Genomic DNA, 72,089 nt, shown 5'->3' with positions numbered 1-72,089 from the left:
TTTGCGATGCGTGATCCGGGAAATGAAAGCTGGTCCACGAGCTTGACCACTCTTCCTTCGTGTGGAAAACACATTACTCTAAAGAGTGAGGAGACAATAGCTCCCATGCAATATATATAGTCTCGTCCAAGGAGTAGGTTATAATCCAAGGGTCCTTGAACGACCATCACGTTCATTTGAACGGTCTTCCCTTTCAATGTTATAGGCACATTGGGGAGGATCCCTAAAGTTCGACTGGTTCCTTTATCAAAGCCTGTCAGATTTCTCATTTCAGGCAAAAGTGCTGGCGAACCAAGCGCTTTCCAAGCAATAGAGGAAAGGATACTCACAGATGCCCCCTCATCAATGATGGTGCCAGCCATTACCATTCTGTATATTTGAATGATAATTCTGAATGGTATGCTTGCTGGCAACCGGGGTCTGCCTAGTTGGTTCCAATCGAAGGATACAACTAGGTTGCTTGGTGGTGGGACCGAATATACGATCGGGTATGACTCTGAAAAAGTTCCTTCCTGCGATAAAGGAATGGGCAAATTGCCCCCTTGTTCGTCGGAGTCTGTGTTGATGAAGAGAATTTGGACGATGTCGTCTTTATTCTCCTCTGTGATGGTATCATTCGAAGATAGAGCCTCTGAAGGCAAAACCGGGTCAACTGCCGCCTCAACCTTTTGACTTTCGTCAGGTATGGATTCAGACGGTTCATCCTCAATGATAGGGGCTTCGGCTGACCACCTGAGCGGGCCAGCCAGGTTCTCAACTGGTGAAGGACTTGGCAGGAGGTTTTGATATCCAGGAGGAAGTTGCACTGGTAAAACCGGGCGATCTTCCAAAACTCTTTTAGCCTCGTCTAAGAAGGGACAATGGTGGATGGCATGGTCGCCTTCACATAGTTTACAGGGAAATCTAGCTTTCCCTCTCTGTCCTGTGGCTTCACTTTCACTAGTTGACGGTGTGCTGTCAACATGGCTATCAGAGGTCGACGCCACCGAATTGTGCAAACGGGGAGACCAATCCCTTAGTATCTGAGGGATGCAAGGACAATCTCTGTGGAAGTGGTCTCCCTTGCATATGACACATGGCGATTTAGGCCTAGTCAGTGCTGTGTGTGGATTTTTGTCAGATGACACTTGTTTGCCCCCAGTCACTTTTGGCTCCTTCTTCTTCTTCTCTTTCCTCTTCTTTTCCTTCTTCTCCTTAGGAACTTGGTTTTTTGTTTTACCAGTTCCGTCAAGCGAAGAGGAATGAGGAGAGGAAGAATTAGATGAAGTAGAAGGCTGGTGGGTAACTCTGGTCTGGTCTAACTGTTGATTCGACTGTTCAGGAATAGTGGTGTTCTGAACGACATTGGTTGAGAAGAGCCAGACCGGCAAGCCAATTGTCAGTCCTGGAAGCGACAATGTGGCCATATGGGGCGCACCAACATCTCCCCAAGAGGAGAAGGGACTAGGATTTCCACCAAGGGGAATTCCTTGGTTAGTGTGCTCCATTTTCTCAACCTAAAGATCAACGCAGGAAAAAGGGGTGATTGTTCCGTTTAAAATAAATTTTAACGACCCTTTAGACACAACTTGCTTTTTCAATTTTAAAGAGTCGAGAAAAAGCTAAAGATGACTCTAGTCTCCTTCGATGTTTTAACGAGCCCGAAGTGACAAATGCTCGGATGGACTTTTTCTGTTATAGAGTCTGAAAAAGGCCAAAAGGAACTACTCTGGAGTTCTAGGTAGAGGGCGTGCCAAACTTTTCGCAAAACCATAGAATACTTTTTAAGGTACGGGCGGTCAATCTTCCTGAATGTTGTGTTCAGTGCATTGCGATTAGTAGGGCGGCCGACACGGCTTCCTAAGGATAAAGGTTTTATGCCTATAGGGGTCTCCCAATATATACTCGATGGTACGTGGGAGCACAATCCGTACTGGCGCTATCGTCCCTCAGGAGGAATCACCCACCATCAGCGAGATCGATAGTCACCAGGCTTTACGACGCCGGAACACGTCTCTAGCCTAGACCTCTATGTTGTGCGTTAAGTTACAAAGTGTTGTTAAGTTCATTCAATTTATTTTAGGTTGATCTTTCTTAGACGTTTGCCTTTTTGGATCACCACGAGATGTATGATACAATTCCTAAATGCAGTCTAAAGATGATAAGCAAGCTTTTATATCTTTTCAACAATGAAAATCCTAGCTACAAAGGGAAAAGAAAGACACCATCTTTTCTCAAAGAGCAATCAGCACACTATAAATGCACTTTTCCTAAATCAAACATGCAAACTATCAAAATGCAAATGCACAATGCAGGTGTTTGTTTTCCGCTCTCTTAATATTGATGCCTAAAAAGAAAGGTTTTTGTACAACTTTGAATTTGCTTTTAAATGACAAATACAAACAAGTTTACTTTTTCGAAATCAGAAAGGGTAGAAGAGAATACAACACTTTACGACTTTCGAAATGAACACTTGTTTCGACACTTAAAAGAGACAAACTCAAACCAAAAGCAAAAGTAAATGTATAACCAATTGTAAACAGCCAATGAACTCTCTCCTAAGATCACAATCAATAGATCTAAATCAAGGGCTACAGGATGACTATTTCACTCTTGCAAAGGAAAACTGCAAATGACGCCACAAACACATAAAAACACTCACAGCCTTTTTGTACAAAAGGAGGCGGAATTTAAGCAGAGAAAAGGAGTTATCAGACAGGTACCTATGCTGGTTACAGCCTGCAGAAATCAGAGATCAAAACAAGGCAAAACAGAGCAGAGAACCCCAGCTGCACAAGGCCTAAGCTGGATCAGCGCACCCCTAACACAGAGGTTTTGACATTCAGTGCAGGTAGCCTTCATGGGACCTGCGTTGAAATGCAGAACCTCTTCACAAAGTCTGCGCTGAAGGAGAAACGAGAGTTCCTCACTGGGTTCTGGGTTACAGTTTGCTATTTAATCTACAATTTCAGGCCAAATCAAAGCAACAAGCAAGGTACAATCAAAGGGATGCTTTGAGGGAGGGCTAAGATCTATCACAAAGGATCATCAAATCATTTGTGAGTCCATTGTTCAGATCATAGACAAATCCAGTGATTGGATCAAAGCAGCAACTGTCTACTTTGCATCTTAGAATAGCAGATGTAGTTCGATTGCTGCTCTTGAGTCTATGAAACAAACAATGATAGAGACACAAATAAAATGACTAAACAAATCTCCCCAGCGGAGTCGCCAATTTGTTGTGGGGAAAAATGCCTATGCAGGACGATCCTATCCACCTAAGGTGTGACAGTGCCTTAGCAACAAACAGAAACAATTATTCTAGTATTCTTCCTTTATGAATTAAGAATGAAGAGAGATGGATGGACTAACCGGTGTCTTCCGTTTGTCCCTCGATCCGGTTTCTCTTCTCTTTGAGAGTTCCCATCTACTTGCCTTCTCGCTCGCCCAGCTTCAACAGGTTCCTGCAAGATCACAAGAAGAGAACACTACACAAAGACATAGATTCATATTCATAACTAGTTAAGGATTAGAAATAAACCAAATACACTAATGCAATTATACATCAAAGATACATCAGTATATAGGAGAAACCAAGATAGCTTTATTGATGAATAACAAGGTTCAGGAGGAGATACAACCAAGAGAGTTCCAATCCAGCATCTCCTTCCCAGCAAATGAAATTCCTATCTTCACCTTCCTTCGAAGCATTAAGCACCCAATGATTCCAATCTCAAACCAACAGCAATTCTTTGCAATAACAAAATTCCAGCCTTCTGGATCTCATGGAGGAGAGATCCATATTTAGATGTTTGGAGAGAGGATGAGTCAGCTTGAGATCTGACTAGTGTCCTCTCCCTCTGTCAGTTCTTGCTTCCACTTGGAGACTAAGAGCCTCTTACTCATCAATAGTCGAATTCACTGAGGCAAGTGTCATTGGAGAAGATTCTGGAAGCTTCCAGGGTCTTTCCACCTCGTTGAATGAACTTTCCATTTGTCATTTCCCACTCAGCGCACCCTGGTAGTGCTTCTACCTGTGTTGCAGTGCACCTAGCCAGTGTAACTTCTGCATTTCAGCACAGACAACTAGTGGAGCCTCTGAATTGATCCTGAATTGACTTGTTTTTGAGCCGTTTCTGGTGGAGAACTTCTGTGAATTGCTGTGGTTTGTTAGCCTTGTTCCTCGAGGGGTAGGAACAACATGTTTAGGGACTTTGGATCCCTTGGATTATGGACATTTTATGCTCAATGTTGTAAGGCACAAAAATGTCTATAACACTATCCACTACTGGAAGGAGATTACAACCCCTGATTTTCAAGATCTCACTTGCTTGACCCACTTGATTTATATTTCATACCATTTTCAAACACAAATCATGAAGGCCTCAATTTCACAAAAATTAAATCACTCTCTACTCATAAAATCATCATCAAACTCCTTCGCACTCATATAATATCCTTTTTTGATCTTTGATTCCAATGCTCAATTTATCAATTGCAACAACATCAACATCGTGACAACCTTCTTGATACATCACTTATGCTTATAAATAATTAGAGATGATAATTTTAAATTTAGAAATTTTAGTTACGTTCCTCTTTAACTTGCATGAATTCACATTTTTCACTTAAATTCCATTTTTGCCTCATCATGTTGATGTGTTAATATAGTCTTCAATCTCTGATCTATTTTTTTGAGGATAAACTCTTAGTTAAACTACCAATTTTCACCATTCTGGAAAGTTACATGTTTTAGCAATGACTTTAACTATAGTTCTAAATTTAGTGAACTACCAAATTTAACAAAACTACCAAATATACCACCAAACTAGTCTAGACTGCTTGATTAGACTTCTGATAAATTTTAGAATTTTAGTTTAGATTGATAAATTTCAGACTTCTAGTCTAGAATAGTAGAATATACTTTCATTCTAATAGAATTATGTATAGTATACATATGTCTAATAGACTTCAGTTTAATAGACTTTTGTCTAATCGAATTTTGTCTAATCGACTTCATGTCTAACCCACTTCTTGTCTAACCAACTTCCTATCTACTTGACTTCCAGTCAACCAGATTCTAGTCAAACAGGCTTCCAATCGACCATAATTCCAATCAAAGAGATTGTCAGTCAACCAGACTATCTTTTTCCACCCTTGGCCTATGAACTTGTTTTGCTCATAACTTTTGATCCCAGAGGTCTTTTTGAGACTTCCATATACGGTTGAAAATTATTTTTCGAGATCTATCCAAACAAGTATTTTCTAAGCACATTTGAACTGAATATATAAAGAAACAAATTGATTTGAAGATAATTCCCCTTTAGACATTAATTTCACTTATTCATCGACCTGCCTACAACCGTCTGATCAATGCCACTTCATGACACTTCCTTTGACATTAATGCCAACATATTTTTAGCATTCTCCCCCTTTTTCAATGATGGAAACACCAAACATTGTTATTAATCATCAACAACAAAATAAAACAATGGAACATAAGATAAACATTATCATGACAAGCAAGTATACTACCCCACATTCAATAGTTTCCTTTATCTCCCCCTTCATTCACTTATCATACAAAAGACATAAATTCATGTTCAATTTTTTTCCATTATCCCTTCTTATAACCAATGCAACAGTTTTGGATTTTCTCCCCACCTTTTACATCAATGAAAAAAGATCTCCCTATAAAAATAATCGTTTCCTGTCTTTTTGTGTTCCTATGGACCTGGAAACTTCATTTGGATATTCCCAATATTGGACCAATCTAGATAGCTACTTTTCTTAGAGTAAAAAATACTGGAGAGAGGTAAGATGGACTACACAAAATATTTTCCACAAATACTCAAATTGATCTCTTGGGAGAGGTTTGGTGAAGATATCATATAACTATTCGTTTCTAGGTACATACTCCATTTTTATAATTTGATTTGTTACTCCCTCTCAGAGAAAATGGTACTTGATTAGAATATGCTTTGTCTTGGGATGGAAAACATGGTTTTTGGACATGTTAATCGCACTTTTGTTATCATAGATTATTGGTATGGGTTCTTCATATATCACCTTCACATCTTATAAAGTCTGCTTCAACCATAATAGTTGAGTGTAGTAAGAATATGTTTCTATATATTTTTATTCAATTGTAGTAATGATGAGCCTCTTCATTGGGTAATTATATGGGCCTTAATTCACCTCCTAGCTTAGTCAAACCAACTATTCTCACAACTTATTGGATACTTCTGATTATATTTTTTTTATGAGATGAGTTAGAGTTGGATATTTCGCTTTGTGGTCTAATGTGCATTTAATGCAGGATTAAAGGATAAAAGTAAGGAATTTTGGCAAAGACCTTGGTCAAAACACAAATGGGACAAGGGAGAGGAATTATAGGAGGTAAATACTCTTCATTTACTACCCCTCCATTTGAATATTCCTCCATCAGCTCGGAGTGTAAACAGCCAAATCATGAGGACTAGAAGGCAGTCGAGCAAGTGAAAGACAAAGCACAAATTTATTTCCAGTTTGGGAGCCGAGCATCCCTAATTTTAAGGAAATCATTAGAGACTTCATATGTATAAGTAGATAGGCCTAGGACCTTAGTAGGGTTCAGGTTTTTTACTATAAAACACTACTATATTTTCGAGCCACAAGACTTGTGATAGTTTTTGATGTAATCCATGGTTTTGATAATAAACACTTGCACTATCACTCAGATCTTCCAATTTCCCATACTCATTCCAGGTATATGAAATGAGTTTTGTTTTGAGCCAGCACTGAGCTAACTCAAAGGGTTGAAGCTCTTGGGTTAGGCCCAACTCTAGCAACCAAGGCTCCTCTTTATTGTACATGTATGCTAGCATAGGTTCATCGTTTAATTGTTCATTTGCTTAAGTGGCTGCATTTCCATTATAGCAGTGTAGAGTAGATTGGTTGTATTTTAGTTTGCTTCCATTTGTGCCTTCTTTCAACTAGAAGGTTAGAAAGGAGAAATGTATCACCATAAGGTTGTCAGCAGGTGTCTTGACCTCACCTCCTCCCTCTAGGACCATGACTTGAGGAAGAGACCCTTCAACAACCCCAAAAACGCAGATTTTTAGTTCTTGCATGAGCTTTGGAGTTTATTGTCTTGATTCAGTACTTGGTACATTTTATTGTCATATTTTTCTAGCACTCTCTTTCTGCAATAAGATCTCACTCATGTTCTCATTTGCTTTAGCACTTTCTTCATGCATAATATGGGCAATTGATTCATGCTTTTCTAGTTTATGAGAATGTATCTTGTTGCATAGTTCTTGGAAGACACACACATTTTAAGCATTGTAGGTACTTTAAGAGGATGTCTAGACTTCATCACCAGCATCCATCTTCCACCTCATCCACCTCAACCATCTCTTGGTCCACCATCACCCTCACTAGTTTTTTTGTCCTTTTTCATTGAAATTCCCCTAGACACATTGAGTGAATCTAGCCATCTCTTCTCTTGGATATTGACTTTTGAGTGTTCCTAGACCTTATAACATCCTATCCCACTCACCACACACCTTTTCAAAGCTTCCCAACACCTCCAACAACTCAAAATTAACTTTCGGCTGCATCCTATAGGTTTCATGTAATTCCTGGTTTCTAGTACATCTTGTAGGATTTCCTAAAACGACCTGCTTTGAGGCCGAATTGATGGGGACCCTCTAGGAAGTCACAAAAAGGCTCCTAGGACCCCCCCACACCATCTAAACACTCCATAGACCTTCTGAACATCCTCAACCACCTTCCATCCACCTGTCACATCCATACGAAAAATTAAATTCCATGCTTGATTTTACCACAAAAAATAAAAAAAGTGAAAACAGATTTAGTTTAGTTTTCTTGCTTACACATTGGGATGGTTTGATGCTCTTTACTTATATAACTTAGACAACATAATTACGTTAGTGTTGATTCAACAATGCTTCTGAGCATAGTTGTTTAAATGGTTAATTTGATATGGTGTGATTTAGAATTACATGTTGTTTTCTTCATTACTGCAGTAGAGTAGCTCTCTTAGAGTAAATTTTCTCTTCTTCCATCGAAGGATCAAGATTATTCTAACTCTATAGAAGTCTTCCATGGAACCCTTGGTGTATCTCGCCGGATGAATAGTGAAAAAAAGCAGGACCTTCACTTTTACTTGTACATATGCCATTGTCACCTCCAAGTTTGTACGAACCCCGGGTTGATAAGTAAATATGGTAGCCCAGGAGTTGAAGCATCCTTGCTGCAATACTAGTGTTCATCACTTTTTGGTGCTATTGCCAAGGAGGTGTCTGAGTAGAATGTGATTACTGCTTTCTTTTCTTCTATTTCTAGTCTCCAATTTTCTGCCATTAGTTTATTTCTGCAAAAGTAATCTAGTAGCTTCCTTTCTTTCAATTGTCATTATATGCTTTCCTTTCCATTTTGCAAATAGAATTTCAATTCAGCAAGTAAATTTTCTTTCTGTTAGTAGTTTTCATTCAATCAGAAATTTTATTTCTATAAAGTACTTTCTAGTTCTAAAAGTCGTACAAAAATCAACCCAAAAACATTTCATTTCATGCCTCATAGCAATAAGGACAATTTAGGGAAATTCTTGCCAAATACCCCCACTGCATCCAACAACCAACCTTCTCTCTTCTTTGGTGGCTATGAACTGGAGGAACCTTTAGGTGAGCAACCTGAAATATTTGAAGAACCTACAGGGGAAGAAGAAGAAGAGGAACCCATTCCTACTGAACCAATGGCTAAAAACCAAAATGACAGAGAGAATAGAGAGAGATTTGAGGGTGCATTTTCCATCAGGGAAACCAATAGGGACACTAAGATGAATAATGTAAGCCTCGCTGCCCTACCTCATTTCCATGGCTTGACCACAAAGGACCCCGACACTTTCCTATTTGAGTTTGTTGTTATATGCCGAACTGATGACTATACAGATGATGAGAAAAAGTTAAAACTGTTTCCATCTACCCTAAAGGATGCAACATTGCGTTGGTTCATGGGTTTACCTGGAGATAGAATCACAAATTGCGCTCAGATGCAACAGGCTTTTAACAACAATATTGGGACTATTGTAGGTCAAAGGATACTAAAGAAGATATATTCAGTATGACCATGGGCTAGGATGAATCCTTAGAAGACTATGAAGAAAGACTCCAGCTCAATTACCAGAGGGCCAGGTGCACACTTGACCCCGAGTCACTAAGGTTGGTCCTGCTCAGAGGAGTAAGGGAAGATCTTCTAGATACCTTACATCTGTTAGCATGAGGGGATATCTACTAATTACCCTATGAGGATATCAAGGTTGTCTTTAGAAACCATTATAGGGCAGCCCAAGAAAAGGGTAGGAGTAGTCAACCTATGGCCAATACATCATCTTCCAACTCAACCATCAAGGGTGAAATTGGAAATATGTTCGAAGATTTCAAAAGTGAGATGCTACAAACCCTTGCCTTGCAGTTGGACACCATGAACTTCAAATGGAAGCAAGAGGAAGCAGAGAGAACCTGGGCCATCTTTTGTCCTAGATGCACTAGGAGGCATCCTAGGAATGAATGTCCATTGAACTGTGTTGAAATTTGCTCGGTCTGTGAAGAAAACCACTCCACTCAAAAGTGCCCTTCTTTACCCAGAATCAAAGATATATATCAAGGAGCTGAAGGGGTCACTGAGTAGCTTTGCTACATCAACCAAAGGATACTTCCTAGACCTAGACCACACCAGCAGGGTATGCAAGGGTCATCCCATGCATATTACAACCCCAAACAAACCATAGTTATACCTTCTTGGGGACCCCTTCCTCATCCTTCCTGGTCTACACCCCCTCCTTGGTCCTATGCTTCTCAGTATCATTCTCACCTAGCCAGCCAGTCATTTCAACCTTACACTCTACCACAACCTCAGTGGAGTCCACCACTCCAGGGGTGGAGGCGCCAATACAGTAATTCTCCAGCTCTATTGCCTGCACCACCTACCCAACCACAACTCGTACACTCTTCTCCACCCAAGCAACCCCAAATGCTTGCCCAGCCTAATCTAAACCCGAACAATAGGCAGGATCAACAAGTACACAGTAGAGAGACGTCATATCTAGCTTATGATGTAGAAATCCAGGAGATCAACCTAAGATATGGGAGAATTCTCTCGAATAACTAACCTCCCTCTCCACATAGGGAGGTTGAGGAAGAAAGAGAGGAAAGCAACCTTAAAGTAAGTCCACCCTTTCCTGAGAGATTAGCCCAACCTCTCCAGCCCACCTCAGAAGAAACTGAACTTCTAGGAGAATTGAAAAATGTATGTGTAAAGATCCCCCTTCTCCAGGAAATAAAAGATGTCCCATGTATAATAGGTTGATTAAGAAGAAGTTCTTCAAGCATCCAGGAAGAAGAAAAAGGGATGCCCCTACCACTAATGTCATTGGGCAGCTGCCAGACTTAATGTTGGGGCAGGTAATATGTCTGAAATATTTGGACGCTGGAAGCCCTGGAGTAGATGTGCACATCAATGGCACCATCATCCCACACACTCTGATCGATCTTGGGGTTGCCATTAATGTGATGACGAAGGACACCATGCTCAAGCTCAACCTCCAAGGGTCATTGAGGAAGACCACAATAGTTTTGCAACTTGTAGACCGTTCCACAGTCACCCCTGAGAGAATTGTGGAGGATGTTATGGTATCCATTGACTCCTGGGAGTACCTTACAGATTCTCTAGTTCTCCAGCCTAAGGCTAAGCTTACTGGTTACCCTCTCATCCTTGGGAGGCCATGGCTGGCCATAGCTGATGCTTACATTAGCTATGGAGCTGGGAATATGACCATCAAGAACGGGCATATGTCCAAATAGTTAGTCCTATACCCTCCTTCTCAACCTTCTTTAGAGCATGATTTACCTTTATGGTTGGAGGAGGAGGAAGAAGATGAGGTTTATTCCACCCAAATTGATGCTTTGGAAGTAACCATAGGAGGAGGACAACAAGATGAGGATGACTTAATTGAACACCTGCTCCAAAGTCCAATTCCTAGTTCGTTACCATTAGGAGCAGCCTTAGGTTAGGTAGAGGAGAAAATGCCCTATGCCGTATATTTTATCAGTAAGAACTTGTCAAAGGCTGAGCTAATTTATACAGTGACCGAAAAGGAACTCCTAGCTATTTTTCATTCATTAAACAAATTTAGGAATTACATTATAAGTTATCAAACATTTGTGCATATTGACCATGTTGTAATCAAATATTTAATGAACAAACCAAATGTGAATTCTCGAATTATAGGGTGGTTGCTTTTATTACAGTAGTTTGACCTAACCATTGTTGATAAGCCTGGCAAAGAAAATGTTGTTGCAGATATTTTGTCTAGGGTGAATCTGCCTACAAGTGAAGAAGGAATGGTGGATGACCAGTTACTAGACGAGCACTTGTTTGCTATTTCAGTTTTCTCTCCATGGTTTGTTGATATAGAAAAATATTTGGTATCAACACAATTCCCACCAAACTTGCCTTCCAAAGAAAGGAGCAAGATAGTCAGGGAGAGTGCCCCCTTCATCCGGATTGGGGGCAAACTTTTCAAACTTGGCCCAGATCAAATCTTGAGAAGGTATGTAAGGGAAGAATAAGTTTTTGACATCCTTCTGACCTGTCATGATGGGCCTTGTGGAGGTCACTTCGCAGCGAAGAGGACAACATTCAAAGTGTTACAAGCAGGCTATTATTGGCACACTCTTCATCAGGATGTGAAAAAGTACATTACTCAGTGTGATCGATCCTAGAGGATGGGAAAGCATACTCCAAGAGATGAAACGCCCCTACAGCCTCAAGTGACTTTTGAGCCATTTAACAAGTGGGGCGTGGACTTCATTGGACCTATCAACCCTCCTTCAAAGCAAAAATAGTAAATTATTGTGTCCACTGATTATTTGACTAAGTGGACTGAAACCAAGGAAATTAAGGCAACAACAGAAGAGAAGGTGGCTGAGTTCCTAAGGGAGAATGTATTCTACAAATTTGGGTACCCTAGAGAGCTAGTCACAAACCAAGGTAGCCAGTTTACCTCCAATATGATTGAAGAACTGCTCAACCATCACAAAATCAAGCATAGGACCTCCACTCCTTATCATCCACAAGCTAATGGGCAAGTGGAGGTGACCAATAGGGCACTAGAAAGCATCTTCACCAAGGTAGTGAGCAGCAGCAGAAAGAATTGGGTAGAGAGACTAGTTGAGGCCACCTAGCCCTATAATACAACATGGAAGACCACCACTAGATTTACACCCTATGAGCTGGTCTATGGGAAAAAGGCTTTGCTGTCCATTGAGTTTTGAATATAACACATTAAGGATGGCAACCCAACTAGATTTGGATCTCAGTCATGCAAAGAAAGAAAGATTGTTCCAATTGAATGGCTTGGATAAATTCAAAATGCAGGTCCTCCTACATACATAGATAGTTCAGCTTCAGAGGAAGATCTGGCATGATAAAGATATTAAGGAGAAGCAATTTCAAGAGCACGATTGGGCATTATTATATAGTTCTAGGTATAAAGACTTCAAGGGAAAGCTAAGGACAAGATGGCTCAGACCTTATGTGGCGGAGAGAGATGTCATGATAATGGTTCAGTGCAAATCAGAACTATAGATGAAGAAGCCATTCCATTACTTGTTAATGGACACCGATTGAAAATGTACAAGAGGCCTTTATCAAAGCAAGAGTTCATTAAAAATATTGATAAAATAGTGATGATGGTGGAGAAAGTTCCAGCTCCTCCCTCATCAGGTCACTAAGAAAAAAAGAAAAAAAGAATAAGGACTCAGGTGAAAACCTCCATGAGGCACCTGAGTCCCATCTTTAGGTTGAAAACCTCGTGAGGTGGCCCAAGGATGAGAAAATATAGAAAGAAGAATAAGAATATCCCTGAGTGAAAACCTTCCTTGATGCAGCTATGGCAAACATCTAGGGTGGAAACCTCCCTAAGGCAGCCTAGGTGTCTTTCAGAAAAAAAAGAGAGAGAGAAAATTATATAATTGTTATTTGCAGGTGGGCGAGAAAGACAGTAAAGAAGCAAAAATAGGATCCAAAGGGAACCTTGCCTCACACATATCCATCTCCTCCACACCTTACCATGCATCATTCCATCATTTCTATCATTTTCCACTCCACTACTTCAATTTATGCGTAGACTATGTTTTCTACAGGATCCCATGTATTCCTACAAGATCCACTAAAAACCTACAGGATGATCCTGTAGGAATTACAGTGGCCCGAAAAACCTACAGTAAGCAATCCGGGGGTGAATGGTAGGGTTGGTAGGTCCCTAAAATTCATCCTAGACATGATCTAACACCTCACCTCGTCCATTATCATTATCCTTGCAATCACCATCCAAAACAAAAAGAGATAAGTTTCTACCAGTTATGAAAAAAGAAAAAAAAAGGGAAAAACAGAGGAGAGTAAGAGCATTACCTGAATGTCCCTTGCTCCACACACACTCCTACTCCCTGTGACCATTCATTGCACGATCCTCACAGCCCCAGCCAGCAACATGATTAAGAAATTCTAAGTGAGAAGTAGCTACAAGACATCATGTAGGAAATCCTGTAGCCACCTATCCCACAGAATGTCAATCATCAACTACAAGTCTTCACTAGGATGATCCAGGAGCTCCACAATAGAAACATCATTAGATCTTCAGCCACAGACACCTGCAAAATCTAAGAAACCATCAGTAGACAACTAGAGAATAAAGAAGAATGACCATACAACAAATAAACAACGCAACACCTCTCATCGCCGACAACTGTAGCATGGCATCGAGACCACAGGTAAGTATCCCGCTCACTCACTCATATGCATCATTTGATCAAAAGTTGTAAGGGTTATGAGATAGTTGGTTTATAAGTGAAAAGGTGGCTAGTTAACTTGGCCACCTTCGTTCAATCATCACATGCAAAACTGGGTTTCCATTCACATGTGGTTGCAGTCAACTCAAAGGCAGAGGAGGAGTAGGACAAGAGGTGGTTAAATACGAATCTACAAGGTGGTAGTTGATTACAAGGAGAGGAAATGATGAGGTGGTAGTGGGGACCAACGGTCCAAAAATGGCAACATACCTCTACTGCCAGCACACCACCTCACCTTGAAAAATCATAAAGGGAAATAAAACATCGTTTGCATGCATTCATGCATTCCACCTCTTCAAAACCCCCTCACTCAAGTCTCTCTCATAACTCTGGCCACCCAGTGGAAGCAAGAATCCATCGTTTTGCAAGAGAATTTCTACAAGAGCATGCACAGGAATTCCTATAGGAACAGTCTACAGGATACAGTCTACAGGAGCAGTCTACAGGATACACATAGGCCGTTTAAAGGATAGGCAGAGAAGAGTTCAAGAGGGGATATCACAGGAATTGTACACTGCCACTATTCTAAGGAGGTAGGATCTAAAAATCCATCCCCATTTATAAGCAAATGAACTAGAAATTCTCTAAAATCTAGTGGAGTTAGCAACTATAGGAGGTGAATTACATACATAGTAAACTTTTTTTTCCTCCTGAACTTAAAAATTTTGTGTCAAACCTCTCATTTTCTCGTCAAGTCTTACAAGCAAGATGACAAGAGGGTTTAATAGGAGAGAACCCACAAACACTGTGAGGATACAAAAACACCCCCAAGTACTTGAAATCTTTACAAGACACAACTGGATGGGTTTTTTCGAAAAATTCACAGGATATGATGATGAGGTGGCTCAAGAATTTGCTCATTCCCTCTCTCCACACAACAGAATCTGTGCCATTATTATAGTTAGAGGGATCACTATAGATCTCGCCCCAAAGCTCATCAGTAGGGTCACAACACTTCCCCTAGGAATTCCATGGAGAAAATAAGACAAATCAAACAATCAGGTGGCAAAAAGAAAATTCTTTTTAGAAGGTGAATAACCCACAGAAGATAAAAATGGAGTAAGGAGGGACAGTCTGCCATACCCATGGAGTGAGGTAGGCTACCAACTCATCAAATATATCTCATGTGAAGGTATATATAGTGTTGTTTATGGCTACCACTTTAGGATCCTTGAAGAATTAAAATTTGGGGTAGAGACACCAGTTCACCAAAGACTCAACATACCCTATTTCTTGATGCAATCACTCATAGACTCCAATAAAAAAGTAAAGGAAGCGAATTCCCAACAATTGGCTCACCATGGGTTAACCAGGATACTCATTGAGGATGCCCTCCAAAAACTTAGGATCCCTATAACATGGTCAGTATTCAGAGACTTGCCAACAAAGGATGACATCAAAACCCTCACCTATGATGTTAGTCCTTCTGATAGTGAGGAGGAGGCAAAACAAGAAGAAGAAGATACAGAGCTAGATGGGGATGAGATGGATGAAGAAGAAACTAATACAGAGGAACATGATGAAGCAGAAGAAGAAGAGGGAGAAGAGAAGGAGGGTGATGTTGAAGTAGAGGAGGAAACTAAGGAAGAAACTCATGGAGATGATGAAGAAAAACAAGAGGAAGAAGATAAGAAAAACAGAGAGAAAGCAGGTTTCTATGAACAAGAAGAAGTTACCACAACAGAGGAATGGGATGTGAAAGAGGCTACCAGAGCCATGAAGGACATGGACATTGACTAACTTTCTCAGAGGATGAGCAACACTTTCAGTATGGGGGTGATGATGAGCCTCATCATTGGGTAATTATATGGGCCTTAATTCACCTCCTAGCTTAGTCAAACCAACTATTCTCACAACTTATTGCATACTTTTGATTATATTTTGTTTATGAGATGAGTTAGAGTTGGATATTTTTCTTTGTGGTCTAATGCGGATTTAATGCAATATTAAAGGATAAAAGCAAGGAATTTTGGCAAAGACCTTGGTCAAAACTCGAATGGGACAAGGGAGAGGAATTATAGGAGGTAGATCCTCCTCATTTACTACCCCTCCATTCGAATATTCCTTCATCAGCTTGGAGTGCAAACAGCCAAATCATGAGGACTAGAAGGGAGCCGAGCAAGTGAAAGACAAAGCATGAGTTTATCTCAAGTTTGGGAGCCAAGCCTCCCTAATTTTAAGGAAGTCATTGGAGACTTTAGATGTATAAGTAGAGAGGCCTAAGACCTCAGTAGGATTCATATTTTTTATTGTAAAACTCTACTCTATTTTCAAGCTGCAAGACTTGTGACAATTTTTGATGTAATCCATGGTTTTGATAATAAAAATGAGTTTCGTTTTGAGCCAGCACTGATCTAACTCAGAGGGCTGAATCTCTTAGGTTAGGGCCCAACCCTAGTAGCCAAGGCTCCTCTTTATTGTACATGTATGCTAGCATAGGTTCATGGTTTAATTGTTCATTTTCTTAAGTAGCTGCATTTCCATTACAACAGTGTAGAGTATATTGGTTGTATTTTAGTTTGCTTCCATTTGTGCCTTCTTTCAACTATCAGGTTAGCAATGAGAAATATATCACAATAAGGTTGTCAACATGTGTCTCAGCCTCACCTCCTCCCTCTAGGACCATGACTTGAGGAAGAGACCCTTCAACAACCCGAAAAACACAAATTTCTAGTTCTTGCATGAGCTTTGGAGTTTTTGTCTTGATTCAGTACTTGGTTCATTTCATTGTCATCCTTTTCTAGCACTCTCTTTCTACAATAACATCTCGCTCATGTTCTCATTTCCTTCATCACTTTCTTCATGCATAAAATGGGCAATTGATTCATGCTTTTCTAGTTTATGAGAATGTATCTTGTTGCATAGTTCTTGGAAGACACACACATTTTAAGCATTGCAAGCACTTCAGGAGGTGGTCTAGACTTCATCACCAACATCCATATTCCACCTCATCCACCTCAACCATCTCTTGGTGCACCATCACCCTCACTAGTTTTTCTGTCCTTTTTCATTGAAATTCCCCTAGACACATTGAGCGAATCTAGTTGTCTCTTCTCTTGGATATTGACTCCTGAGTGTTCCTAGACCTTATAACACCCTACCCCACTCACCACACACCTTTTACAAGCTTCCCAACACCTCCAACACCTAAAAATTAGCTTTCGGCTACATTTTATAGGTTTCCTATAATTCCCAGATGATCATCCTGTAGGTTTCTAGTACATCCTGTAGGTTTTCCTGAAACAACCTGTTTTGAGGCCGAATTGATGGGGAACCTCTAGGAAGTTACAAAAATCCTCCTAGGACCCTCCCACACCATCCAGACACTCCATATACCTTTTAGTCATCCTCAACCACTTTCCATCCACTTGTCACATCCACAAAATTAATTAAATTGCATGCTTGATTTTACCACAGAAAACCAAAAAAGTGAACACAGATTTAGTTTAGTTTTCTTTCTTACACATTGGGATGGTTTGATTCTCTTTACTTCTATAACTTAGACAATAGCAGTAAGCTAGTGTTGATTCAACAATCTTGCTTAGGATAGCTATTTAAATGTTTAATTAGCTATGGTGTGATTTAGCATTACATGTTGTTTTCTTCATTACTGTAGTAAAGTAGCTCTCTTAGAGTATATTTTCTCTTCTTCCATCAAAGGATCAAGTTTCTTATGAATCTATAGAAGTTTTTCTTGGAACCGCTAGGGTCTATTGCCGGATGAAGAGTGACAACAAGCAAAACCTTCACTTTGTGCGTATAGCACTGTCACCTCCAAGTTTGTACGAACCCCAAGTTGATAAGTAAAGTTGGTAGCCAAGGAGTTGCAACATTGTTACCGGGAAAAGTGTCTATTTAGAACTGCTCTATCCCACTAAGGTGTGACAGCTACCTTAGAAACAAACAGAGAAAAACTACTTTTGTATTTCCTTTATGAATTATAGATAGAGAGGAATAGAAAGAACCAACCTGTGTCTTGCACTAATCCTTTGATCCAATCCCTCTCTTCTTTGCTAGTCCCCAGCTACCTGCTCCCTTGCTTGCCCAGCTTCACAAAGTACCTGTAAGATCACAGAAGAAGAGCACTATACAAAGACATGGATCTATATTCATAAACAACTTAGGATCAGATTTAAGTTAACCATACAAAATGTAACAAGCATCAATGATACAAAAGGATGGAGGAAAACTCAAATAGTTTTTATTGATAAACAAGAAAAGATCCAGGAGGAGTTACAACCAGTGGTTCCGACCCAGCATCAACCTCCCAGCAAAGAAGCCCCTCTTCACCTCAAACAAAGCATAAATCACCCAACAATTTGATGTTTGCCTCTAGAAACCAACAACAATTCCTTACAATATGCAAAATTCCAGCCTCTGGATCTCTGGGATGAGGGATCCATATATAGATATCTGTAAGGAGGATGAGTCAGCTTGTGATTTGATTAGTTTCTTCTCTCTGTCATTTCTTGCTTCCACTTGGAGACTGAAGGCCTCTTACTCATCCTTGGTCGAATTCAGTGCGGCAAGTGTCACAGGAGAAGATTCTGGAAGCTTCCATTGTCTCTCCACCTCGCGGAATGACACTGCCATTTGTCATTTCTCACCCATCGCACCCCACAGAAGGGACTTTTGAAATGAAACACACCCTCACAGTGTGTTTAGGTGCAATGCAACACACCTATCCAGTGGAGAAGCTGAAATGATCCTGTTTTGACCCATTCTGAGCAGTTTCTAGTGGAGAACTTCTGTGAGAAGCTGTAATCTGTTGACCTTGTTCCTTTAGGGGTTAGAACAACACTTTTAGGGACTTAGGAGCCCTTGATTTATGGACATTTCATGCTTGGGGTTGTAGGGCCCAAAAATGTCTATAACAGTTGCCCCCTAAAGTATGAGGTCGTTAACCTTTTGGTGTCGGGTGAAATGCTTTATTATGAGGATTTGAAGTTCTTTCAATGCTGGGAGGAGACCTGTAATAAGATACAATAAAATACATTATCTTCATACTATTTTCATGATATAGCTGAGGCAGACATTCCCATGCTCAGCTTTATAAATTCATTTTCATGTACATAGGACAGACAATTGTCTGAGTGTAGACTGATGATTCTGGTAGAGCCATCATGCTTTTGAGTGGATGATTATCTGTGCAGCAATGATGTTCATTTAATGTCTTTATTTCCCTGAATATATATCACAGCCCAGATGGATGAAACTGGATCTGGGATCTTCAATCTCGTCCGATCTTCACCCGAAGTACAAGTCAATCCATGTGAGAAATGTTTTGAAGTCGAACATGGAAAGACATCGCTTGATTACCAGTCAATGATGTAAACTGTTAACAAGCGCGAGAGGAATCACCGATAATGATAATGACCCTCAAGGTACTGCAGTACAATTCATGTGGTATGAGTAAAGGACCTGACGTCGAACACCACGCAAAATCTTTCGGTCGAAGGCCATTGATGTAAACCTGTCGCTGGAAGTGAGAAACTTTCCATTGAGGCATGCAAGCTTCAAAGTACTGAATGGGGTGTTCCTAGATTAACTTCTTGGATAATGAGCTGATGTCGACAAGAAGTGATTCGTCACAGGAGGGCCTTAATGAATCCCACATCAATGACATTGAACGGAGCAAATGATTTTAATGGAGGTGAAAACGATCTGGTGATATAAGGTTCAGGGTGGCGGTCAGGAAAGAATGGAATATAATGTATGGTAGTGGGTGAGACACAAGTGAATTCTCTGAATGACTTCTCTTGAACATATCGGCGACACTACTGTGATGGATTGGTAGCATTAACCCCAAATGTGGATGGTATGGCATGACCATGGCGATGTGACCGGTGAATGAAACAACCCAACCCGACTCGAACACGGAGTGGAAGTGTCATGTTCAAGAGCGACTTGCTACCAACAAAGTTTCTTTGAGTTTTCTTCCCAATTTTTCCCCAGTCATTGCTGACCAGTACCTCTTTATTTTTTTCAAACTTGAGGAGGATAACATATGCTTGTTCTATAATTTTCCCTTCGAGCAAACCCATCGCTATGTTTTAACGAGCCTAGAGATAGTGAAACTCGTTCTCGTCTATAGACAAGTTTGTCACTATTAATCTTTTTAACGAGTTTAATGACAAAGATAACTCAGTCCTTTTCAATTTTAGAGAGTCTGAAAAGGAATGTAAAGGAAACTCCAAAATTCCTTTTTCGTCATCTAATCCCTTAAGTCCGAAAAAGTATAAAACAATACAGAAGGGATGAAATTTCGATACTTTTAACGAGCCGAATAAAACAAGCACTCGATCTTTTTGTGTAATAATCCCTCAGGTCCAAAAAGATTAAAATCTAGAGGAGGGATAGCACTTCCTGTCCCTTTAACGAGCTGGAAAGGCCAAGGACTCGGCAATCTTTTCATATTTTACGAGTCAGTTGAAAAGAGCTTAAAGGAGACTCGTCTTTTGAGGAACGAGTGATAAAATGGGTAGCAGCTGATTCCAGGTAAGGTTTGGAATTTTCAAATCACGGTAGTGTCACAAGGATGGCTAGTGAAATCACTCTTCGCAGATGTTCCACAAAATGGGTAAACAATCAATTGGAGGTGAATGATCGGCCAATGAAAAGTGGAGGTGATGGTGCAAACACGACCAAGGCTTTAACGGCTGAAGTACTACATTCACGATGGTTATTTACCGGGGAATAGTTCATTTTTTAATGAGCTTAAATGCGGGTGGAAACATTTTCTCATGTCTTATGTTTATTTTTTAACGAGCTTGAACTATGTGCTAAAACTTCTTGATTAATCCAGTCGTATGATAAGAATGTCTCATATAAAAACGGCAACTTTTAGAGTTTTTCCCCACATCCTTTCTTTATGCAAGTTAGGAGACGACCAATCCTACGAGTTTAAAGGGTTAGAGGTCCTATAAATTAAAAAAAATAAATAGTCGCTCTTCGCTTGCACTCCAAAAGGTTCGCATGCCCCCGGGTATAAAACAGAGTTTCAAGGTTACCCCTTCTTCAGTCCGTTAAAACATTTGTTTTATCGAGAGAGGCCTACCTCTTACAGGTTACCCAAAGATTGTTCTATTCACAACGCAAACAAAACACTTCTTCGGCGATGTCTACCGAAATAAACAAAGGTGAGCGGATGGTATGGCATGACCGTCCCTGACATAACTTTGACAAGAGGATCTTGTTCCAGTCCAACTCCCCCTTCCAATCACGGACAGGAGTACGGAGGTCATATTCTCTCGCGGAAACCTACCTTATACCCGAAGTTTTCCTGCCGAAGCAAACCAGGATGCATGCCCCCTGGGTTTCACTCATGTCCCCCCGAATCACTCGCGCTCATCGGGTGGACGGACTGGAGATTAAGACATTTCTTGCATGAAAATACCATTCAGGGATGGTATATGACTATTTGCTATGCGTGATCCGGGAAATGAAAGTTGGTCTACGAGCTTGACCACTCTTCCTTCGTGCGGAAAACACATTACTCTAAAGAGTGAGGAGACAATTGCTCCCATGCAATAAATATAGTCTCGTCCAAGGAGTAGATTGTAATCCAGGGGTCTTTGAACTACCATCACGTTCATGTGAATGTTTTTCCCTCTCAATGTTATGGGAACATCGGGAAGGATCCCTAATGATCGACTGGTTCCTTTATCAAAGCCTGTCATATTTCTCATCTCAGGCAAAAGCGATGGCGAACCAAGCTCTTTCCAAGCAGTTGAGGAAAGGATACTCACAGAAGCCCCCTCATCTATGATGGTACCAGCCATAACCATTCTATATATTTGAACAACAATTCGGAATGGTACATTAGCTGGTAAATGGGGTCTGCCTAGTTGATTCCAGTCGAAGGAGACAACTAGGTTGCTTGGAGGTGGGACCGAATAGACGGTCGGGTATGACTTTGACGAACTTCCTTCCTACGGTAAAGGAATGGGTAAATTCCCCCCATGTTCGTTGGAGTCTGTGCTTATGAAGAGAATTTGGACGGTGTCATCCTTGTTCTCTTCAGTGACTGTATCATCTGAAGATGAAACCTCTGAAGGCAAGACCAGGTCAACTGCCGCCTCGACCTTTTGACTTTCGTCTGGTATGGATTCATATGGTTTATCTTCAATGATAGATGCTTCAGCCGACCACCTGAGTGGGCCAGCTAGATTTTCAACTGGTGACGGACTCGGAAAGATTTTTTTATATCCAAGAGGAAGTCGTGACGGTGAAACCGGACGATTGTCCAAAACTCTTTTAGCCTCGTCTAAGAAGGGACAATGGTGGACAGCATGATCGCCTTCGCACAGTTTACAAGGAAATCTATATTTTCATTTTTGTCCTGGGGCTTCACTTTCACTAGTTGACGGTGTGTTTTCAACATGATCATCACAGGTTGACGACACCGGATTGTGCAAACGAGGAGACCAGTCCCTTAAGATCTGAGGGATGCAAGGACAATCTCTGTGAAAATGGTCTCCTTTGCAAATGACACATGGCGATTTAGGCCTGGTCAGTGCAGTGTGTGGATTTTCATTAGACGACACTCATTTGCCCCCATTCGCTTTTGGCTCCTTCTTCTTCTTCTCTTTCTTCTTCTTTTCCTTCTTCTCCTTAGGAACCTGAATTTTGGCTTTACCAGCCCCATCAAGCGAAGAGGAAGGAGGAGAGGAAGAATTAGAGGAAGTAGAAGGTTGGTGGGTAACTCTGGACTCGTCTAATTGTTGATTCGATTGTTCAGGAATAGTGGTGTTCTGAATGACAGAGGTTGAGAAGAGCCATACAGGCAAACCAATTGTTAGTCCTGGAAGCGATAATGTGGCCATATGGGGTGCACCAACATCTCCCCAAGAGGATAAGGGACTAGGATTTCCTCCAAGGGAAATTCCTTGGTTAGTGGACTCCATTCTCTCAACCCAAGATCAACGTAGGAAAGGGGTAATGAATATTATGTTTAAAATAAATTTTTAGACGCTTTGACACAACTTGTTTTTTCAGTTTTTAAGAGTCGAGAAAAAACAAAAGATGACTCTAGTCTCCTTCGATTTTTAATGAGCCTGAAGTGACAAGTGCTCAGATGGACCTTTTTCGTTAAGGAGTCTAAAAAGGAACGAAAGGGACTACTCTGGAGATCTAGGTAGAGGGAGTACCAAACCAATCGCAAAACTGCAGAATACTTTTTACGGTACGGCAATCAATCTTCCCGAATGCTGTGTTCAATGCATTTCGATCGATAGGGTGGCAGACACGGCTTCCTAAGGATAAAGGATTTAAGCCTATAGGGGTCTCCCAAAATATACTTGACGATACGTGGGAGCACAAGTCCGTACTGGCACTTATCGTCTCAAAGTGGAGGAATCACCCAACCATCAATGAGGACAACAGTTACCAGGCTTTACGACGCCGGAATACGTCTCTAGCCTAGACCTCTAAATGTTGTGCGTTAAGTTCCAAAGCGTTGTTAGATTCATTGAATTTATTTTAAGTTGATCTTGTTTATGAAGTTTGCCTTTCGGGTTCACCACGAGATGTAGATGTAATTCCTAAAATGCAATCTAAAGATGATAAACAAACTTTTATCTCTTTTGTGCAAAGAAAATCCTAGCTACTAGGGGAAAAGAAAGACAGAATCTTTTCACAAAGAGCAAAGAGCACACTGTAAATGCACTTTCCTAAATCAAGCCAAACAGACTATCTATATGCAAATGCGCATGCATGTATTTGTTTTCAACTTTCTTAGTATTGATGCTAAAAAGAAAGTTGATGTACAAATCTGAATTTCTTTTCAAGCGACAAATATAAACAAGCTCTTTTTCGAAATCAAAAACAGAGATGATTACGACACCTTACGATTTTGAAATGAACACTCGTTCTTGTCACTAGAAAATTGCAAATTCAGACCAAAGGCAATAGTAACAGTATAATCAACCATCAACAGCAATCAAACTTTCTCCTATGATCGAAATCGACACTTGCGACAGATTCAAACCAAAGGACGACAGTACGACTATTCTACTTTTGCAATGGAAAACTGTAAATGACTCAACAGACACACAAAAACATCTACAGTTCTTTTTTACAAAGGAGGTGGAATAACAGCAAGGAAAAGAGGCTTAAAACAGACATATACTGATCACAGGCAGCAAAATTCAGGGATAGAACTGGAAAGAATGAAGCACAAGAACCACAACTGCATAGAGTCAGTCTGATCAGCGCACCTGTAACACAGAGAATCTGAAATACAGCGCAGGTTTCCCTTTCAGGAAGTGCGCTGAAATTTAGGATCTCTGAACAGTACCTGCGCTGGGCCAGAAACGAGACTCTGTCCGGGTTCCGGGTCATAGTTTGCAGTTTAGTCCTTGGTTTTTGGCCGAGTAAAAAGCAATTAGTAATGCAACAATCAGGGGTAGATCTAAGGAGGATCTAAGAGCTATCACAAGGGCAATCAGATAGTTTGTGAATCAGCTGTTTAAATCATAAACAGATCCAGTGAATGGATTGAAGCAGTAGTTATCTACTTTGCATTTGTTATGGAAAATGCAGTTCGAAAGCTACTTATAAGTTTATGAAACAAACAACACAGAATGATACACAAACAAACTAATTAGACAGTCCCCAGCGAAGTCGCCATTTTGTTACTGGGAAAAGTGTCTATTTAGAACTGCTCTATCCCACTAAGGTGTGACAGCTACCTTAGAAACAAACAGAGAAAAACTACTTTTGTATTTCCTTTATGAATTATAGATAGAGAGGAATAGAAAGAACCAACCTGTGTCTTGCGCTAATCCTTTGATCCAATCCCTCTCTTATTTGATAGTCCCCAGCTACTTGCTCCCTTGCTTGCCCAGCTTCACAAATTACCTGTAAGATCACAGAAGAAGAGCACCATACAAAGACATGGATCTATATTCATAAACAACTTAAGATCAGATTTAAGTTAACCATACAAAATGTAACAAGCATCAATGATACAAAAGGATGGAGGAAAACTCAAATAGTTTTTATTGATAAACAAGAAAAGATCCAGGAGGAGTTACAACCAGTGGTTCCGACCCAGCATCAACCTCCCAGCAAAGAAGCCCCTCTTCACCTCAAACAAAGCATAAATCACCCAACAATCTGATGTTTGGCTCTAGAAACCAACAGCAATTCCTTACAATATGCAAAATTCCAGCCTCTGGATCTTTGGGATGAGGGATCCATATATAGATATCTGTAAGGAGGATGAGTCAGCTTGTGATTTGATTAGTGTCTTCTCTCTGTCATTTCTTGCTTCCACTTGGAGACTAAAGGCCTCTTACTCATCCTTGGTCGAATTCAGTGCGGCAAGTGTCACAGGAGAAGATTCTGGAAGCTTCCATTGTCTCTCCACCTCGCGGAATGACACTGCCATTTGTCATTTCTCGCCCATCGCACCCCACAGAAGGGACTTTTGAAATGAAACGCACCCTCACAGTGTGTTTAGGTGCAATGCAACGCACCTAGCCAGTGGAGCAGCTGAAATGATCCTGTTTTGACCCATTCTGAGCAGTTTCTGGTGGAGAACTTCTGGGAGAAGCTGTAATCTGTTGACCTTGTTCCTTTAGGGGTTAGAACAACACTTTTAGGGACTTAGGAGCCCTTGATTTATGGACATTTCATGCTTGGGGTTGTAGGGCCCAAAAATGTCTATAACAAACATCCTTGCTGCAATACTAGTGCTCATCAAGTAAGAGATATTGAATCTTGTTCCTTACTCAACCATGACATAAGGAATTCACCAAGAAAGAAAGTACCACCACTAGTGCTTATCCAGTCATCTACATCACCTGCCCAATCTCCATCAGTAAAATAATTTAGTGTAAAAGTTTTACTTGTGTGGTACCAAAGACCATAATCCATAGTGGCTTTCAAATATCTAAGACTCCTCTTTGCTACTAGTAGATGACTCTATCTAGGGGCTTCTTGAAATCTTCCAACAATACCAACTTCCTACATAATTTCCAGTCTAAAGGTTGTCAAGTATACAAGGCTACCAATAATAGATTTGTATAAAGTCTAATCCACCTCTGGTGACTGATCAACCTTGCTAAGTTTGCATCCCATGATGATTGGAGTGCTTCCAAAGAACATTCCTCCATGTTGAATGTTTTTAACACTTCCTTGAGATACTTACCTCATGAAATAAAAATATCTTTCGGTTTTTAAATGATATGCAAGCCAAATAAATAAGAGATTTCACCTAGCATTGACATTTCAAATTCATCCTTCATATCAGTTGTAAATTTTCAAGTTAAATGATCAGAACTATTTCCAAATATTATATCATCAACATGGAAAACAACTACCAACAATTTTCCATCATCAAATTTCACATTTAGATTGTTTCCAGTTACGCGTCTTTTAAAAACACACATAAAGAAATACTTTTCAAACATAGAGTACCAAGCTCTTGGGGCTTGTTTAGGACGATACAAGGTTATTTTTAGCCTTCAAACATAATTAGGTTTATATGACAATTGAAAATAGTCAAGCTACTCAATATAGACTTATTCTTGCAACTCACCATTTAAAAATGCATATTTGACATCTATCTAATATTTTTTTCATTTCTTGAAACTAGAAAAATCCAAGAACATCTGAATTGCCTCTAATTGTGCAACAGGAGAAAATGTCTCATCAAAATCCAAACCTTCAATTTGTGCATAACCTTTTCAAACTAACCTTGCCTTATTTCTTACCACTTCACCATTTTCATTTAATTTGTTCCTAAAGACCCACTTTGTGCCAATAAAATTCTTATTTCTTGGTCTTGTAATTAGATTTCATGTTTGATATTTATCAATCTAATCAATCTCTTCACTCAATGAATTTATCCAGTTTTCATCTTGGTTGGCTTGATAAAAATCCTTTAGTTCTATCATGAAAAACATGGATACATACGCTTGTGTAGGGGGGTTTATTAACCTTCTTCTTGTCTGGCCACCTACATGCAAGTCACCTACAATTTAATCAATTGGGTAGTTTTTTTTCCCATACCTTTCTAGATCTTTCGACTGTGGAGTGAGGGGTTCTTCAATGTCTCATTCCGTAAATGGATCATCATCATTCTCATCATTGTTGAGTGAACCATTAGTACTAACATTTGTTAGTTGCTTGTCTTCAAATTCAATGTGCTCATCAAATTTAACATCAATGCAATAAATATTTTTCCTTGTATTCTTGTTAACATCTATAGCCCTTGCTAGTCTGAAAGTACCCAAGAAAAATACCTTCATCAACTCTTACATCAAACTTACAAATATTTTCATCATTCTTCTTGATATAATACTTGCTTCCAAACACTCTAAAATGCTTTATTGTAGCAGGTTTTCCATACCATAGCTCATACAGAGTTTTATTGTTGTTTGGTTTGAAATGTGCCTTACTTGAAATCACCATTGTTGTGTCAATGGCTTTAGCCAAAAATATTTTTGGTACATTTATTTCTCCCATCATGGCTCTAGCCAATTATTGGGCAGCTCTGTTGGCTCTCTCTACTACTCTATTCTATTATGGAGTCTCTACTAATGTAAATCTTATTTTGATGCCATGTTCTTTGCAAAAATCATAAAACTCCTCAAGGTAAACTCACCCCATTGGCATACCTTATGCATTTGATTTTATAGTCTGTCTCTTTCTTAGCCATGACCTTAAAATTCTTGAAATTTACAAACGCCTTTGATTTTTCTGTTAAAAATGCTACTGATGTCATTCTACTAAAATCATAGATGATAAGCATGAAATATAGTTTACCTGAGGTTGAATGATCGGAATGTTAATGATTTGGTAGGAGACCCTATGTAATACTTCTTCTAGCCACCAACTTTTGCAAATTTTTTGTACAAGAGTACGTTTTGAAATTTGTGGAGCATACATTAGGGGAATTTTGAGGTCTAAAATGGGCCTACTATGGAAAATAATAAAATAAGAGGTGTGAATTTTTAAAACAAAAGAAAGAAACTTAATTTTTTATGGTATTTTCAACCTATCTTGTTACAGGTTTACTTAAATTCCAATTTTAGACACGTTGGATGTGAAATTAAACTTCACATCCAGTGAGTACCCACTATGCATACTTTTGAGTAGATCCACCCCAAAAAAATTTGAAAATGCATGAACAAAAGACATTTTTTCATGTATTTTGATTTTTTTCTGGTGTGGATCCACTCAAAAGTACGAAAAGTGTGTATTCATTAGATGTGGAATTTAATTTCACATCCAAAGGGTGTCTACACTTGGAATCTGTGTAAAGCTATAAGGATATAGGTTTAAGATACATTAAAAAAGTAGTTTTCTTCATTTCCCTCCAGAAATATATAACCCTTGGGGCTGGCGATATCATCTTGAATCTTTTTGCTTATTTTAAAGTTGATTTTGTTAGTACATTTTTTTTTAGGCCCATTTTTTTCCTCAAAATTCCCCTAATGTTAACTGTAAGTTGGGAGTCCCATTCCATAAAGAGATTGGATAAGCCTTGATTTTGCACTATTTCTATTCCTTCGGTGAGAGCATTAACTTCCCTAGTATTGTTGCTATTGAGGCCGAGTGTACCAAAATAAATGAGGAGCGCAAGGCCAAGGTGATTTATAAACATTCTACGATAACCAGTTAGACCAAGAGTTTCTTTTGAGGGACAGTCAAAATTTAGCTCAAGAAAGGAGAGGGGTGGGGTAGACAAGGTGATAGGGATAGCAAAATTAGGCTGATGAATAAATGAAGGGAAAGAAGAAGTGGAGTTGGAACAAGGTTCCAACTATTAACAATCTTGGCTTCATGACCTTTTGCTTACCATTCCTAGGGGGACAGGGGAGGGTGATAATGGTTTCCTTTACATTTTTTAGTATGGTATTACAAAGAGAGTTGAGAAGAAGAGATGAACCCTTGAATATGCAACACTTACACTCCATCCAAGTTGTCCATAGTAGAAGCTTGAGAAAGAGACTCCATATGTGGTTGAGAATGGGATTAAATTAGGAGCGATTCTCTAATTATCTGTGGTGCTATGAATACTAAGAGGGTTTTGATTAGAGAAGTTAAGGAATTCTTCCAATCGATTCCAAAGGCCATTAGAGAAGGTGCATCTATTGAATAAATGTTCAAGACTTCTGGAGTTGAGAAGACAAAGGGGGAATTTGGAGGGTCCCTAATGGTTTAATTTTTGGATGTTGTCCCGTGTTAAGGTTTCTTATAACCAGAAGCCATGGGAAGAAGGAAATTTTTGGCCATGTATTTTATTTCCAAATTTTGAACCATATGACATCTATTGGTATCTCTTGATGCCCTACCTCCAAGTGATAAGATTCTCGGATGGGAAAGGATCCTTTTCACATATAGCCCCATTGGAGTTTACATGGTTCGGTGGAGTAATAAATTAATTGTTTTTGGAGTTTATGCCACAATTCCCCCTCTAGCTTGGGATGCCATTCTTCTGGTGGTAACCATTATCTCCATTATTGGCTTTTGTCTGAACCAATCTAGTAACCAACTACCTTTATTAATCCTTAGGAAATCATCTACAGTCACATATTGTGTAGTTGTTATTTCCATTAGTCATCCTGGAACAATCCAGTGTGTCCATCCTTTACTTCCTAGAAGAAATGTTGTTGAATTGGGTACATTCCTTTTTTGGCCAAAGTACATATGGAGGAGCTAGAAATGGGAGAGTACATTTAGATAAGATGATGTGGGGGCATGTGGGTGGGGCTATTTCTCGTTCCATGTGCATTTCCAGAAATTTGAGCCTCATTGTATCCATCTCCACCATGTTTTCACTCATATGACTTTTTCCATGGTTATGCAGTCACGTGGGCCCAATCATCCTTTTAGTTTTGGTAGACAGAGTTTGTCCCATTTGACTAGGGACCATTTTTGTCCAATTTGGCTCCTCCCTAGAGGAAAGAGAATTGTATCTGATGGATAACTTGTAATATTTAGGCTGGTGCCATGAGTGAAAAGCATAAGTTGATGAGGAGGGCCTCAAGAACCTCCTTTGGAAGAACTAGCCTCTCACCAACATTGAGAGAGAATAATTCCCAACCTTCCAACTTGTTATTTATTTTAATTAATATTTCCTCCCATAAAATCCACTTGAGGGAGCTTTCATCTAGTGGAGTTCCAAATTACTTTATGGGGAGTGTGCTTATTTGGAACCCCAAGATTCTTGCTATATGTCTCTATACATAAAGTGGAATATTAAAGAAGAATATTTGAGATTTGGTTTATTTCATTTCCATTCTTGAAGATTGGGAAAAATCCTTCAGAATTTGTGTGAAATTCCTTGCCTCATGGATAGTGGGAGTGCCCATGCCCATGTTATCATCAACAAATTGATTATGAGTTAGGTGGAAGGTCCTCTTAAAATAGATTCAAAGCTTTAATTATGTTCTTTTATGTCACCACTTTGAGAACCCTTCCCAACCCTTCCATTGCTAATATGAAGAGGAAAGTAAAAAATTGGGTCTCCCTTTCGAATGCCTATTTAGGATCTAAATCGATTGGTGGCAAAACGATTTACCAAAATAGAGAAGAAGACCAATGATAACAAGTTTTTAATCCATTCTATCTATTATTGACTAAATCCAAAAGCTTTAAGAATGTTGAAGAGGTATTGACAATTGAGTTTGTCAAAGGATTTTGAGAGATCTAGTTTAAGCAACATACAATGTTGTTTTGAGATCTAAAGAGGTTGGATATTATTATGGGAAAGCATGATTCCATTGAATATTTGGTGGCCTTCGATGCAACCTATTCTCTCCAGCGAGATGAGCCTTGGAATAATAGGTTTAAGCTTGTTTGCTATAATTTTGGTGATGAATTGTTAAAAATTGGCAACTAGGGACAAACTCCATGTGGGTCAACTTATTAATGGCAGCTGATATTTTTATTGGATCCCTCTCGTCGAGAGGTGTAGGATTGATCTAAAGATCATACGATTCTGATAAGTATTTATGGAGATATGAATTTATTTTGATTATGGAATTATTATTAAGCTGACCAGCAACTTAAGTAGGCTCAGAAGCCCAATAGACATGCCTATTCATCATCTACGTTTTAGTAAAAATATAGAGGACTTGAAATCATTTAGTACACACCTCTTCATGTGTAAGTCTCCTCCTCTCCACATCTAGGTTTTTGGTGAAGGAGGTAGACACCAAGAGTAATATGCTAGCCTACAAATGAAGCCCTAAACGCAGTACAGATGAAGGCCTTATACGTAGCCCTAAAACTACAGTCACGTGACCCTAAACACAGTGATGATCAAGATGCAATTGAAGGGAAAGGATCCTAGCTGCAGTAAAGAGGTCTATTATGCAGCTGAAGGAAAAGCCCTAGCTTCTATCCAAAGTACTCTAGCCGCAGGTCTAAAGGACGTCTTAGATGTAGTTGTGAAGGTGCTTCAGAAGCCCTACACACAGTAATAAGGAGCCCTTGATCCACCGTTCAGATATGCTCCTATCTGCAGCTAGCTATAGTCAAATAGAGGCTACTATATGCAGTTAAAGATGGCCTTATTTCCGTATTATTACTCGCTGTCAAGAAGAATGTTAATGCCCCAATCACAGCAAAGTGTCAGCGTGAAAGTGGCATGGTGTATAAGGTCAGTTTTTTCTTGCAAAAGGACCAAGTTAAAGGAGCAAGTGGACAGACCTGTTGAGGTGTCCAAGGCAGCTTCATATGCTGCCCTAATCCGCAATCTAAGAAGTCCCATCTGCTGTTGCCATCTAATCGGAATAAACTTGGATTTCTATACGTGACAGCATGATAATTTAGTACTGTTGGAAGGTGGAACTATAGCCCAGCTGCTTTGCTAGGCTGCAAGCGATAGAAAGCAGCTAAGGCTGATATACTGCTACACGATGTAACTATGTTGCACGATTTAGCTATGCTGCACAATGTAACTATAAGTAACAATTGCAATTGATAATGTGTGTAGCATAGTAGGCATTGCAGATCAGAAATGTGTTCTACATTAAATATAGATTCATGATGTTGGGCTCAGTGATGTTTGAATGCACCACTGAGAAGATGAAGCAACAGAAATATAGTGCATCATAATGATGAATGATGTAGCATGATGGGCATGCATGATGATGATGAATAATGTAGCATGGTGATGGGAGAAACATATTGATTGGGGCAGCTCGATAACCAGGTTTACCACAATGACGGGTACAACATGAGTACGAGTTACAACACCATGATAGGTGAAGCAGTCACCTTGTAGAATCAGTTAAAGCAATATGTCTTCAACTGATCTCATGCAGATATCATAAAGTCAAAACGTTCACTTCTATTGTAAATGTACTATCTCTCTCTCTCTCTTTTTCTCTGCTGAACTTTGAAGAACATAAAGAAAGAATTAATCAAGGGTTTCCCCACATTGGGGTTTGTCCCTGGCTAACACCACATCTTGTGTCCTCTTGTCTTGGCTTGTCTTCTACGATTTATATTTAAGTTTTATCTGCAGTTTAATTTAATGTTGATGTGATTGCTAATCTGGAAAAGATATTGGAAAATTAAAATAAATTTCTCTAGCATAGAACATACCTGAAATTAACATGGTATCAAAGCTGAGGTGAAGATAATGCCCAAGCAAGAGTGAAAGAGCAATCACCAAAGAAAGTTGGGACAAGATAAAAGGATCAATGGGTTCCTCATCCCTCTTCAAATTCACCTTGGGTGAAGTCGAAGTAGAGAATGTTATCAAAATGGCACAGTGGAAGTTTCTGATGGCCCATATAAAGATCACTTCATTGGGAAGTTCAGATCTAAGGGTGGAAGGAAAGGGGGATGCCTTGGTTGTAATAAGTTCGGTTGTTATGTGAAAGAGTGTTTGAATGGTAGAGACACATCTCTTGATGAAGACAACAACCTTTCCAGGGACATCTTCAATGATCAAAGGAATGATTGGTAATGCAGGTCATCAAGGAAATGGTCGACTCTTCAAAGAAAGCAAGGAACCCCAGAATCTCTTTTATGTACCTAATCGCAAGAAGAACTTGGTTTCCATCTCATAAATGGAAGTAAAAGGTTTCAGGGTGGGACTCATCAATGGAAATCTACGTGTTTGAAAATAGATTTTTCAAAGATTTTTTTGAGTTCAGGGTTGTATCATGTCCACTGGGGACCATGTCCATTCACTCAGCATCGGAGGTCTGTGAGTCAGATGGTGACCTGGATGCCTGAATTCAAAAGGAGCATGAAGGTACATGTCTGAGATGTAACGAAGTAAAATATTACAAGGTGACCATTCCCCTCATATAGTAGGGCCACAAGTTTGAAAAACCCATGGAGTTTGAGATTCATGATCAGGAATATCATGTATGCAGGTGGTAGAAAGTCCTTTATGGCTTGAAGAAAAACACCTAGGGCATAGTATGAGAGAATCAACAACTGTCTGATGAAGCGAAGATTCACTAGGAGTGAAATCGATCCAAAGCATCCGAAGTTTGTGGATGACAGACCTCTCATACTGGCACCTATGTCTGACAGGTGCAGACCCTCTCATTTGTAAAAGACAGAGGGAGTTGGATTCTGAATGTGGAAAGATAAACTGCAAGCTTGTGACTACCTTGAGGATCTTAATTTCAAGAAGTTATATTATAGTGATGTTGAACCGGATTTGGGAAATGCCTCCTAGTTTCATAAACTCATTCACGTTGATGTTCTTGGAGAGCCTCCATCTGAACATATGTGTTGCAGTTAGCATGGTGAGCTCATATTTGGTTGAGCTTCACTAGATTGGTGCCTAGAATCTTCTGAGATATCTTCAAGGCACAATATCTCATGGATTGAGATACACTGCCTGGAATATTTCAAATGTTGAGTGGGCAAGCAGTGTGAAGGATCACTAGAGCACTTCTCAGTGTTGGTTCTCCTTGGGATCTGCTTCGATATCCTGGCTGAGAGGGAAGCAAAAGTCAGTGGCTTTGAGCATCACTGAGGCAGAGTATATTGCTGCTAGCATGACTACCTGAGAGGTAGTTTGGCTACGAAAGCTCTTCAGTGAACTGTTTGGATACCACTATGTAGTAGGATTATTAGTTCTCCTGTGAGGTCTGGATGACGTGTTCTCCATGACGACTATGTAGCAGGATGATTAGTTCTCCTGTGAGGTCTAGATTATGTTTTCTCCATGACGATTATGTAGCAAGATGATTAGCTCTCCTATGAGGCCTGGATGATGTGTTCTCCATGGTGATTGTGTAGCGGGATGATAATTTCTCTTGTGAGGACAGGATTGATTAGTTCTCTTGTTGAGGCATCCTACCCATGTAGTTTGGGACTCATGGAAAGTACCTCTCATCTGATCAATGTGCAGGGAAATGAGGATAAGGACCATAGTAGTATCGATGGATGCATCATTGTATCTACTGTACTCCCTATGCTAGGATGACATTCATTGATCTGGGATCAATGATACTGGTCTGGGACTAGTTGTAGGATTTGTACCTACTATGACACTAACTTCAGGTCGGTTGAGACTGGTCTGGGACTAGTGATACATACTCTGATACTGACTTCAGGTCAGTGGAGGATTGGTCTGGGACCAGTTGTAGGAGTTTTACGTACTATGACACTGACTTCAGATCGGTTGAGACTGGTCTGCGACCAGTGGTACATAATTTGAGACTGACTTTGGGTCAGTGTAGGATTGGTCTGGGACCAGTGAGAGTGGTACATACTATGATGCTGACTTTGGGTCAGTTAAGATTGGTCTGGGACCAGTGGTACACACTTTGAGACTGATGATACTAGTCTGGTACCAATGGTAGGAGTGGTACCCCCTATGACACTGACTTTGGGTCATTTGAGACTGGTCTAGGACCAGTGGTACGCACTTTGAGACTGACTTCAGGTTAGTGGAGAATGGTATGAGACATTCTCGATCAATTCTTCTTCTTCATGGTTCAGTAGAGCTACGTAGAGTAGAGCAGAGCCAGCAGAGCTGAGGAGAGAAGAGCAGAGCTAGCAGAGCTGAGCAGAGCCAGTAGAGCTAAGCAGAGCAGTGCAGGGCACTGATGGTAGAGACAGTACAATCGGACATATGGATCAACGAATGGAGTTCTCCCTAGCTGAGAGGGAGTGTTAAAAATTGGCAACTCAGGATAAACTCCATATGGGTCAGCTTATTTATGCAACTGATATTTTTATTGGATCCCTCTCGTTGAGAGGTAGGATTGATCTAAAGATCATCTGATTCCAATAAGTATTTATGGAGGTATGAATTTATTTTGATTATGGAATTATTATCAAGCCGACCAACAACTTGAGTAGGCTCAGAATCCCAATAGACATACCTATTCATCATCTACATTTTAGTATAAATATAGAGGACTTGCAATCATTTGGTACACACCTCTTCATGTGTAAGTCTCCTTCTCTCCACGTCTGGGTTTTTGGTGAAGGAGGTAGACACCAAGAGTAATATGCTGGCCTACAAATGAATCCCTAAACGCAGTACAGATGAATGCCTTATATGCAGCCCTAAAGCTATAGTCATGTGACCCTAAACGCAATGAATATCAAGATGCAGTTGAAGGGAAAGGATCCTAGCCATAGTTAAGGGAGATTGTCATACCCTAGCCACAGTAAAGTGATCTATTATGCAGCTGAAGGAGAAGCCCTAGCTTCTGTCCAAGGGTACTCTAGCCGCAGGTCTAAAGGAAGTATTAGACACAGTTGTGAAGGTGCTTAAGAAGCCCTACACGCAGTAACAAGGATACCTTGATCCACCATTCAGATATGCTCCTATCTGTAGCTAGCCGCAGTCAAATAGAGGCTACGATACATAGTCAAATATGACCTTATTTCCATATTATTACTCGTTGTCAAGAAGAATTTTAATGCCCTAATCACAACAAAGTGTCAGCGTGAAAGTGGCATGGTGTATAAGGTCAGTTTCTTCTTGCAAAAGGACCAAGCTAAAGGAGCAAGTGGATAGACCTTTTGAGGTGTCCAAGGCAGCTTCATACTGTTTTAGGGAAAACTAGTGTCGATTTGAACTACTAGTCCCACTAAGATGGGTAGTTATCTTAGAAATAAAAAATGAAAGATTCTCAAGAGTTCCTTTAAGTGTGATATATGGAAGAGAAGAAAAGAGGACCAACCTGGATCTTCCACTTTGATCCCAGCTTGATTTCTCCTTTCCTTGATAGAATTTTCCACTCCTCTCCTACTTTTCCCGCTTCAAAGAGTACCTGTAGAGTCAAAATAATAGCAAACTATCAAATCATCTCTATCTAAAACATCATAAACAATGTGGAATCATAAACACATTGACCATACAATTGCATTCATAAACAATAATATGCACAAATACATGATTATATGGAGGAAAACTCAAAGAACTTTATTAATAGTAATGTAAGAGAGGATTAAAACCTAGTTGTCTGATCCAGCATCATCCTCCCAGTTGTATAGGCTCTCTTCACCTCATGAACAAGCAAATCACCCAACAATGCAATGTCTCTTCTCACAAACAAACCAACAGCACTTTCTTACAAATTACAAAATTCCAGCCTCTAGATCTCTCAGATGAGGGATCCATTTGTAGATGTCTTGCAAGGGTGTGAGTTAGCTTTGGGTTTTTTATTAGTGTCATTCCATTGATAGTTCTAGGTTCCACTTGGAGATTTCAATGATCTCTTACTCATCCCTGGGCGAATTCAGAGAGGCAAGTGTCACAGGAGAAGTTTCTGGAAGATTCCATGATCATCCACCTTGCAAACTGTCTCTGCCATTTGTCTATTCTCACTCATCACACCCCACAAAAGTCCATTTCAGTATGCATCGCACCTGGCCAGTTTGGCAATCAGTATGCATCGTACCTTTCCCATGGAGCAGTCTGTATGGTCTAGTTTTGGCCAGTTCTGAGTAGTTTTTGAGGTGGAACTTCTTGGAAATGATGTAATCAGTTGACCATGATCCTTTAGGTATGAAACAAAACTTTTAGGGACTTAAAGAGCCCTTAGTTTATGGACATATGAGTTTGGGGTTGTAGTGCCCAAATATTTCTATAACACATACGCTGCCCTAATCCACAGTCTAAGAAGTCCCATCTACTGTTGTCATCTAATCTATGTAAACCTAGATTGTTGTAGGAGACAACATGATAATTTAGAACTGCTGGAAGGTGGAACTATAGCCCAGCTACTTTGCTAGGCTGCAAGCCATAGCAAGCAGCTAAGGCTGATATACTGCTGCACAATTTAACTATGTTGCATGATGTAGCTATGTTGCACGATGTAACTATAAGTAACAAGTGCAACTTATAATGTGTGTAGCATAGCAGGCATTACAGATCAGCAATGTGTTCAACATTAAATACAAATTCATGATGTTGGGCTCAATGATGTTTGAATGCACCACTGAGAAGATGAAGCAATAGAAATATAGTGCAACATAATGATGAATGATGTAGCATGATGTGCATGCATAATGATGATTGAGACAACATGATAATGATGAATGATGCAGGATGATGGGCATGCGTGATGATGATGAATAATGTCACATGGTGATGGGAGCAGCATAGTGATTGGGGCAGCTCAGTAACTAGGTGTAGCACAATGATGGGTGCAACATGAATATGAGTTACAACACCATGATAGGTGAATCAGTCACCTTGGAGAATCAGTTGAAGCAATATGTCTTCAACTGATCTCATGCAGATATCATAAAGTCAAAATGCTCACTTCTATTGTAAATGTACTATCTCTCTCTCTCTCTTTCTCTGCTGAACTTTGAAGAACATAAAGAAAGAATTGATCAAGGGTTTCCCCACATTGGGATTTGTCCCTGGCTAGCACCACATCTTGTGTCCTCTTGTCTTGGCTTGTCTTCTGCGATTTATATTTAAGTTCTACCTGTAGTTTACTTTAATGCTGATGTGATTGCTAATCTGGAAAATATATTGGAAAATTAAAATAAATTTCTCTAGCATAGAAAATACCTAAAATTAACATGAATTTATATATAACATTTTATAGAGCGATGTTCCTGTATCCAATTGGATCCTCCACCTCATCTTTCTTCGGAACCAATGTGAGAAAGGTGGCGTCTAAGGCTCTCTCCACCATCTTCTAAACATATTTTCCTGATATGAACCAACACATTTGGAAAAATTATATTATAAATCCATCTAGGCAAGGGACTTTGTTAACTAGCATTGACTTTATTGTTACTTCCACTTCTTCAAAATATATCTCTCTTATAAGAGTATCATTTTATTCTTGTGCTACCAAAGAAGGGATGTGCTTAATGATTTGTTGGATCACTCCTTGTCTATTGGGAATGTGTTATATTATAAGATATTGAGAATATCGGATTACCTCTTAAGCTATATCTTGATTCTCTTTCAATTTCATCCCTTTGTTATTTTAAGGGAGGAAATGTGATTATGATGGTGATGTGGTAGCATAGATTGTGGGGATTGTTGTGCTTATTCCCCCTCCTTAAGCCATCAAACCCTTTAATTTTGTTGCCAAATAATTTTTTCCTACTTCTAGTGCTCCTCAAGATCAGTAAGAGTGGCAACCTATTTTTAATTAATATTTTTGATTGGTCCTATAGGATGGCTTCCTATTTTATTATTTCCATATTCCTTTCTAGTCTGCGCTTTTCCTTTAAAATGTTGCCAGAAAAATATTGTTCCATCCTTTGAGCTGATATTTAATGTACTTGAGCTTCTGTTGGATCTTTTACATTGATGTGCCTTCCAATGCTTCTTTTTCCTCCCAACACTTCTTTATGTTAGCTTAAAATTATTGATGTTGAAACCAAAACTTTTCTAAACAAAAGGGCCTAATCCTGGGTCAATATTTTGTTAGAAATTTATTAACAAAGAAATGAAATACATAAAATATTGCGGAAACACAAATACAGAAATGCATAAAAAATAGATACATAGATATATGTGGTTCACCCAATTTGGGCTACATCCACGAAGAAAAAATTGGTCCTTCCTTTTATATTATCCAGCAAAATGAAGAGATACAACCTACAACAAATCCGCTATAATTTCCTCCTCTCTCTCTCTCGCTCAGAATAATAATACCTAGCCGCAATATAATTCCCTCATATAAACCGAGGGTTGCCTTCTAGGTAAAAAAACATAAATTAACATAACTGCTACCATCACATCATCTGCCTAGTGAACAACCCAAATTGACTACGAAATCACAATATTTTGCAAGGCATTTTTTCGTCTATTTTTAGCTTTGAGGCACTACACCCGAACCCCCACTAAGGGGGGCTAATTAAACATAGTCGTCACCCCCACCAACAGATATCATATGGGCGACATTGCCACCCCATTTAGGAACTAGGGTCCAAAGTGACTGAGCCCTCTGAATCAAGAAGATAATCAGGCTCGACACCCAACAGATTTTACATCAATATTTAGAAAGATAGGCTAATGATAATAGTCATGACTTGGGAAAATGAATGCTTCTAAGATGTCTCAATTCATGATGGACTCTATGACTAGGAAACAATCTAGCTTGGAAGCCTGTTGTGGCACTCCTCCTCTTTGATTGTTCCAAGTGAAAGTTTCATTTATAGTTTCAAGATCGACTATGTGAGGAGATGTCATTTTTTCCTGAAAATGGATGGAGTTGACATCAAGTCTTATGATACCCCCTCATTTTTCTTCTAGGGTTTTTATGATATTGAAATCCCCACCAAGAATCTAGGGAGAAGGGGAGAGGATATTACAAGTGCTAGAAATGGATCAGAGGAAGAGGGATTTATCCTTGTGCAAGGGAAGTCTGTAGATGTTGGACAAGAGACAAGTTCTAATGAAGCCAATGAGCTAAAATTGGAATACAAGAATTTGAAAAGTAGTGAACATATTGAGTATGAAAACTTCCTAAGTATTATATATTATGGCAAGGCCACCTGATTGTCCCTAATCATTGATAGAAATTTCTTTGTAGTATCTTCCCCATTTGCTGGCTATTTTGGTAATTACATCACGTTAAGATTTGGTTTCTTAAATAATCATAAATGTGGGATTTTCATAGTACCATTTTTCCTCGAGGGGCCTCTATTTTCCTTTGCAATTGAGGCCTTTCATATTCCAAGAGATGATTTTCATGACAAGGGTGTCCTAGTAGAGGGGTAAACCTATGAGATCATTTTGATTCATCCTTAATTGACTAGCATATGTCCCAATTCTTCTATGATCTATTGATTTATTTTCCTCTCATGTTTATTTTCTTCCTAGTGAGGTTTTGCATAATCTTTCATTGGCTAGGAATGAACTCCTAGCAATCCCATGTTAGATTTCCCTTGTGTCAACTTTAAGGTAGATTGCAAGATTTTAGGTATCCTCGATCCAATATCTTGAATTGATATTCCAAGAGGATGTTGGAGTATTTTCCTTTCTAGACTTTGGAAATTTCTAGAAGGTGAAGTGAATCTAATTCCATATCGTCATTAAGATGATGGATTGATTTGGGTCATTGTCTGAAGTAGCTTGATGCAAGGATGGGGGAGGCAGGGGTGCAAAGGAGGAGGGGGGTGTCTCAACATAGGATAGTGAAGTAAAATTAGAGTCATGCATGATGATTTCAAGGAAAAACAAGGTCAAAGAGGGTATTGAGTCTCCTAGGAGGAGAGGGGATCAAAATGATTAGTAATAGATGGTTGCTTCCCTATGGAAGTATGTTACAGGGGAGGGATTTTAGTGCCTTTACGCTTACCCTTGGATTTTCTGAAATCATCTTCATATGAAGAACGGACAAGATTAGGGTTAGCATTTACAGCTAGAAGAGGGTAATTTTATTAAAGGTACTCGTACTGATGGCACCTTTAACAATGAAATGGGATATTATTGTAATCAGTGGTTTGCTTCGAAAGGTCATCTTGGTAATAAATGACTATGGACTCTAGAAGTGGCTTTGAGATATTCATGTAAACATAGCTATGAGCATAATAAATATACCTAGCCAATTTTGTTGCTTCAGAAGCTTTGACGAAATGGACAAGGTAATTTCCAATGCCATCTAGCGTTTCCTCGTCCCAAAATTCCTGTGGCAATGAATACATTCTAATCTATTCCAGATCTACTATGAAGTCGTTCTTATTAGTTGCAAATCCTTCACTCTAGAAGCATATAGATATAACCCAAGAGAGTTGAAGAAGTATGGGTTGTTTTCAAAGACCTACATTCTATCTTCAATAGTAGCAAATATTATGGTGAAAAATATGTGGCTCCCTGTTCTAGTTTAATCTGCCCCTTGGGTTTCCATTTTAGCTAGATCTAATGGGAGAGTGTTTTCTCTGAGGGCCAAATACTGACAGATTTTCTGATCAGGGCATGGTCTCGCATATATTGAATTTATTCCCCGATATAGTTGGAATGAACTTCAAATTTAGGGTCTTTTGTTGCTTTAGGGAGGCAACTCCCCAATATTTGTTTCTCTAACTAGGTACTAGATTGCAAGACATTTTGGTGCTCCACATTAGGGTTTTAGCTAGAAACATTAGGGTTTGAGGCAGAATGCTACCTAGAATGGTTGTAACCTACTGTAATCCTATTGTATGAAGGAGTTATGCTCACTTCACTGGCACTAGCCATAGGAAGAGAATTTGGAGAGCCACATGAAACGCAGTAGCTAGGGTTTTGTTGAATAACCATATTTTGTGCAACCTCAAAATCTATCTACCATCACAAAAAAAAAAATCAATGTTATTTATGAATAAAATATTTCAATATAGATTTAAAAATTTAAAGCATGAGGGAGATTTGTAATTCCTTCAATATTTAATATGGAGTTGACATATAGGATGTTAAAAAATAAAAATAATATTCAAAACATAAGGAAAATTTATAATTCCTTTGATATTTAAAATGGAACTGATGTGTAACATTTTAAAAGTATTATTGACACACACATATGCTTTTTAATTTCAATTTGAGAATCTTAATAATATAAAAAACATTATCTTAATTAAAAAAAATAATGTGGACAATGTGGAACATAAATAAAATATTTTAATGGTCATATTCAATAAATATTTCAATGTTAACTATATATATTATTTTTTTTCCTAAGGTAGTAAACACTTAAGAATTCACAAGACTTAAAACCAATGCAACACTATAATCGTTTTTTGATCAAGTGAGAGTAGGACCTTCTCTTAATCTGTAAAAAAGTACATAATTTACATTAAGAAGCAGTAGCCCACACATCCACTTATCTAAGCATGCTGAGAAACTAAGGGACACAATACGCCCTAAAGACGTCAACCAGGACAACCAGTGAAAAAGAAACCTTCTATCCTCACGCGAAGGCCCACAAAACAATGTCAAGTAACCACTCATAACCTCCTAGAACTTGAAATCTCGAAGACCGTGCAATCATCCGTCAAAGATCCAATAGTCAAGAGGTGATATTGAGTTGCCGCCATTCTTACCCTTTATCCGATCAAATGGACCCAAAAATAAAATTGCGCCATCTCTCTATAGTATTTCGGGTTCGATTGGAGAGATATCCAACAAGCAGTTTAACCGCCCAAAATCCACCAGATGGAAGAGATTGAAAAGAGTTTGTGCAACTAGCCCATAAGATAACTGCCTATATGGACCCGAAGCATAAATAAGACACTGCCTAAATGAATTTTGGGTCTGTTTGGAAAATTAACGGTCTTGCAGTTAACCACCCACAATACATAGGAAGACTACAATCACGTCAACTTTCCCACAACTTAACAAAGAAAACAGGCCCAAAGAGTTAATAGGCCACATTCAAAGTATTCTGTTTCCATTCAAGACTTAACCTATATGAATTATTTTGCCCAAAAACCATAATATTAAAGAGTTTAGGGAGAAGTTTCCCACCCGAAAACCAAAGGCAAACTTTAGTCTGGTTCTTGTCAACCTACTCACACTTTCACCATATGCTACTTCCTCGTGTTGAACAAAATTGTTCTGTCTCCATCAGTCTTCATTCTTGTTATTTCTCATGCTCTGAAAGTACTCCCCATCTAAGGTCGCCTATCTGTGATATTCTTCCCACAATTGTCCTTGGGGAGTCACCATCCAGTCATATATTTGATCGCTTTTGGAACAAAGTACTCCTTAGTTTGCCAAAATATCCGCTAACCTGTTGGCTATTCTGTGGACATGAACAAAACTAAGGGTTCTCATGGTTTGTAGGTGGGATTGAATTCGTTGATAGACCTGTAGTAATCGCCAATGTTTTGACACTTTTTCTAGTGCTGAGCCATTGCATATTTTCCTGACCGAATTGATTATCAATTCAGAATCAGCTTCAATGATGGTATTATGTAAATTTGACTCCATCAAGATTTCTAGGCATTGCTCAAGGGCCATGAACTCTACCATATTATTAGTGGCCTTCCCCAAATGACTATGAAAGATGGCTTTAATGAAACCCTTTTCATCTCTTATTACTTTGCCATAACCAACCATACAAGGGTTTCCTTTAGAGGCTCCATCTATATTGCATTTCATAAAACCATGAGGGGAAGGTTTCCAAAAGTCCTTATCAACTGTTATATGACTTACAGTCTTGTTTATGCCCTGGGGGAAAATCCCCTATAGTCCCAAATGAAGAAGTATCTGCGCATCCTGGTCTTGAGGTAGGTTCTCAGGGGATTTCTTTAGAAGGGTTCCTACAGTCTCTTTGAGTTGTCTTATGATCTAAGCCATGATGCTTTGGGATGAACCAATTCTATTCTTGAAGATCCTATTGTTGCATTCTTTCCAAACATCCTAGATTAGAAAGCTTGGAACCATAGCCCAAGCTTTGTTGATTATTTCATTTTCAGAGAAGTTTCTCCTCCAATTCCTCAAAGTGTTGGTTATGCTACCAATGTCCCTATCCGTTTGTCTGAAGATTGAAGCCACCCAATTCCACAAAGTGGAGGTGAATGGGCAGAGGTTAAGTAGGTGTTCCATAGTTTCTTCTTGTAATTCACATAGCTGGCATCTGGATGGTCCAACTACACCTCTTTTCTAAAGGTTCTCCCAAGTCAGAATTTTTTTATGTTGCACCAACCACATGAACAGTTTGATTTTCATCCAGTTTTGGTTCTGCCATAGGTCCTTCCATACCTTATCAAGGTTTGGAAAGTCAATTCCTAGGGCCATTCGCTTGGCTTCTTTGAGGTTGAAGTTGCCTTCATTGTTTTTTCCCCATTTCAGTTGATCTGAAGATGTTGATGTCAGAATCTTTCACTGTTCCAAAATAACTTCACAAGCTTCTGCCTGGGCCTTCAAAGGGGATTCATCACTATATATCAGGTTCTTCCATATTCTCCATTTTCCTTCGCTTCTATCTTGATCTCGGAAGTCCTTTACCCTAAGTAAACCTTTGTCATCAGTATCATTCTTGAGATTGGTAAATTCTTCTCTTAACATGTTAGGTTCCTATTGCCAATTGTCCTCCCAAAACCAAGCTAGGTTTCCATCTCTGATCTTCCAGAAACTATGTTTCTGAACAATGGATTTATTATCCCAAGATTTGTTCCAAATGTGGGAGCCTTTGATAATCCCAGACATTTGAATGTGCTCCCTTTCTTGCCAATTATTTGCATATTTCTGTTTCCATACCTTAGCCTAAGGGGGACCCGATTCCTTTGGCCATCTCCACCAAAGTTTAGCCCCCAAAACTTTGCTTAGGTTTTCAGGGTCATCAAGTCCCAAACCTCCATGTGTCTTAGGTTTACAAATATTTTTCCATGCAACTAAAGCTGATTTATTTTTATCTTCCCCTTTGCCCCAAAGAAAATCTCTTTGGATATTTCTGATGTGTTGAACAACTCCTTTAGGAGCTGGAAGGGCTGAAAACATGAATATGGGGATAGTATGTAGGATAGCTTTTGTAAGCACTAGCCATCTTGCTAAATTCAAAGACTTGTTTGTCCATTTCTAGATTTTCTCATGGAGTTTGTTAGTAACTGGCTCCTAAATTGCCTTACTTAGGGGTTTGTCTATAAGAGGTATTCACAAATATTTGGAGGGTAGATGATATCTTTGAAAACCTAGAATTCTGGTAAGGTTTCTCTGAATAGCAATGTCAATATTAAAAAAGAAAATCTTTGATTTGGTGAGGCTTACCTATGTATCTGCAGCCATAGAAAATTCATTCCGGATTTGCTTGAAGGCAAGAGCTTCCTTGACCATGGGTGTACCATACAGCATGGTATCATCCACAAATTGTTGGTGAGTCAAGGCATCCCCATTTAGGGTGAGTTTAAGACCCTAGATTTTGCCTTCTTCTTTGGCAGATTTGATCACATTGCCTAAACATTCCATCATGAGAATAAAGAGGAATAGGGAGAGTGGATCTCCTTGTCTGAGTCCTCTTGAAGGATTAAAGGTTTTGGAAGGTGAGCCATTAAGTAGGATTAAGAAACTAGAGGTGGTAACAAGTGCCATTACCCATCTTATCTAGTTATGATCAAAGCCATATGCTATTAGAACTTCCCTTATGTATGCCCATCTTAGCTTATCATAAGCCTTCGCTAGGTCAAGTTGTATGATCATACCTGCCTACTTATTTCTCTTGAGAGAGTGTACCACCTCATGAGCTTGAATGATGTTATTTAGAATTTGCCTTCCTTCCACATATCCAGTTTGCTCCTCAGACACAAGATTTGGAAGAAGGGACTTAAGCTTATTTGCAATTATTTTGGAAATAATTTTGTACACCACATTGCATAATGCTATGGGTATAAATCTATCTAAAGTCATAGCGTTTTTCTTCTTTGGAATCAAATATATAAAAGAGGCATTGAGTGCCTTCAATATAGTTTTGTTTTTCCTCGAGTCCTCCACCACATCGAGGATATCTTGTTTGACTATTTCCCAACATGCTTTGAAGAAGTCGACATTGAAGCCATCCCGGCCTAGAGCTTTCCCATTTTGCATCTCTTTGATGACTTCACTGACCTCCTCTTCAATCACTGGCCTGTTAAGATTGTAATTGTCTTGTCTTGTCACAAGTTTAGGAATGTGCTTTGTGAATTCATTAATGAATTGTGATTTGTCTATGAGAGGATCCTCTACTATGCTTTGGAAATGTTGTACCAGAGCATATTCTATTAATTTGTGGGTATTGAGTTGTTTTCCTTGAGGATTTTTGAGTTTTGAAATCCTGTTATGAGACCTGTGATCCATGGTAGACTTGTGAAAAAACCTTGTATTTCTTTCTCCTTCTTTTATCCATTGTACCCTCGATTTCTGTCTCCAAAAGATATCCTCTTTCTTACATAACCCTTCCCAATCCTGTTGAAAAGAGCCAGCTTGTATTTTACTTTCCTCGGTGAAGCCATCTGTGATGAGGACTTGGTTAATTTCCTGTAGTTTTTGTTCCACTACTTTTTTGGCTTCGAAGATATTGCCAAACTCATTCTTATTCCAATTTTTAAGCCTGAGTTTGATGTGTTTCAATCTTTTATGAAGAAGGAACATTTTAGTTCCCTGAACGTTCATATCTTCTCTCCACCATTTTTCAATATTGCTAATGAAGTCAAGATGGGTAAGCCAGATGTTTTCAAACCTAAAAGGTTTGTTTCTCGGAGTGCCTATAAAGGAAGCTTCTAGTTGAATATGCCAGTGATCCGAGCCTCCAAAAGGGAGGATTAAAGCCAACAGTTCAAGGCCTGTGAGGATGAGTTCCTCAGAGATAATGAATCTATCTAGTTTAGAGGCAACTTGAGAATCCCCTCCCCTCTTATTATTCCAGGTGAAGGTACCATTTCTTGTCTCTATATCCACTAGCCTCATGTTGTTTATGAAGTTCTGAAATGCTATGGAATATCTTCCTAGTGATCTGGTCCCACCGTTTTTTCTCGGAGAGAGATCTGATCATATTAAAGTCCCCTCCCAGAATCCAGGGGATGACCGGATATCTTTCTCTTAGCTCCTCCAGTGAGGTTAGAAACCTGAGTTTGTCCTCAAGTTTTTGTGGACCATAGACATTTGTAACTAAATAAACTTCACTATCACCCAAAGGTTGGATAACCATTGATAGGTAGTTCTTGGATGCTTCAACATCTAGGATTCCAAGTTTCTGGGGTTCCAAAGTGTGATAATTCCTCCTGCTGTGTTGTTTGCTTTAACTTCTAGATATTCATACTTAATAAGCCATTTTTTATGTATCTCTCTTATTTTCTCTATTGAAAATTTTGTTTCCTGGACAAACACCATATCTAGTTTTTCTTCTTTCATTCTATTGTTGAGATTTCTTTGTTTCCTTTTACTTCCTAGACCCCTAATATTCCATGTCGTGAGCTTCATTAATAAATATTTGTAAATGAGTAACTGGTAAGGTCTTTCATCTTACCTGAGTCGATCATGAGTTTTCCACACTTTATCAGTAGCTCATTCTGTCTTTTTCTTCCTCGTTTCCTACTTGGGTTCTTGGGAGCTTGTCCTAATGTTGCCTCCATCATTTTTACCCCTTTGTTGTCCTGACTATCATGGTTTGTTTTGACCCCAGAACCCTTTGCTTGAGATCTCCAGAGGAAGAGTTTTTGTACTCTTTTAAACTCCTCTTAACATAGAAAATCCACCCCTTTGGCAATTCCTTGCTTCAGAAACTTTTCTAGATCAAAATTCTCCCTTTCAAGAATTTCATGCAGCTCATGATCCTCCATCCCCACTTCGCTTGGGGTCATTTCATGGTCCCTGTCAAGTTCCATAGTGCTTGGCAGCTCCTCCTTTTGTTGGCTATTTTCAGGTCTATCCTCCATGCTGTCATTCTTTTCCTTCTCTGTGGAACTATCCTCCAGTACCAATTTCGCTCCATTATTCCCATCTTCTTCTTCTAATATCTTGAATCTATTGTGACTTGGTTGCTTTTGCTCATTGATTTTTTTCTGGTTCTTTCTCCCTTCTTTCCCTCTGCCTCCCACTTTGGCAAAGCCTTCAGTATCTTTTCCTGAGGTGGCTTTAATACTGCTCTCCATTGTTTTTAAAGGGTAGTCTCTGAAGAAGTGCCCATGTTCATGGAATTTGGGACATCCGAAAGGGACATGCTCATAGTCCACTGCCTGCACCCATTCTTCATCATATAATTATAGAATGATTTCATTAAGTAGAACTCCAGAAAGGTCTATTTCTACGCATATTCAGGCAAAGGAGGTGTATTTTCCACACAATGTGGCATCTGATATCTTTAAAAAATTCCCTAGTTTATTGCCTATGGATTTTAAGATTTTGGTAGCCCATAATCTAAAGGTAGGGAGTAGATTCTTATCCATACTACACTGATGTGAATGTCTCTCGTTCTGAGACAAAATTCGTCACCCATGGCCGCATATAGAGGCCTGCAGCAGCATAGAAGTAAGGTCCTCCTTCGAACACTCTGTCTTTATCCTCTAAGTTTGAGAATACTATTGTGAAGAAACCCTTGGATCCAAGGTGAAGATTTATTTCTCCCTTAGGTTTCCAATGGTTCTTTATCCATGCATGTAAAGCCTTCTCTGTTGGCCAAAACCCCATAAATTTGCAGATTACTGCATAAGTCACCATGTGATCCCTATGCGCCTGTAGCGCTGGATCACTTAACACCACTCGGGGTGTGATGGTTGACCTAGGTTTACATGGTCCTGTCAAATTCCTGTGGTCAGCTTTTTGACTGCCTCCTCCTATTCTCTTCTCTCTTCTGACTTCCTCCTGATTTTCTGTCTGCCCCTGTGATCTATTGTTTTCCTATTTTTCTCTGTCAATACTCCCGATTTCTGCTTCCATTGGCTTCTTAAAGTGGTTCGAGACTACATGATTGTAGGAGGGAGTGGAACTTCCCCCCCTCACGCCCCTCCATGGTGCCCAACACTGATGCCTTGCTGCAAACCCTAGTTCTTCGTGCTTCCCTTGCAGTTCACCCTTTCCTCAGAGTCCTCTGAGATTTCAACATTGTTGGAAATAATACTGAGAGGGGGGGGGTGAATCAGTATTATCAGATCAGATAAAACTTTTCAATTTCATACTCAGAAACATATACGCGACTTCAGATAAGTGAACCCGCGTGTACACGCGACTGTGTCTAATGCAACTAGCGTATACCCAGAGATATTATAATTTAGTTAGCTTAATCTTCAGTAAATGCATCAGAACATTATTAAGCAATTTAACAGTAAACAGGCGCAGTATAACAGAACAGAACATCACACAAGAGCCACACACATGAACACCATGATATAAGGTGGAAACCCAATGTGGGTGAAAACCACCTGCTGCAATTCGTCTCTTTCTTCTTTAATGAGAAACTTCTTTTACAATGTACTGGTGCAGTCCTTTACCAGTACGCAGGCTACAACCTGCAGAGGGCTACAACCCTCTCTCGTTTTCCAACTACTTCTGGAAGGGAGTTACAACCCCCTCAGCTCTTGTACTAGCTGATCCATTTACTAGTACGTAGGTGCTGACCCTACAACCTTCAGGGACCACGTTTCATCAATTTTCAGACTGGATCCAAGAATACAAAGCAAACATTACCGCAATACAATCATCAACTTATACTTGCATCATAATTCATTAAACAACCCAATACCGAATCACTGAAACCCTGTCATCAAGAACACAGAACCCAAACCAGAATCCAGAACTCTGTAACAACCACCAGAATCAGCAGCAACCTGAAATATTAACCCTTATCATGCATACGCTACTTCACTGTACCAAAACCGCGTGTATACGCACTTTCTCCAAAGGCAACCCGCGTGCAGATCTAGAAATGATTACTTCTGCCTTCGCTGTCAGATCCGACCCTTGCCAAGCGTCCCGAACAGATAACCAGCAATACCAGATCCTCTCACTGCGTCAGACACTCACAGTCCATACACCTTTGCCTAGTGATCTTCTCCTTATATAGCCTTAGGCCTTGTTCAATACCAAGAGCCAAAACCATAGAAACACAATACCATCAACCTCGAAACTAGGGATCAACACGTCCGTCGAGACATTATGGTCTGAAACCATAGGCACAACTTCCAAGGACTAACCGCCATGGACCAAAGGTACTTTTCCACATACACGCGCTTTTTCTGAAGCCAACCTGCGTGTACACGCGACTTGGGCTTAACGAACCTGCGTGTATGAACTTTCTTGCCATGTTGTACTAAGATCTGTCCTCTGATTAAGTTGCCATCACCTGTACCAACCTCTGAGCACCTGTACCAACCTCTGAGTGAGTTGCCATCAAGGACAACACTTGAATCATAATGCCAACAATCTCCCCCTTTGGACTTGATGGCAACCACCACACCAAGTCACTCTCCCCCTTTGACATCAAGGGCAAAGGGCGTACCAAGATATGCTCTTCTTTGGTATACCTTCTACTGTCCATACTGCTGTCCATACTCCCCCTGAGTACATGCTGAAGTTTCTGATTTGACTCCCCCTTTGTATATGCCAAAGTGTACCAATCTATCCACGCTCCCCTTGAGCAGATGCAAGTTCTAAGACCAGCCATTCAGATCTGTATCATAAGCATCAGCCTGCAATACCATTCCTTTGATCAAACAACAAGATGTATCATCAACTTCTAACCATAGTGCCAACAATGAATTATTTGAAGAATATTCTCCCCCTGAGTGTGAGCCAACCATGTCTGAACCATTTCCTGAGTCTGTTCTACTCCCCCTGAGCCTGAGCCAACCATGACTGAACCTGGGTCTGTTCTGCTGCCCTTTCTCCATATACGCGACTTTGCAGCCTGTAACTCGCGTATATACGCGACTTGTCTTCATTATATCAGCGTATGCAGGATGGAATACTGAATTTCATCACTTTCAGATTCCCCTGTGTCTGTTATGTCAGCTGACTGAGTTATCCCACACCTTTCTGTCTCAGTCTTCTTCAATTCCTGCAACTGTGATGATGTATGGTCCCCTTGTCTTGAATTTTGAAATCTGCTTCTGCATTCCCTTGCTTTATGCCCATAGTTGTTGCATGTATAACACCTTATATTTTTCATGTTCCTTCTATCACAATCAATTGCTTTGTGTCCATATGCATTACAGGCAAAGCAATACCCTCTGAAATACCTGGGATGCGATGATCTTTCTTGAACCATTCTACTTCTGCATCTGGCTGCAACATGTCCAAGATTATGACATACATAACATTCAACATTATTCAGCGGAGGAAATAATCGTCTGTCACGTCCATAGTTAGGAGTAAAGGATCTTCCTTGAGGAATTTCTTTCCTTGGTTGTTCCTTGAGCATTTCAGATTTCTCATTAGAGTTTCTTGCCTCACCTTGTGAACTAGATTCACCTTCAACATATTCATGAAAACCAAGACCAGTCTTGATAGCAGGAGATCTTTGACTATTAAGAATATCATCCAAGACTTTAGAACTATCTTGAAATCGTAAGAGCTTATCCTTTTCTTCTAGTTTACCTTTCAAGATATTTACCTCAACTTGATGTTTTTCTTCCTTTTTCAGATACTGCTTCCTTAGGTCTTCTTCAACTTTTCTCCCTTCTTCCACTTGTCGCTTTAGTTTGATCACTTCATGTTTTTGATCTTCAAGATCTTCTTTTAGAGAGAGGATCTTTGATTCAAGTCTCTGAATAGTTGTGCTCTGATCTTTTGCTATATCCTGCAATTTCTCCCTTACCCTGGTTTCTGTCTCCAATTGTCCCTTTAATTTGGAAACTTCTTCAGTTTCTGCATTCTTCTCTTCATGTGCCATGAGACTTTTAATATCCTCGCTATTATTGGATGAAGCATTCTTCTTCTTATGTGCCATGAGACTTCTAATATCTTCACTATCATTTAATGTACTTTTAATATGGGTATAATAGCTTCTACCATCTTCTTCATATATCTTTCCTTTGTTATGAGGACATCTAGCAGCATAGTGACCAACTCTACCACATAGAAAACATTTGAAAGGTAGCTTATCTTTGAACCGTCCAGTTCCCCGTTCAAGATTCTTGACAAAATTTACCTCATCTTCTTCCTCTGACACTTCGAATGCGGCCTCTGGTGGTACCTCTTGTCGCATTTCAAAAGCAGTTAAGATCCCGTGAAGCTATGACATGGTAATTTTCTGCACATTCTCCTTTTCTTCTATGGCAGATACTTTAGAATCAAATTTAGTAGACAGAGATCTCAAAACCTTTTGAACTAAGACAACTTCCTCAAATTCTTCACCCAGATCCCTCATACAATTCACAATCTCATCCATACGCAGAAAATAATTAGCTATGCTTTCATTACTTCGCATCTTAAGAGTTTCATACCGTATTCTGAGAGTTTGAAGCTTTGCTATTTTTACCTGATCATCTCCTTCGTAGCTTGTAACGATTTTGTCCCATATTTCCTTAGCTGATTTGAAATGCATGATCTTCATAAATTCTGATTGAGTCAAAGTACTCAATAGGATAGTAACTACTTTGGCATTGAGCTCATATTGCTTTTTCTCTGCTGGATCTGTAGGAGTTGCTGATGGGAATTTGTATCCTCCTTCTACGATTCCCCAAGCTTCTGCTCCAAGAGACTGTAGATATGCAGTGGTTCTTATCTTCCAGTGAGTAAAATTGTTCCCGTCAAAGACTGGTGGCCTGATGCGTGCCTCTCTTTCTGGATTAGCCATTTTGATGGATCTTTTCCTTCAAGCGATCAAGCTTCTTCTGAAGGTCCTGCTCTGATCCCAATTGTTGGAAATAATACTGAGAGGGGGGGGTGAATCAGTATTATCAGATCAGATAAAACTTTTCAATTTCATACTCAGAAACATATACGCGACTTCAGATAAGTGAACCCGCGTGTACACGCGACTGTGTCTAATGCAACTAGCGTATACCCAGAGATATTATAATTTAGTTAGCTTAATCTTCAGTAAATGCATCAGAACATTATTAAGCAATTTAACAGTAAACAGGCGCAGTATAACAGAACAGAACATCACACAAGAGCCACACACATGAACACCATGATATAAGGTGGAAACCCAATGTGGGTGAAAACCACCTACTGCAATTCGTCTCTTTCTTCTTTAATGAGAAACTTCTTTTACAATGTACTGGTGCAGTCCTTTACCAGTACGCAGGCTACAACCTGCAGAGGGCTACAACCCTCTCTCGTTTTCCAACTACTTCTGGAAGGGAGTTACAACCCCCTCAGCTCTTGTACTAGCTGATCCATTTACTAGTACGTAGGTGCTGACCCTACAACCTTCAGGGACCACGTTTCATCAATTTTCAGACTGGATCCAAGAATACAAAGCAAACATTACCGCAATACAATCATCAACTTATACTTGCATCATAATTCATTAAACAACCCAATACCGAATCACTGAAACCCTGTCATCAAGAACACAGAACCCAAACCAGAATCCAGAACTCTGTAACAACCACCAGAATCAGCAGCAACCTGAAATATTAACCCTTATCATGCATACGCTACTTCACTGTACCAAAACTGCGTGTATACGCGCTTTCTCCAAAGGCAACCCGCGTGCAGATCTAGAAATGATTACTTCTGCCTTCGCTGTCAGATCCGACCCTTGCCAAGCATCCCGAACAGATAACCAGCAATACCAGATCCTCTCACTGCGTCAGACACTCACAGTCCATACACCTTTGCCTAGTGATCTTCTCCTTATATAGCCTTAGGCCTTGTTCAATACCAAGAGCCAAAACCATAGAAACACAATACCATCAACCTCGAAACTAGGGATCAACACGTCCGTCGAGACATTATGGTCCGAAACCATAGGCACAACTTCCAAGGACTAACCGCCATGGACCAAAGGTACTTTTCCACATACACGCGCTTTTTCTGAAGCCAACCTGCGTGTACACGCGACTTGGGCTTAACGAACCTGCGTGTATGAACTTTCTTGCCATGTTGTACTAAGATCTGTCCTCTGATTAAGTTGCCATCACCTGTACCAACCTCTGAGCACCTGTACCAACCTCTGAGTGAGTTGCCATCAAGGACAACACTTGAATCATAATGTCAACAAACATTTCCCTCAGAAAATAGTTTGGATCCCTCAATGCAACACTATAATCATTATAATAATAATTATCAATAAATTATATATATATATATATAGATATAGCAAAAGAAAATAAAAAATTTCTTGTGATTAAAATAATTCTTTTGGATAGAAATGACCTAGTGACTAAGTAGGAGCAAAGACATCCCGCATTAACCATGGACAAAGTGAAAACTCCCTAGGACTACCTACTCCCTGAGCCTAATTCATACAGGCTAAGCATGTCATTTCGGGGTATCAAAAACGGGTAGTGAGAGAGTTAACAACCCACCTCAACTACTCGACCTACCCTTACTTGAGTTATGGTAAAAACATTTTATTAGCGTGTTGCTTAAAATGAAAGAGAGGTGTAATTCTTTCCATACTCAATATGGGGTTGACACATGATATATATATATATATATATATATATATATATATATATATAAAACAAGCATTAATTCATTTACCAAATACTGAAAAAGATCAACTATGAAAGTGCAAAATCTATTTTCAAATTTTATATTTTAGAAGAAGTTTGCACCTCAGAAAATTTAATCCCTCTAAAAACATGAGTTTATATTAATTATATAAATACTCATAATTAATTAATTAATTATAAAATTTATTGTAATTAATTAATCATAGATTAAATAATTGAGATAATAAATATAACATGATAGTTTTTTGGAGTCTTAGTATTTAAAAATTATTCTTTTAAATTAAATACATATATTTGTCAAATGAAATATAAAAATATTTTTCATATATATAAAAGCAATAGAGCAAAATTAATTTAATTTAATGATAATTTTCTTCCACATCATTGTATTGTATTTTATTTTACACGGTTAGATATATTTCACATTATTTACTTTTTATTGAAAAATAAAGTTAAAATATTATCTTTGGTGTGTGGATATAGGAGGTTTTATTTTAGTTTTAAAATGTTGGTAATGTGAAATATATTTTAATGTTAAATATAGTAATGTAATAATAATACTAAATTGGTGTATAAGATTTTTTTTTATTTGTGGGACAAAGAACTTATTTTCTTGCAATAATTTGATTGGTAAAATCTCTAGAAATGTAGATACTCAAGTTTGTGACTTTTTATTATTATAAAGAAACCTATATTATTAACTATTAAACCTACTTAAGTTGTACATAGTTGTGATAGAGAATTTTTATAATTGTTTTTTCAGTAAGAGGTTCAATTATAATAGCTTATTATATGGTTTCATGTATACCATAAAAATTAAATGTCATTTGAAAGCACGTAATCTTTCATTATAACTTTAATGGTAATACTATGAGATATGTTTATATTATTTAAATTGAAACTATCTTTTAGTTTTGACATAAGATTTAAAATTGCTTATGATTGGATAAAAGGTTGTCTCTGTTAATTTAAAAAATACCTTAACAACCCAATATCTAGAGAGATATAGTACATTGAAGTAAATTTGGTGTCTAAGTAGGTCTCTTAAGTAAAATATTAAAATAGTAAATACATATGCCATATGTCATGTCACACTAAGTTATAGGTGTTATTTAATAAATGTTAATTTATATTGTCTCATAAATAATAATATCTAATAAGTTCGGTTAATATGGAAGTGTAAAATGACAATTAAAAATGATAATGGAAGGTTTACATTCTCGTACATACCCAATAAGTAATATACCCAATAAGTAATATAGTATTATTATGTATAATTTAAAGATATTAATTATATATATATATATATATATATATATATATTAAAGTTAAATCTGTAAACCATTCTCTCATTTTGAGGATGAATAGAGGGTAAATTCTAAAATTTACTAGACTTCGAGACTTAGAGAGGATAACAACATTCTTCTCAACCACCTAAGTTAAACTCATTCAATTATATATATATATATATATATATATATATATATATATATATATATATAGATATAGATATAGATATATATATAATTTGATGACAATATTACAATTTTAAATAATGTGAGATTTATTTTTAAGGATTAGATATAGTGATAATATAAATTATTCTCTATTTTGTTTTTAAAGAATTATTATCATATCTTGAGATGAATCTATCACCATTATTGAAATTAGATTGAGGTTTATATGTAGTTAAATATTGCTAAATAAAAACATAAAATATAAGTATCTTTGATTTCTATTGGTCCAACTCAATAATAATTGTAAACCCAATTTCTTGAAACTCTGTTGGTTTTAAAATACCATTTTAGACTCCAAATTTAATCTTATTTAGAGTGAAAGTATACAACTTACAAACCATAAATAAGTAATTTTAGGTCGTGTGATTTTCCTTGAGTAAGAGTGATGAGTCAACCCACATTTGTGGATAGTAGACAATGATGGTTGTTTATGATAGATTTTGTCATGAGAGAAAAAAATCTAAAAGTATGTCATTTTTCATAGATTCTAAAAGTTGTGAGTAGTGGGTTTTAATGGTTTTATTTAGTTTTTGGAATTTTTTAAAGAGTGATTAAGTAGATTATTGTTTGATGTTGATATTCATTATCATTATTAATATCTATTAGTACCAACTAAGATCTATTAGACCTTAAGAAAAAGGCATTGAATTGTCAACCTAAGGCATAACTCCCTATATAGATTATTGCTGCATTAATGAGAATAGACTTATATAACATATCATAGAGATCCTTGAGTTTCATCATCCAAGGTCAGGTTTTATTCTAACTATCCATAATTCCTTTTATTTACATATTTACAAGTTATTCATCCAATCCTCGAGGATTAGGTGCCTAAAATTCTCCCCCATAATCCGAAGGGTTGCTTGTTAGTCCTAGCATCGTTGTGAATTTTTCAAAATTTTATCTTCCAGGACGTTTGTAATTTTCTCATTCAGAGAAAAATGTCTTAGATAAATATTCTTGACCTCTACATGATATCAAATTAAATTATACTTTGTCTTGATATGTTTGGTTCAATCATGGAAGTTGTGATTCTTGGCCAACTTAATTGCAAAAGTATTGTTAATCATAAGGGGAGAAGAGTTCACTTGCTTCTCTTGAAAGTCTTCAACAATAGACCAATGTTCTTCGTAAGGCTTTTGCATGAATTTGGAAGGAATTCCAACAGTAAATGAAATATCTTATCTAGTAGTGGTGAGGTAGGTAAGACTTCCCACACATTGTCTATACTTAGTTTCATCCTCAAATTCATTCCCATCTTTATATATGAGCCTCAAATTTTGTTCCATCGAAGTAGAAAAGAATTGCATTTATCCATGCCAAACTTGTTTAACAATTATCCTATGTAATTTTTTTAATAAAGGAATATATACCTATGATGTTGGGTTACTTTAATGCCCAAGTAGTAGTGAAGGTGTCCCAAACCCATCATATGAAATCCTTTCTTCAATTTTTTCTTTATGGAAGAAAAATAGTTTTCGTTGTTCCCCATTATCAACAAATCATCTACATGTACCACATGATAGACAATGGTTTTGCCAATTTTCTTGACCAAAAAAGATGCATCATCAAGATTAAAGGTTTTTAAATTTAATTTGAGAAGATGCTCAATCAAATTTTCATTACCAAGCTCATGACGCTTGTTTTAGGCCATATAAGGATTTGATGAGTTTGCATACCTTTTTTTCTTGTCTCTAAACCAAAAACCTTCTAGCTAAGACATGAAGACATTTTATTTCAAGTTTCCATTCAAGAAAGAAGTATGCACATTCATTTTATGAACTTTCCATTCATTCTGAGTTACCAAGGAAACGAGAGACTAGATGATGGCCCATTTTGTTGTGGGAGGGAATTTCTCTTCATATTCAACACCTTATTTTTGTGCAAATACTTTTCCCAAGAGCCTTGATTTATTATTTTCAAGTGAACCGTATGATTTGTATGTGTTCATGTATACCCACTTGCAACTAATTGGTTTGGTTCTATATGGAGGGTTCACCAACTTCCATGTTCCAATATTTATGAGAGCATCATACTCCCTCTACATTGCTTCTTTCCATTCATCATGGGAAGCAAATTATTTAAAGGAAATTGATTCAAATTTAGTAGATAAATTAAATTCACAAGCATATGAAACATTTGTATATCATGAACCGAGTTATAATCATTTACATCACTTCCATTTTTTTCTAGTGGAGCTTCTAGTCCTTGTCTTTCTGACCTCATTGGGATGAACACTTTCAAATGATTTAGTGAGCCATTTTTTGGGACCTTTATGAGATGGTCCAAGTTTCTCCACTGATTGATATGGATCTACATCAACATTCATCCTTCCAAACCTGCCAATCACATCACTTAAATGGTATTCCTGATCTGAAGAAATGGCTTGAAATTCATGAGGGGGACACAATGCTTTAGAAGGATATTTCATAAATATATCCAATAGGGACCCCCCATTAAATATGTAGCATATCATTATCAAATTCCTAATAAGTTTGCATGATTGAATATATCCAAACCATTAAGTTATCGCTCAACAATGTTGTCAGTCTTTGAGGATTCAAGAAAAACCACATCTCTAGACAAAATAAACTTCTTATATACCTCATCATAAATATGATATGTCTTGGCAGTATCTGAATACCCCAAGAAAATGAATTTTTGAATCCTTGTATCAAGCTTGTTTAGGGATCGAGGCATAATATGTGGAACCAAAGACCCTGAGATACCTTACTGAAGGAATATGACCATACCACATTTTATAACAAGCGTTATTTTAGAGAGCTTCAAATGGACATATTTTTGACATATATTGCACTTAGAATTGTATCATCCCAAAACATCAACTTCATAGTTTTGAAAAACATCATTGTTAGGGTCCCACCCTAACCCCCTTATTTATGTCTTGGGATCACGTCATAGTCAAGAGTCAATAAAGCCCATATTAATATTTGTAAGTGGTTAACCCGCAATTAATAACGGGACCACAGTTAGTTGCAAATGGGCGGAAGTATTAGATAGATGGTAAATAGGCGGTAGTATTAGATAGATGGTATTAATAAAACCCACGATATTGGCTCGTGGTATTGCATGTATGATTCATATATAAAGGATAGAGACTCCCTGCGAGGAGCATTGTGTCTTGTTTTGTAATCGAGCTCTGCTCTATTGGAGGTTGCCCCCTCGAAGAGGCTTGTGAACATTTCTCTCTGAATAATAAAATCATTACTATTCTGTGTTCTGGGTATATTTTCTTCGCATATTTTGTGTTCTCGGTATCTTTTCTTCGCTTGGGTATTGATTTGCAGGTTAAGAGCATAACAAGTGGTATCAGAGCACTTTCCAGGGCTCGGTGGGATCTCCAAATTTTAGCAAAATTTTTTTAGGCTACAGACGTGTTCCGGCGTCTTTAAACCACGCGATCTGTCGTTAAGCGCATAAACCTGTGGATTTGGGGAGGCATGCACGCAGGAAATACAAGAGGTGGTCACATCTGTTGGACTCCCTTGTAACCCCTGTGGGTACCCCTTTGAGTAGTAGTGCATTAGACAGAACCGCGCATGGATTGTCTTCCACGTACCCTCTGGGTATATAGGAAGCCCCCTAGCTCCCTTGAAACCTTGCCTTAGATAAACCTTCGGCCGTCTTGTTGCTACAGTACACCGAGAACAGCACTCGGAGAGATTACTCACCCGTACGATAGGGTAGTTGGGTTGTACGGCTAAGGGTATGGTCGATCCTCCTTAGTTAGAGCCCTGAAACATTGGGCCGAGTACTACTGTCAGACCCTTATGTATATTGCGATCTGTAGCACCTGACACTCCCCAAGACCATAGTTCCCTTTCTATCGGGGGATCACACATCATCTATTCCAGATCAGCAGCAGCAGTTGTTCCACCATTCAGATCTCTCAGATCCACCAGATTGGATATTCCAGATCAGTAGCAGCAGTTGTTCCACCATTCAGATCTCTCAGATCCACCAGATCGGATATTCCAGATCAGCGGCAACAGTTGTTCCACCATTCAGATCTCTCAGATCCACCAGATCGGATATTCCAGATCAGCAGCAGCAGTTGTTCCACCATTGAGATATCTCAGATCCACCAGATCAGAGTAGTTGCGAAGGGTTCCTGTACCTGGATATGATTTTCGCAGGAATTTTGGCGGCATTGACAGTTTGAGGATTTGGCGACTGCAGTATTGATCAGGAAGGAGTAAAACTCCGTTAGGAGTTTTCCAAAAAAAAAAAAAAAAGTCTGAGATCTTCCGAAGTGCTTATTTGTGACCTAGCCCATCAGCATCAGGACAACGAGCTGAGCACGGTGGTACCATTCAATTTCTTAGCAAAAAAATTTTTGGCGGTCCCAAATTTTCATCAAGTTGGTATATGGTAGAAACTAGAGCTCAAGCAATGGCCAATGAAAGACTAGACAAACTTGAAACATATATGAACGAGCTCAAAGATTCGCTTAAAGGCCTATCGAGCATGGTACGACAAGCACTCGCTAAGGTCAAGGAGCCAACTCTTGAGATACCATATAATGACCATATACACCTTGAGGGGTGAGTCTAGCCACTCTCCTCACGTCTGGCACACCCATCCACCACCTCCTAAGTTGGATAGTCAGCGACCTCCCAAGTTGGATATACAGAAATTTGATGGTTCCAACCCGTCCGCATGGCTAGCACACATGGAACAGTATTTCAAATTGAATCATCTCCAAGATGATTGGACAAAGATTGGAGTGGGGACCATGTACTTGGACAATGAACGATGGCAATGGGCAGAATGGCATCAACGTCGCAATGCACCTTTTTCGAGTTGGGCCCAATTTTCCAAAGCTCTTCGAGATCGCTTTGAATAGGGAGACTCCTTTTTGGGCCGTCTCACTAAGCTCCCACAGACAGGTACAGTGGATGAATATATCACCGCTTTTGAAGCCTTGGCCTTCCGCACTGACCATCTCTCAGATGAGTTCTACACGGAATGTTTTATCATTGGTCTTAAAGAAGCCATCAAAGCTCAAGTTCTACTCCACCACCCTCCCACATTGACGGAGGCTTGCCAGGTAGCCTGTAAGGTGGAGCATGCCATAACAGCCCAATACAGCCGCCCCAATTTCCCCACTAAAGGTCGTCCCCCACAAGCTCAGATCACGACTCAGACACTTAAGGTCCAAAAGGTGTCCCCTCAGGAAATGGCCGAGAGAATAAAGCAAGGACTATGTTACTACTGTGATGAAAAGTATTCCCCTGGGCATAAATGCAAGGAGCCCAAGTTTTTTCAAATAGATGCCACTAACTACAGCTCCACCGAGGAAGATCCACCTCTTGAGGAACCGGAGGCGATCGAAGAAGACAACCAAAAGGAGATTGTATCTGATGACCCAGTTATTTCGCTCAATGCGTTGGCAGGAATCTCTTCCCCTCAAACTCTCAAAATCAGGGGTTTTCTTAAACATCGCCCAGTAATAGTCTTGATTGATAGTGGAAGTACCCATAATTTCATCCATCAAAAAATCGTCGAAGCAGCGCATTGTTATTTACGAGCAGTCTCTAACTTCCAGGTCCAAATTGCAGATGGGGGCACAATGAAATGTGAAGGCCGCTGTGAAAATGTCAAACTTCAAATGGGGGGTTATCAGTTGAAAACCCACATGTTTGCCATACACATGGGGGGATGCGACATTGTCCTAGGTGCTGAATGGCTCCGCACCCTAGGGCCAATCACAATGGATTTCCAGGAGTTATATATGAGTTTTAAGTAGAACAACTCCACACATACCCTCCGTGGACTTCAGGCAGGAGCCCCCTATCATCAGCTCGCATAGAATGGAAAAATTGTTAAAAAAGGGACATCATGGAGTGGTAGCTCAATTTAATGCCATCCAGGTAGTAGACACCATATCTCCGCCAGTTCATCCTGAAATGCAACAGATTTTAAATAAACATCAGACGGTCTTTGACAAGCCTCATGAGCTTCCACCCTCGCGAGGGGAACATGATCATAGCATCACATTGGTTCCAGGGGCCCAACCCCTAAATGTGCGGCCATACAGATATCCGTTCACCCAAAAGAATGAAATAGAAAAAATCATCAAGGAATTGTTGGAAGCAGGTGTCATTCGTCCCAGCATTAGTCCTTATTCATCCCCAGTGGTCATGATCCTCAAGAAAGATGGGGAGTGGCGGATGTGACCCGACTTCAGGGCCCTCAATAAGTTAACAGTCAAAGATAAATTTCCCATCCCAGTGGTTGACCATTTGCTGGACGAACTCAATGGGGCTCAATTCTTCACTAAGTTGGATCTTCGCTCAGGCTATCACCAAATTCGCATGAAGGAAGTCGACATTCCCAAGACAGCTTTCCGAACTCATGAAGGCCATTACGAGTTCCTCGTCATGCCATTTGGTCTCTGTAATTCCCCCTCTACTTTTCAGAGCCTTATCAATCACCTCCTCAAACCATATCTCAGAAAATTTGTCCTGGTCTTCTTCGATGACATCCTCATCTATAGTGGCACTTGGGCGGCACATCTTCAGCATGTAGATCTACTCTTGCAACTGCTCTGAACACATAAATTATTTGTCAAGATGTCTAATTGTTCGTTTGGCATGGAAGAAGTTGAGTATTTGGGCCACATTGTGGGGTGCGAAGGTGTCAAGGTGGACCCCAAAAAGATCCAGGCCATGCAAGAATGGCCTCAACCTAAGACCTTGAAAAGCTTGAGAGGATTTTTGGGTCTCACAGGCTATTATCGTAAATTTGTTCGCAACTATGGCCGCATAGCGAAGCCCCTAACGCAACTCCTAAAGAAAAATTCCTTCTTCTGGAATGAGGAAGCACAACAGGCATTTACCGCTCTAAAAACCGCCATGTGTTCCACTCCTGTCTTAGCACTACCGGACTTCACCAAATCATTTGTCATTGAATGTGATGCTTCGGGAACAGGTATTGGAGCGGTCTTAATGCAAGAAGCGCGACCATTGGCCTTCACCATCCAACAACTAAGTGGGAAGAATCTGGGCCAATCTACCTACGAGAAGGAAATGATGGCTATCTTACATGCAGTCGAGACCTGGAGACCTTACTTGTTGGGGCGACGTTTCCAAATCCGCACAGATCATCACAGTCTTAAATATTTTTTGGAGCAACGCCTCTCTTCCCCTCAACAAAATAAATGGTTAGCCAAAATGCTGGGATATGATTATGAGATCATTTACAAGAAAGGGAAAGACAACAGGGTAGCATATGCATTGTCGCGCCAATTTGAGGAGGAAAGTACTCTGCTCGCAATTTCCCTCCCCATTCCAGACTGGATTGAAGAGGCTCGCAGGGAATGGTTTTCACATCCAGGGCTCTCCCAACTCATTTCTCAATTGCAGGAAAATCCTAATTCTAGCAAGGACTACTCATGGCAGAATGATATTCTTCGCTACAAGGACAGAGTCGTAATATCACCAACATCCACCCTCAAAAGTCGCATTTTGGCAGAATTGCACTCATCTCCTATTGCAGGACATTCGGGCTTTCAGAAGACGTATGCTCGCACCAGAAGATCATTTTTTTGGACCGGCATGAAACAGGACATCCTTACTTTCGTAGCAGAATGTGACGTCTGTCAACGCCACAAAGGGGAAACCGTCAACACACCAGGCACATTACAACCATTGCCCATTCCGGCGTCAATTTGGACAGAGGTTTCCATGGATTTCATTACAGGTCTTCCAAAGTCTGGGAACAAGTCAGTCATCATGGTGGTTGTGGACCGACTATCGAAGTATGCTCATTTCTGTGCCCTACCCCACCCATTTACACCAACCTTGGTTGCTCAAACTTTCATGGATTAGATCTTCAAATTGCATGGCATGCCCACTTCTATTGTATCCGACCGTGACCCAATCTTCACCAGTAATTTTTGGCAAGAGCTCTTCAGAATACAAGGCACTCAACTCAAACTCAGTACTTCATATCATCCGCAAACAGATGGTCAAACTGAAGCCGTCAACAAATGTCTAGAAACCTACCTTAGGTGTTTCACTTCAGAAAAGCAACACCTTTGGGTACAGTGGTTACCTCTGGTGGAGTGGTGGTATAACACCAACTATCATGCCACCACCAAAATGACTCCCTATGAAGCAGTCTATGAACAACTTCCGCCTTCCCCTACTTCTTATCTCACGGGGTGCTCCAAAGTACAAGCCGTGGATCAACTCCTACAACACCGCGCAACCATGCTTGCCCATCTGCGCGAGAATCTTCATCAAGCTCAGAACCGTATGAAGCAACAGGCTGACCAACATCGCTCAGAGCGCCAATTTCAAGAAGGGGATCAGGTCTTTTTGAGGCTGCAACCATATAAGCAAACATCACTCAAAGACAAGGGTTGTCAAAAGCTCTCCCCAAAATTCTATGGACCATACCAAGTACTTCAGCGCATTGGAGAAGTGGTTTACAAGTTGGCTTTGCCACCTACAGCAAAAATCCACCCAGTTTTCCATGTATCGTGCCTCAAGAAAGTGATTGGGAACAATTTCCGAGTTCAAACCAGTCTACCTGAATTGGACGAAGAAGGGTCAATCTGGCTTCAACCTAACTGGTTCTAGACACAAGAGACAAGCACCTGCATGGTTGCATGATTAAGGAGGTCCTCGTCAAATGGAAAGACACCTCTCCGGAAGATGCAACTTAGGAACCAGCTACTATTCTTCAGTAGTTTCCGCAGCTTCAGCCTTGAGGACAAGGCTAGTCTTAAGGGGGAGGGCATGTTAGGGTCCCACCCTAACCCCCTTATTTATGTCTTGGGATCACGTCATAGTCAAGAGTCAATAAAGCCCATATTAATATTTGTAAGTGGTTAACCCGCAATTAATAACGGGACCACAGTTAGTTGCAAATGGGCGGAAGTATTAGATAGATGGTAAATAGGCGGTAGTATTAGATAGATGGTATTAATAAAACCCACGATATTGGCTCGTGGTATTGCATGTATGAGTCATATATAAAGGATAGAGACTCCCTGCGAGGAGCATTGTGTCTTGTTTTGTAATCGAGCTCTGCTCTATTGGAGGTTTCCCCCTCGAAGAGGCCTATGAACATTTCTCTCTGAATAATAAAATCATTGCTATTCTGTGTTCTGGGTATATTTTCTTCGCATATTTTGTGTTCTCGGTATCTTTTCTTCGCTTGGGTATTGATTTGCAGGTTAAGAGCATAACAATCATTGAGTGAACGATATTCAAAATAGTTTTATTCATTCTTTCAATTACACCATTTTGTTGAGGATTGTAAGGAAAAATAGTTTGATGTTGAATTCGATGTTGACGAAGATAGTTTTCAAATTCATTAGAAGTATATTATTTTACATTATCAGTACGAAGGGGTATGTGATTGTGTATCATTTTCAATCCATGCATGAAAATTTCTGTAAGTTTTAAAATCTTTTAATTTACTTTTCAACAAGTATACCCAACACATCCTAGTATAATAATCAATAAAACTCATCCTATATCTATTTCCATTTCCAAAAGGAACAAGCATAGCACCACAAAAATCAGAATGAATCAATACAATTTTTGTACGTGCTCTAGAAGTAGAATCATGGAATGGCTATTTGTTATGTTTTCCTAAGGGTAAAACCATCACATTGATTCATTTTTCTCAGAATAAACGGAAAACCAAAAAAACCATTATTAAAAAAAAATGAAGCCTTTAGTAATTAATTTATCCAAATATTACATGCCATATAAGACTAGATGGCAATGTACCTTCATTGTACTGAGAAAGGCATGCATATTTCCATGCACAAGGACATGTTCCTTGCAACTTTATTAGCCTTTCCTCCTCTATTATAGCCATGGAAGTTGTGTTGTTATATGTTTTCCATATCCCAAATTTCCAATCAAACATGTGAATAGAGTGGCCTTATTAGTGAATGTGTGAACAAGGGGTAGTAGGTTTCTATATATCTTTGGAAGGTAGAGTACATCATGCAGGAGAAAATCAGGAAGTCTAGTTAGTTTAAGCTTGATGGTATCAAGTCCATATGGCTTGAGACTTTACTTGTCTATAAAATACGTTGTTGTATCTACATTATCACTAAGGCCTTCAATGAATTCTTTCTAAAAGGGCATATGGCAAGTTGCACATATATCAAGCATCTATGCATGCCTCCAAGAAGCAAGTGAAGTAGATTTAGGTTCTTTACCTTTAGGTGGATTTGATGTTTTACCTTTATCTTATTTCTAGTTTCAACTATCTTTGATTATCTCCTAGGGGATTATGCATGCTCTCACATCATGTCCATCTTTGTTGCAGCAAATACAATGAAGATTATATATTTCTCCTTAATGGTGTTTACCCCTATGCCTCTGTCATTCTTACTTCGACGTCCTCTTTTTATGCCTCTTATTTTGGTAGACTCATGTGACTTATTCTTACCTATATGAGAAAGGCACATTTATTATTCATTGGAATGAGTTTTTTTCTTCCTCTTCTCAAAATATTTCTCTTATTCCTGCAAACTTTTCCACCAGGGTGTCAAAAGTAATGGCCTTGACTTATGCACTAGCTTATAGGGATTCAAGATAGTGAGAGTGTGTAGGATATAGGGCTTTGAAAAAGCATATTATAGGAATGTACATATTGACTCCAATGTCATCTACATCATGCATGATGGCTCTAATCTCTGAGGCTAGGGCCAAGGGGTCAACATATTTCAACTCAAGGTTGAATATTTTGACAATTAATTAAACAAATTCCAATTCTGAGTGTGATTCATATAGATCTTTCAACTTCTTCATTGTGGTATAAGAAATTGTAATTCAGACTATATGACAACTCACCTATTCACTTATAGAATAAGCAATAAGGGCATAGGATTTTTTGTCCTAGATGTGAAGAAAGGATCAACACAAACTCAATTGCATCACATAAAAAATAAGCATTTGATATATTTTGATAAGAACCTTCCTTACAATATATCATGGCAAGAAAGACATGAAAGACATATGATTTCACAAAAAAGAAAAGGAAGTTGAAAACTATGCCTTTTTGAGATTTAACACAAAATTTTGGTGCCACATAGAAAAATGGGAGCCTGCGATGCTTTCTAAATGCAAGAAAACATTTCTCTCTTTGCAAATTGCTTTTACTAGAAATGCATGACCCTATATCTTTCCCACTCAATCTATGTTGTGATGATTTATTAATCATTAGGGTGTGATATCTCATTTCCTAGTGGAAATGATAACTCAATGATTGACCAGATATCAGGGGGTATGACTAAATCCTACCCATCCCTTTCTACCTTCTTCCTTGGTGTAGGAAAGTGTTCGTTGACCAGGTCTAAGGTAGCACAAGGGGTCAAGCCCTCAAAGTACTAAGAGGAGAATCTCTAGTGTTACACTATAATATAACCTAAAATATCAAAGCAAAGGAAATAACATATATACAATGGTTTAAATTGAAATAAGTTGAGGTGCCATAATGTAGGTTCAAACAATGTAATTTACCTAGAACGGAAATCACTATACACTAGACAACATAAGTGGAAGGGAAAAAAATATTACAATGGGCGTGGCATATCCAATATTGAAGTCTACAATGCTCAATGCCAAACGCTATATCCACCAAAGAATAGATTGAACTCTTAGAGGAATCATTTTAGGTCGTCTCGAATATTGAAACCCACAACAATCAATGCCACTCATTCCTTTTTCACTGCATGGGAAAAGGTGGTAAACAAAAAGAAGAGTGGAGTGGATTATAGAGTTGCAGATCAATGAATGAATGTACACTTGATGTATATATATAAGATACTATGGCGCATGAGAAACTTAGTAGTACAATTCTCATGTGACCTTATTGTTGTAGCTCTCAACTCAAATGGAACCTTCAAATCTTACAATTTATTCGAAATGTTATTTCTAGGCACCATGCTGAAATCTTTCCTAAATTCAATGAAGCAACATTGGACATTATTTTTATTATTACAATATTCCTTCACAATGAACCCAAGAATAAATAGGTGGTCCATTTTGAATTGATAGATTTTAAAGCCAACCTAAACTTTAGGCTTCTTTTGTTGCCTTCTAACCATATTCTGCTATTATTTTCTAAAATCATTTAATATAACTTGGCCTATTAAATAGGGATAATCACAATGGTCCTAGAATATAAGTGGTTTTTTATCCTTTAATCTAGATTGTATTCCTATATTATTTTCCATCCATATTGATGCTTTTAGATTAGAAAAATTGGATGAATTGGCTCACATCATCATCTTTATCAATGGATCCGAGTTGGGTTAATTACGGTCTAAAACCTTCTAGAAGCAGTTTGAGGTATCAAATGGAATTTTGGGGAGCTAAAAAATTTCTACTTGAAATTTTCACCCCCTAGCACTGTTGTACACACATATACCCTTCCAAAAACACATACTTGCCTCAATTAAAGTTTGTATGCAAACGTTATGCCACTTGAAAGTTGACGTTCCTATTTTGACCACGATGATTTGAGACGATGCCATGTTAGGCCCAATATTCATGGAAAGAGGGTTAGCCACGTGATCATGATGAATAATACTCTAGAAGTGTCGATATTGTAAATTTTGTTAAGATTTGAACGATTCATACTTAACCAATGGTAGGCTATCAAGCTATGTTATAACTGGGCCAGTAGGAAGAAAAGTTGTTCCATTCTAATTGAGTGCATTTTGTTCCATATATGAACAAAGTAGATGAGAGTGGATAAAGAGATAGAAAAGAGATATGGTTTGTGTAGTGTCGTATCATGTAGGTCACAGGTCTCACACCTTTGTACTTGCATCCATTTACATTCAAAGAAAGAGAGAGCACAACAACCTCACCTTCTAAATGGGTTTTCTCCCATCATAAGCTTTCATAGATAATATATTATGTTCATTGTGGCTTGTGAGTTTTAATTTTATTTTCTCTATTTTCCATATTTGATATATTTCATGCATACACACAAAACAATAATTAATGAATCCAAAAACCTAAGCAAATACTAACCCTTATACTGTAGATTTCATATTTTTCAAATATATTTTAGTAAAGTTGTTGTGATGAATTGTGGAGTATAATATCCATGGTAATTTACAGATAATACTAGTATCAAAGTAGGTTTCTTTGGATATATTGTGGGGAATTGTAGGAGACCTAGATTTGTTAAGAGAGAGTCATAAAACCCCATCCATGGCTAACTAATCTATTAATATCCCTCAATATCTCGTGGAGGAGAGGTTTGTGCAACTTTTAGCACAAGTTGAAGATATAAGCCATAATGTAAGTCTCCTTAGGGTCACCCTAACCAATAATCTTGGGATTTTTGTAGATGTTTCCCTCCTAACAAATCCCCTTCCATTTTATTAAAATGGAATGGGCCCCCATGTAAATAGGCAATTCCTAGTGTTAGTTGATTGGATTGTTAATTTTGGACATCAGTTTTCTTTTTAGATTGGTAAATTTTTGAAAGATCATAAACCCTCAAGACTCTTCATGAATCCATGTGTCTAAAATATCATGACTAATAGCATGAAATTCAAAAAAACACGAGTGCGACAAGTTTTCCCATTGTATTTCAATTCCATCATTTATTCCATGACACTCTTATGTTTATTTTCTCTAATGAATTAATGATCTGATTGTGATTCTTAGTTGTAGTTTTGAATTATATACAAGGCGATGTTTGTTTTTATGCTTTTCTAATAGTTAGAATGGAATTTTTGTTTATACATACCCTATGTTCATTTTTCTTTTAAAAACTGCAGACACCATATTTATATCGTCAATACCTACATTAGGGATTCAATTCTTGCAATTAGTCAATTGTGGCAATTCAACGTTTAGGATAAATATATGTATGGGGTCTAACTCTAAGTGACATGGTATATTATGTTTTAAAACTAAAACTCCAAGTTTTCCAACTCCCTATTTGTTAAAAAATTGTATTTTCAGTGTTGTGTCACAATTTATGTCTAAAACCTTAATGATTCATAATAAAATGCCTTAATAGTGGTTAATACTCATCTTTGGCATCGTGGCCGCATGTGGTTGTATATCCTATTATATATCTTACACTTGTGTTATGGAAATTAGTGTGATATTCCTGTGACCAAATTTATGCATCATACATTGAACCTCGCCATTACTCAAAACCTAGCCTGGAGTATGATGTCATTTGATGCTAATTCAAAGTTTTTTTCAATGATTATCACAATTTCCTTTGTTATTTTATGAGATATGAGGTTTTTTCTCTACTATACCTTTCATATATATGTTCTTCCCCTCCTATGATCAAGGCTACTTTCACATTGGGATATCCATCATATCCATGGATATCATGGTCTAAATTGAACCTCCTAGAGCTGAAATTGTGGAAGCATATGAGGAATACCTTTCCTTGTTTAAGAAGGTAGGATGGTTAGATTTCATCACAACCTTTTGTGGCCATAATTTGGAGGTTTCGAGATATTTTTCTCAATCTTGTAATGGCAAGATAGCTTAGGTGGGTGATATAGAAATATCAATCAATGAGGCTTTCATTTCTCAGTCTACTTTCCTGCAAGCCAAGGTTGAAAGATGGTAAAAAAACTCCATGTGAAGGGAATACCTTGGAGAATTTTTTTGGTTTCCAAGAAGTTGTTGGATAATATAAAAGGTATGCTTATAACTCAGCTAAAGCAAAAATGGTGTGATTTGGTTTTAATTATTAGGAAGTTTATAACCTATGAAGGCCATTATGGTTTGGTTTTTTATTACCATATTTACCTCCTTATGGTTTTCCTTAGTCATCACCTTAATCTTCCCTATTACCTATACAAGAGTCTTACTAAAATGGCTTAGTTTTACCAGTGAGGGCTTAAGAATCTTGATATAAGCGTCCTCCATTATGGCTTAATAAAAATCCTTGTTGAATTTATACTATCATAGATAGGGTACTCATGGGAGGGTTTCCTCCACAAATATGATTTTAATAAATTTCCAACTAAGAATGTGAAGAAAATTCCTCCAAAAGTTGATGATGTTAAGAGGGACATTTATGTGAATGTTCTCAAAATCTGGGCCTCATAAGTTCATAAGAGTTTTTTTCTTAATAAAATTAGCAAACCATTTTAGCTAAACCCATTGAATATCATAGATGATGATCTCTTAGACCCTACCTTTACTCGCATTACTCGCAGCTCAACTAAGAGGTTTAAAATCAGTCATATGGGACAAAATTATGACCCTATACTACTGACAATTCCAATCTTGAGTCAGACTTGTCTATACATCATGTCAAGCATAGACCCACAGTTGAAATAATAAATCATGAGAAAAATTTAACCAAAAATAATTAATTTAAAAGAAAACAATTATCACGAAAGATAACTTGGGCTAATAAAAACAAATATAAAAAGGATTTGGCTTCTACTACTCCTATTTAGATTAATATTCCTCAATAACCCAAGCTTGAAAAGGAAAACCCTAGACCCAAATATGATGATGCTTTCAAGTGTAATTTTGATTTCGACTAATTTGAGATGTTGTTGCTAGGTCTAAGGATGGTTGTCCACATGAACATGATTCACATAGGTATTATAAAATCCAGTTATGAATGGAGAAATATCATGATGTAGCACATATTCTTAAGCATAAAATTAATTAATTGCAACTAGAAAATCAAGGACTGGAGTTATGAAATTCGTATATGGTTTACTGGAGTTATGAAATTCGTATATGGTTTAGAAACATAACAAGAAAGTCACAAAATTGAATGAAAAGCTCCATCTAACTGAAAAGAAAGAAAGTGATATGTAAATCCTCTGGTGTAAATGTTATTGTTACTTCATATTGACAAACTATTGTTGGTGTCAAATGATTGATGCTCATTTTAATTGTTTTTAAGTTTTGATATATTTTCCAGGTATGAATATGTATTTAATTTGTTTTATTGATTTTATTAGTAGATACAATAATTGAAGTTTCTATAGCCACTATTTTAAAGGTATAGTTTGTTAATTTAATAATTTTTTTTATTTTACAAGTGTCTATTATAGATTTGTCATTGAGCTATGGTTTTCTAGAATGCCAAGTTCAATATATGCACTTAGTTCGTCTTGATGTGATGAGATTTTATGATTATGTTTAACTATTGCTACTTGTTTAATTTTTAGAAAACTTTGTTACAATCTATGATATCAATGTTATTGGATAAACAATGGTTCCTAATT

This window comes from Pinus tabuliformis, chromosome J, assembly GCF_031772625.1.
Source record: "Pinus tabuliformis cultivar Carrire ecotype Pingquan chromosome J, CPIR1, whole genome shotgun sequence".
Classification (NCBI taxonomy): Eukaryota; Viridiplantae; Streptophyta; class Pinopsida; order Pinales; family Pinaceae; genus Pinus; species Pinus tabuliformis.
This window is presented reverse-complemented; position numbering follows the sequence as displayed.